The sequence below is a fragment of the Corvus kubaryi genome, unplaced genomic scaffold (assembly GCF_017639235.1).
Source record: "Corvus kubaryi isolate FWS band 111438036 unplaced genomic scaffold, C.kubaryi_AGA036_p1.0 37385, whole genome shotgun sequence".
Taxonomy (NCBI): Eukaryota; Metazoa; Chordata; class Aves; order Passeriformes; family Corvidae; genus Corvus; species Corvus kubaryi.
In genome coordinates this window covers 15743084-15814704 of record NW_024581127.1, presented here as the reverse complement: position 1 = coordinate 15814704, position 71621 = coordinate 15743084, and the positions used below count along the sequence as shown (strand labels likewise).

Below are 71621 nucleotides of genomic sequence, written 5' to 3'. Positions count from 1 at the left end.
ACTCAAGACTGCACCATGGGAAGAGAAAGCTGCAACCATAGACGGGAGAATGGAAAATACATTTATTAACAGTGCCTAAAGGAACTGGGCTTGTTTTGCCTCACAGAGTGAAGGTTGAAGGGGGCCTCTGTTACCTTTTTAGATGTATCATAGCAAAGGAAGAGCTTTTAAAATTCTTAATATGATGTTCGTGAAGGATCATAGTCTGGTTGAGAATAAATTTGAACTCAAAATACAAAGTTCTGAAACTATCAGAGCTTTAGATATTGGCCAATGACCATTTTCAAAATGTTGCTTGATATGTTTGTAATCAGAGTTTTTTTGGTTTGGGTTTTTCTCTGAGATAAATATCATAGTGAAGGGTCCTACAGAAACAAGAATTTTGCACTATTAAGACCCTTATAACAGGATCTTGCTATCTTCTCTTTATTTCTGGTTCAAGCTCCAATATTGTACCTTCTCCAGCACATTCTCAGTATCAGTCTATTAAAGAAGTTTTAGTTTTAAAGGTTATTTTCTGATAATGGATGAGTCTTCCTGAGCTGCTAGTCTTGCCTGAGAAATACTTACCAGCAGCTTACTCCCAGAAACTCCTGTGTCCAAGAGGCAGGATGTCAGGGAAGTTCTGATGCTCAGCATACATAAATAGCAAGGTGACATTAGACACTAGAAATCCTTGGTAGACAGTACACTGGTACTTGTCTGTGACAACATAAATATAAGGGTGTTGGGGTGACCCAGCCCACTGCGGGGCTGGGGCAGCGTGATGCCAATCAATCCCAGCCCATCCCCTGGATGTTTCCCGAAGAGGCAGGCTCAGAGGGTGGGTCGAGGGGCGGCTCAGAAGCCTAAGCCGCACCCCCTGGGCAGTGCCCGGGCCCAAGCCGCCTCCCCCGGTTCGGGAAAATTCTCGGTTACTCGGTTGTTCGCTGGTTCTCTGTTATAACTCCCGCCTCTCGGTTTACCCCAGTGGTTCTTGTTACATTGTATCCTCCCCCTGGCTTGTAATTCATTGGTTGTTTTCCCCTTTCACCGGGGTTTTCAAATTCCCTATAAAACTGAGGACAGGGCTCCGAGGAGCCATTCCCATCAATCCGACCTCATCATCATCCCATTGCATTAAACCTGTTAGAAGCCAGACCCGAACAGCCTCTCTCTTCCTTTGTCTCCGAGCTAACGTGAGCTGATACCATCTGTTCCTGCTGTGTTTCCTCTGCCGAGAAGCCAGCTAGCCAGCCCAGCAAGCAGCTCTTTTCCTGATCCTGAAGTCGCTTCAGTGACGCGTGGAGGTAACGCAGCTGGACTGTCTCTGACCTGGGGCACGCCAGAGCTCGTGCCTCGAGCACCAAGAACTGTGTTATAAGGGTAAACTTCCAGTCCTTTTAGATTCTCCTTCACCCTAACAGCCAGGAGTTGCTTTACAAATCAGCCTGTGTTGGAAGCTGAATGAGTGAATGATGTTTCTGAACTGGTTGCAAACATGCCGACTCCATTAAGAATCAGCCCCACTAGTCTAGGTTCAGTGTATAAGAGGTACTTCCTTTTGTGCTGGCATTTCTACAGCATCCTTAGGTAGAAATTCACAAGTGCAAATAAAGTGGAGAGAAGAACAGGAATATATTAAAATTTTACTTTGAAGAATTGCAACCCAGTTCTTTTCATGAGCTTTTAGAGATCTTAATTTCAGTGATACAGATGTTACCCAATGTTTGATTAAAATCTAACATACAGACAGATTAGAGTTGTGAACTCAAAGTGGTTGCCACAGATCAGGACTGTCCTCTCCTGGAAATACAATCCAGTTGGTCCTCTTTCCTAGTACAGAGTAAGTCAAGGATTTGCAAAGATAAAAAATAAGGCAGACTCTTCTTGAGAACCCTTTCTCTGAAAGGAAGGGTGAACTGGATGAGATGCAGCAGAACAAATTACTCAGTTCATTGTTGTTTCCCCATCACCCTGTTCCCAAGGATCACAGAAACATGGGCAAGTATGTCTTGCCACTGGTAGGATGAACATTGGGTCCTGTAAGAAGGATGCCAAAATGCTATTTACATCGCAATTTTTGGTCTGACTCTATGAAAAGGAGAGGATGTAATAGAGTTCTAGACCATAAGGCCATATAATGGCTGGGCTCTCAAGTTTTCCAGTGCTATTCTTGATGGGTCTGTTGTTGATGCAAACATCTCTGTGTATGTGGTGGCGGCACAGTGACAGATCTTGTCCTCTGACCAGTAATGAAGGCCTAAAGCAGAGTTTGCAGAATACTTCTTTATCCTCTCTGCACCATCTTTTTCTGTACAGAAATGTAAAACCTTCTTCCTGTTACATGCTTGTGAGATTCATAGAAACTCTCAGATACACTCCTTCTCCACCTCACGCAACTCAGGCTCGGCTCTTACTCATGCAAGGAGGTGTGCTGGTGAAAAGTGTTGTCTGTCATCTTTAGATTTCTCTTTGTATGGCTTAATAAGTGCTGTGGTAGTGCAGGTTGCTCAGAATTGCTGTTGGGGGCATTGTGAGAATGCAGTGAACTTTTGCAGCTTTCCTAGAAAGTAGGACAGGAGCAAAAAGGCAGCAAGAAGCAGCTCTGCAAGGCAGTAAAGAGGTGTGAGACTCCTCTGCGGGGGCTCTTCCTCACTGACTCATCTGAAAGCTGTACTCCCACTTTTCATTTGAAAATGCACCTCTACCACTCCCTCGACTGTAGTTGTCCCTAACAGTGTTGGCGTCACCTTTACACCTCTTTCTCTCATAAGCATGTGTGGGTGGTGCTAGCTTTGCACATGAAAACACTGGCTAGTGCTCAGCCTTGCTCTTTTGTTCTGGTAGTGGTCACCATTGGATACACTTTCTTTTATACTGTCAAAAATGTGTCCACCATGGCAACCCTAGGGATGGAGACTTCTGCGAGGTGAGGTGCTCCTCCTAGCACACAGTGGATAACACCAGCCAGCAGAGACACGGGGGAAAGTCTCCGTTCTGGAGTTACAGCAACTGCCTCACTTTTTAAACACCCGTGAGACAGTCTTGCATTACGTGTGAAATGAATCCATCAAAAATGATGACAGGGGAACACGGATCAAACTGCCAGATGGAGGAAAGGCATACTTACAAGACTCCTTGCTAATCATACCAAATGTTTCAGAGGGGAGCACAGTGACTCACAGAAGGGAGCTGCTCTTCTGTCCTCCATGCAGGTGTACTGATGGTGACAGCATACTGTCACCCCATGTGGGTGGCGGCTCTTTGAAACATGAAAGGAAGGAGTAAAAAGACCTGGAAATTTGAATTCTAGAATTACTTACCCTTAGGTTAATTCAGTCCTTCAAGTTTTCTATTGTCTTCCTCAGGAGTGAAATAAACATTCTGGTTCTACAGCTGAATGTGATGGCCAAGTCACAACTTGACAAGTATGGCACTACCCAGAGTCAGTGGCCTGAGTCCTAAATCCTGACTGCTGGCACATCCCTTGCAGGGAATGGCCTTTCAGGGATGTAACAGAGGTGACCTCACAGCCACCTTCCAGCCATGGGCTCCTGCTGCCCATGAGATCCACGTAAAACATCAATCCATACAGAAAATCATGCTATGAAAAGCCAGTGTCTATAAAGGAGACAGGAATCCTGCAACTTTATTTGAATAAAGGGAGAGAGTTCACTGGGCCATATGCCCACAGGGTTTTCTCTCTCAAGGTTTGGGAGGGCACAGCCTTTTTTTATCCTAAACTCCCAGCTCATGTTGCCCTCTTCCTTTCCCCATTGGCTGAGGTATGAGAAAGCTACAGCCTTCCTGAACCACCTACCACATATTCCCCCCTTGAACCTGTCATTTCCCCCCAAAGTTCAGAAACTCAGGCTTGTGTGGACCCATATGTCTATTTCAGGAATCAAACTGTCCGGGTTCTGTAACAAACCTGTGGCTTGAAGTTGGTAGAGACATTAAGACCCATTTCAAAGACGTTGACACCCATACCCTCACCAAACATGGAATTGTTTGTAAAGACATTAGCACACATCTTTCCTATCAAACTCATGTAAACCTCTAATCTCTTGGAAAGTTGCTGAATGGTGCTTAGCCTTTATGGATCGAATCCTTTACAAAGATTAGAAGCAGTGAATCAAGGCATCTCTAGAATCACAAAATCCTGCTTCTTAAGCCAAGGCCATTTGCTGTTAGAATGGGCACGCAGGGAGCAGGAAACAAAACTCAGCCCATCACTCCTGCACAAACAGGATGCAGCAGCAACACACCCAGAAAGATTTAACAACATCTCACCTGAAAAATGAGTCAACAGATCAGCATTTTGAGGAGTGAGTAGAAATTTTCTGTTCCCAGAACAACAGCACTAAGCAAGGCTGAAAAGCGATGTTTTCTATTATTGTGGAAATGCAGTCTAGTCTGCAACATCCAGGATGGAGTCAGGCTGATTTCAGCATTACAGTCAGAGCTGACTTAATCAATGATAGTTTAATATCCTTCTCAGTTGCTGTTGTCACGGCTGCTGCTTCATCTTAGCAGGCACATCACAGCCCAGTCCATCTTAGGCCAGTATGGATCCCTCAAGGATGAGTCTCTTTCAGACATACCCACTGCAAAAAGTGGTGCCACATGTAAAGACCAAGATCAGGGTTGCAATATCCAGCATGAAAAATACACAGGAATTCAGTGGTAATTGGAGAGCTATTTCTGTCCACAAATGTTTCATGGGTGGTTTTGGGGTTTTTTCTGAACTGTAAAAATAGAAGGCATGATGCTGAAGAAAGACATGCTTGTTTTAGGCACTGGAGAAGTTGTGCAGCAACAATTAGCCTTTATGCAAAGATTAATCCTTAAGTAGGGAGGTATGAATCTCTTTTAACACTGCTTGACTTTTCCACAGGAGGTTTTGTATTTATAAGTGATTGTTCCTGCTCAAACAGAAAACTTCTGTCTCTTCATCTGCTTCCCTGGAGACTTCTGAACTTGTCATCAACCTGATATCCCAGTCAGAGGAACAGTTCCCCACTGTGCAATGAAAATTTATCAGCTTGTCCTTCAGCATGTCTCAACAACTCATAGATTATTAACTCCTCTTTCAAGTGATTAATACTTCTGGGTGTTTGAGAGGCATAACTCTGGTACTTGTGAGGTGCTGAGAGGCCACGGAAAAGAAGACAGAAAGGGAATGCAAAGCATAACAGTTTGGACTGAGGGGCAGACCAACCCTGCTCTATTTTGAGTCCTGTACCCACTCTACCTGGCCTCCATTTTAACTGGCCTCTGTAGCCCTGCAACACAAACAACGAACAGCCCCTTTTAATCTCCTTCCTTTGTATGACAATCCAGATCTTTGGATTCTCAAGGGAGTACATCTGAGAAGAAGTCATTTCACTTAGAGCTGCCTAATTATAGCCACGTTGACAGCCACAGTTGTAACTCCTCTGCTAAGAGATTTTTAGTATTTATTGGTAGGCACCTCATTGGTCGCTGCAGAGTACCTGTCAGTCATGATAATTACTAATTTGTTTTAACTTGCCTCAGAAGCATTCCTAGAATTTATGGCTGTGATATGAGTTGATACAGGCCTTGTTTTTCCAGCTTTGCCTTCTACTAGGACAGAGGTATGGCAGAAATGCAACATACATAGTCGTCATGGCCTGTCTATAAGTGATGCACTAAGAAAATGCATGACTCCAATGCATACATGTTTACGTCATGTACAACACCCAGCAATACCTTACTAAGAAATCACTCCTAGGATTGCTTTTGTGGCTCTGCCTGCATTTTGCATGTACACACTGATAGGTGTGTGTTTATAATTTTCCAGAAAAGCTGGTCTGTCCTTGCACGTATGACTGAGGCAGCTAATAGGGCTGCTGCATTCAAACAGAGTCAGAAGCAAAGAAGAGCAAGGTAGAACAAAGGATAAAGGCTATTTCACAGCCAGGCAGACATGGGTCCAGTGCTTTTGTCCAAAAGCTCTCATATATTGCTCCTAAACTGACCCTGAAAGCCTTGCAAAAAGCAAAGTTGCTTCAGAAGACTGCCATGCCCCCTATTACAGCAGGGGATGTCCACAACACTGCTTTACTGGAATGCATTGGTGGCAGTAAAGAGCACCCAGATCATGTAAAACACAAGGCAAGAGTAGCATAAATCCAGAAATCTGTGCTCTAATAAAAGGCTAATGTTCTAACCATAAAGTTGGAAATTAAGCTAAATATCCCTTCCCTCCTACCACATACTGCATGGCAAGCCTAGGCCATGCTTCACCCCACCCTGCACACCAGGACTTCTCCACTGCATGTCTGTGCCATTGCCCAACAAGCCACCCCAGCAACTGTGATGCCTGTGAACTGCTCCCCCACAAGCCTCCCCCTCCACTTCCCACACAGCTTTCTGCCTCCCACGGATACTGGGTAGCTTTCTAAGTCATGACGAGCATGAAAGAAGCTTTTCAGCTTGGCCCAGTAGAGCTCCTTCCCCATTTTGTCTCCAATTTCTGCACCCCTGTAGTGCTGAGCCATGGCTGTCAGCCTGGAAAATGCAGTCTCTGTGAACTTCCCTGAATGCCTCATGCATGACAGAAGAAGGGGATTTACATGCAAAACCTCAGCTCTGCTGTGCTCCTGCTCTCAGGAGAGTCTCCCAAGCACGTATCATAAATTGCTCTACGTGTGCCGGAGTCATGATTTTTTCGGCTCAGATGCCTGTTACCCCTGTGTCCATCCTGACTGGAGGTGGTTTCCTTGCATACTGTCTTGGTTTGAAAGACAGGTGTCTGCTAAGGAAAGCAGGAGCCTCCCTTGGAATGGCAGATGTAACCCCTTTCCCTCCGAGGTATTATAATTTTGAAATCAAGGGCTTTTAGGCAAAGATGTGGGAAAATAGGAATAACAGTTCTTTACTATTATATATATAACCAGTCAAACAAAACAGCAATAACTGTGGCAGTAACAGCAATCACAAACCCAGTGCCAGCCTCTCTCGGCTGTCGGGCCCTTTCCCCTCGGGTGCAGTTCCGCTCGCAGCCGGCAGGGGCGCTGGCGGCTCCCGGTGAGCAGGGCAGGTGCGATGGTTCCCCCGCGGCTGCAGGGGGCGCTCCGGAGCGAGCTCGGGGAGCACGCGGCACCGGTGCCCCGGGATCCCGGGAAGGGATGGGACAAAGGCTTCACAAACCCCTGGGCAGCCGATCCTGGTGTCCGGCCGGACCCTCGGGAACAGCAGGCTGAAACGGCAGGCTGGAACGGCAGGGACGAGCACAAATCCCGGAGGCCAGACGAGATGTATCCAAACGGGGAACCCCCCCAGAGGTCGGGAAGGCAGGGTGAGCAGGGCTACAGCGTAGCGAAGGCTCGAAGCAGCAGCGGGGCAGGGCGGCCACAGCCCGGCCTCCAGCGGGGCAGAGAAAACAGCTTTGGGATCCCGGCGTTGTTTCCAGCAGAAAGAAAAAACGGCCGAAGAAAAAAAACCAGCAGCTCCTTTCTCTGCAGCTTCTCTCTCCTAACGCGGAGAGCAAACTGACCCCACACCCAGGTGAAACAAAGGAGTAGCCATTGGGCAGCTCTTTTGTCTTCTTTAATACAGCCATTTGTCCCCTAGCAACATGCATATGGGGAAAAATTCCTTTAACAGGAAAAATCTAGGACTAAACTAAAACCCCAACACATACCCTGCTCCAGGTCCTGAGCTTTTGGAAGTGCCCTGGGCATCTCTTGTTTAGTCACAGCAATTCCAACAAGAGGATCATGACATTGTCCCTGGCAGGGAGAGCAGGGTTACTAAGCATGGGGGCTGCCCCAGTACAGTGATTCTGCCCAGATGAAGATTTCCTCTGCCAGCACCAGTCCTCTGCAGGAACACGTGGGCCACAATCCCCACAGAGACCAGTCCCAAATTCTGAAGCATGGTAGGCATTAAGAATTTCTGAGTTTAGAAGAGGTTCACTCACTGGATCATATTACAGATACACTATTAATTATTTTGAGTGGGTATTGAAGCAGTAAGACTCTGTGTGTTCCCTGCAGGAGAAGGCTGCTCCAGCAGCACTGCTCTGGCTTTTGATGCTATTGTTTTAACTCAAAGACCCATCATACAATCAGTTCTGCTACTGGTCCTTGAATCCAAACAATTTCCCTTCCATCAAATAGAAAGTTTAATTTGATGAACAGACAGATGTTTCAAAATGTGACCTTTCCCAAGGTGAAGTACTCAGTGGATGTATTATTTATTGCTTTTCAATTTTTCCACAGGCAGATATGTCTATTCCATCAGGAAGGTTAAACAAGAAGATGTTTAAAAATTCATTTAAGTGCAAATGCAATCCTTACTAGTGTAGTAATTCTTTCTCTTAACTACACATTTAAGAGCAAGATGTGTTTATATGGGAGGATAAATGATACCTTGTCTGAGGCAGGACTGACAGCTTGTAGATATCCACTGTTGACTGCAGGTGCAGCTTAAATGGTTTCCAGCCCTTTCCTTCGGCTTGGTTGCCATCCATCTGCTCTCGGAAATTGGACCGTCCTTTAAGTGTGGAGTACCTCGGTTTGTCTCAGCATCTAAGCTCAGGTTCTTTGGAGGGGACAGCACTGACGTACTCAGAGCAGCTCCAGCCATGCCAGCTGACCTTGCAGGGCTCTCGTTAGGTGAGCCAGGGCCTTGTGCAGAGGGGCAAGTGGAGGAAAGGCTCTTCATTTTGGAAACACTGCTCTTCTCTTCCTCTAAGGTAGGAGCAGAGGTCACCTTGGAGGTCACTTGCAGGCTTGTCTCTTCTGGCTCCTAAGGATCTTGATAACTGAGTGTGGTTAATTCACAAGATTGTCTTTTCTTCCAGACCAGTGTAGCTTAAATTTTTCCAGATTGATTAAATAATATTTCCAACAGATGCAAGCGAAAACTCCACTAGTGGATTACGGCAAAGTAGAACAATTTGCTGAGAAATTAGTTCATTTGATTGGATGTAGTACATTATATGCTGTAGTGAATCCTTTAGAACTAGAAAAATGTGCATGAATAATGTAAATAAGAGCAGCATTTTGTACTCATCTTTCAGGGAAAATCAGTCCTGACAGCTTGTTGGATTTGCCTCTTCTGGCTATTTATGATGGTGACTTAGAAACTCTTCCTGATTGAGTGTTCAGTCAAGCAAAAAGGAAGAATAAAACCAGCAGAGGGTCTTATATATTCTGTTATAAAAACTGACAGTGCCTGGCCCTAACACAATGTGTTATTCTCTTGTGCCAAACTGGGGCTGGGTCCCTACACAGACTTTGTTCCCGAGCTCTGGCTGCTGACACCATCCTCTGATTTACACCATGTAACACAGAATCATTAACATATGCCAAGCAAGTTTAAATTCCTTCATAATCAGGAGTAATCAGTAACACAGGATAAAAATAGTAAGTAAAAAACTGCAGCCCAAGTGATAAAAATAGCCTGACTGAAGCAGTGAAGATGGAAGACAGCAGAGCTTATGGCTGCAAGACCAGGACCTGAAAGTCCTCCTCTTCCTCTGCCTCTCACTTGCACATTTATAGTCTCAGCGCAAGGTGCCATTAATACCCTATGGCCCATGAAACGGGGGTGTCTGCACCAAGGGAAGGATTTTTCTGTAAGCTTTCTAGACCCTAGAAGAAAGGGCAGGTTTGATAGTGTTTGCATAGAAGGCATCACAGCCCAGTTCCCCCTCCCACTTTTGGCCCCAGCAGAGTCCCTGCATGAGCAGCCAGGCTCTGAGTCTGACCAGTCCAGCAATCACCTCCTTATCCCTTGGCGAGAGCCACCCTGGTGCACACTGGCAGGTGGGCGATCCCAGGTGCTGCACCGGGCAGCAGTGAGCCCCTCCAGGTGCCTGCAGCGCAGCACCCAGCATGACAGGGTCAGCACTCGCAGTCCTGGTGCAGCACTCCTCTCCCTTGAAGCCCTCTCAGATGAATCAGCAGCACTCTTGAGCATGAAGGACTGTCCCTGGGCACTCCCAGAGCCCACTGCACAGTGCTGCTGGAGAAATGTGGTGGCACTGCCACATCCTGCTCCTTGGGCACATCAGTCTTTGGGAGCTGCATGGGCTGCAGAGGGCCTATCTCACGGGGGCACAGGAAGGAGTGCCTGGCTCTGTGTCTGCACTGCGTGAAACATGATTAGTGGGGTGTGGAAGATGTAGGGACTTCCAGTCCTTTCCAGTTCTTTCCCACATTCTTAGAATGGGTGTGTAGAAAACGAAGAAATTAAGCAGCTTGCTCTGCTATTTTTCCTCTCCTGTGACCCAGGCGACAGTGAGTAAGTGTAGTGCCCGTGATATACTCTTATTACCATAGTAACTCAGCCAGGAGCTGATGATTGCACAAGTAGATGCCAAAAGGGAAAGACTGCCTAAGGAATAAATCAGCTCTCTGCTAAATCGGTGCATCGTCCCTATCTGCACTTGATATGCCTTAGAAGGCAGTGGGATTCCTCTGGCACACAGTGAGAGCAAATTACACCTCAGGTCTAAGTCTGTGCTTGCAAAGCAATCTTCCCGAAGGATCTAACATTTTACACCTAAATGAAAAATTACCCACCCCTTACTAGAAGAGGATGATTTTCAGCAAGGGTCTGCACTGCCCTCTGCATTTCTCCCATTTCCTTTGAAGCAAGGACATGGGGTGTAGCTCCAGCTGTGCCACTTGTGAGAGCACAGGCATGTCTGCAGTTCTCCATAACAGCAGCTGCTCCATGCAAAGAGGAGGCCAGCATTAATGTTTCAGCTTAGTGAGACCTGCTGGAGCCTCCAGGCACAGGATGCCCTTGGCAGGGCATATCTGATATCTGTCTAATATCTGAAATCTCTGCTCTAGCTCTGGTGCTCTGGGAAGACAAGGCCTTAGAACAGACTGTGATGATGAGACAGCCCCTTGCTCTGGGCTATACCATCTACCTGAAAACCTCACAACAGCAGCTGGTGTTTCATGCTCTTGCCATCACAGTGCTCCATAGGGTCTGAAATCACTGTCACACCCAGGCAAGTAAGGACTGAAATACAAAGAAGTCAGCCAGGTACTAAGGCCATCAAAGGAACATGTAGCAGGGCAAGGATTTGAAAGCTCATTTCTCAGGTGAATATAGTATAAGTCCATAAGTGATCTCAGCGTCATGCATCCTTTTCTAAAACAATTAAGATTAGAGAGGGCTACTCCAAGTACATGGAGCTTTCTTCATATTTTCTTCTTAGTTTTGCCTTTTGGGTAGTAATCTTTATACCAGCATTAAAACTACTGGTGTAACATTCACCACTGTTATTCAGAGCCATAAATTTTCTGCTTAGTATCCAAGGAGTGAGAGGGACACAGAGGAGCAGGATTTTGGCAGTCATGGACACCGCGACTCTGTGAAGGCAACATTAGATAGTGACCACCCTTCAAACTCCATGCTTCCCAACAGCCCAGGACACCTCCTTTGATAAGACAGAAAAAACTGTGTCCATCAGTGACATGACATTATGGTGGGAAGTAGCAAAGTCCTGCCTGCCACACAATCCTGCCTATTTGGATAAAAATGTTTCAGGAATATTTTCATAACCTTTCCACCAAGTGCTGTTAACAGGTACAACAGTAGGGCTCAATTATGCAAGGTTTCCACTTAAAGTTTCTGGTCAGCAATAAGTCAAGCTCCTCTCTACCCCTACCTAGAAACCTGCAAAAGGAAAACCTTCTCTTGAGTCCTGAAGCTGCACCAAAACCAAAAATATATATATTATGGAGGAGAGGAGAACTGGTGCATTCATTAGGGAACACACAGAACATAACTCATGTAGATGAGCTTTATATGTATTTATATATGTGTGTGTGTATTTATCTGCCTATTTGTGCATATAAATCCTGAGAGATCTCTCCCTTGCTGCTGTGGATAACTAACCTCTGTCCTCTCATGGCATGAGGTGGCAAGGCTACCTGGGCTCCTGTCTCCATCTCAGACTTTTCTGTCTTTGACCCATAAAGGCACCTGCTGACATTAACAACTCATTTGAGCAGAATAACCAAAATGCTTCCCTAGGAGGCCAGAAGCAAGTGTAAAAGAATCCTGTCACTGGGTCTTCCTTGGGAGCTTTACCAGCAGAGAGCAACAGGTGATCATGCTGCTGGCTCATTGTTTTGGGGCTGATACTGGAGCCAGGGACATGCCACAGGGCCAGGCTGGGTCTCAGCACACACAGGACAGACACAGACTTTCTGGATGGCTTCTCCTGCTTCCAGTGCTAGCCACTCATGAAAACCAGAGCCCAAAGGCATTGCAATCATTGGGGCCCTGAAGAGCTCTGCCAGGGCAGAGGCTTGTTTCAGCAGGGCTGCTTGGGGGAACCCACAAAACATCCCCCAAAGCATGGACTATGGCTGCAGCAGGCACATGACTGATAGTCACACGAAGAAGGAAGATGTGCTTGGCCAGAGCCAAGACTGCCATCCCAGCACTGCCACTGCAATTGGACAGTGTAGTACATATGCTGAAAAATAAGAGTATACTGGAAGATGGGCCTTTCATTTCCCTGCACCTGAGCTGCAAGGAGGACATTTCTACTTGAAAGAGCACAGAATAAATTAACTGCTGCTTCAGTTACAGGAAAAATTAATGGTGTTGTGTTGCAGCGGGGATTACTGCAACAAGCATATTTCAAACCAGGAGTCCCATGGAAAGGAAATATATATACAGATTCGTGGTGGATGTTTCAGAGGTCTTTATTTCTCCAGCCGCATGGCCAGGGCTCAGCTCAGGAACTCCTCAGTCACGGGACCCGAGGGTCCTTGGCCACACCAGGGAACACAAACCAACCAATGGGGAATGAGGCTGACCAGGGGCAGGGAAACCCCGTGCCTCCCACCCAGGGCCCATCTCCCAGGGCTCCATGGCAGGAGGAGGGACCCCAACAGTGTTGTCATAAATGTCTCCACAAATCTCAGTGACAGTTGCAGGGGACTATTAGCATTTGATCTGTCTTGTCTCACACCTGTGTTTCTGGGTAGCGTATGCCACTTGTATGCCAAAGCCTGAGAGTGTTCACCACCTAAAACGTGCCAAGCTGAGTATGTAAGTTCCAGGTTAATTGAACTCAGATGAACAAAGACACAAACCTTTTGACTGAGTGCACACATCACAGAAATAAAGAGAGAAATAATGTCAGTCTGGTCTGTGCTCAGGTCAGAGGAGCTCCTAAGGAAGATCCCTGTTTCATTTACCTCCCTCTTTAAGAGACACAACCCTCTTGCCTTTCTCCTGGACTTAAACATTTTTTTTTTTTCTTACATTTCCTGAATCTTGAAGGAATTCACCTCCACTACACAGCAAGGAGGGTTTGTTTCATACAGATCACCAACAAAATCTGAGCCTGCACAACTTACACAGTTCCTACCCGGATGAAAAACATAGTCTCTGAGTGCTTATTGCACGCACGTGAAACTCAGTGGTGAGCCATTGATCTACAGCAGTCAGGAGGTGATGGCAGGGGAGGGCAGACACTCCTGATAGCCACTGCTGACTTTCATAGCAAAATCTGAGGGGAAAATAGGAAAATAGGAAAAAGTAAGTAAAGTATAGTAAATGTGACAGTGAAGAGGACCCTTGTCCTCTGGCAGTACAGCTCCCATGATGGGACATCCAGTCAAAACCAGACTTGGACAACTTACTTTGAAAGCTAATGCATTATTTTACCTACTCTTCTCTTGAGATACTAATGCAAAAGTACTTGGGGGAATGCCTTTAATTATGAGGCTTATGTATAAAAGTCTTTTTGCAAGGAAGAGCTTTGTTGCAAGGCTGACTGGCCAGCTCATACCTCCATTCCCACTGGGGTCAGACACCAATAGGCACTGAGTGTGTCCAAACCCCCAGAGCGCCTGCCCTTTCTCTTTGCTAAAATCTCTTTACAACAGGACAAACCAAAAGGTGATACATGCTGGTCCCCAGCTTTCCATTAGTATTCTAAAATACTAATGGAAACAGAAAACAGGGTCAGACAATGTTAGAGCTTTGTATGTGACAGCCTGCACTTAAGGAATCACACTGGAAAGAGTCCAGGGCAGAGGAAAGATGAAAAGGAGAAGAAAGTTGGGATAAAAGTCAGTGGAGCGGCTGGAGTGTGTGCTAATACTGGGGGAGACTCTGCAGCTAATGATGAGATGACAGTGTGCGAAGAGATTTGAAAGTGGAAGCCAAACTGGGAAGTCAGATGAAAAGCTGGAAAAGGCAGGTGCTGAAGTGTGTGTGATCATGGAAAACAGTGTGGAGAGAGAATGAAAGTGGGAACAGCAGAACAGAAAGGTTTTCTGAAAGGAGAAGAGACATCTGTCATCTGCTCTACCAGGCTCAAAGGAAAGCAGAAGGAGTCAGTGGCATCTCAGCCCTCTCTGCAGCAGGTGGCTTGCAGGCTCCCTCCCCACCAAAGCTCTGGGGAGTCACAATTAAATGCAAGGAAGTGGAATAAGATAGGCTGGAGCATTGTTGCGTGGCAGTGTGTGAAGTCTGGAAGGTAGTTTCTAAATCCACCTGGAATTTGTTCCTCTGATTTGCAAGGAAAATTGTGTTCACAGACCTGCTAAGAGCCAAAAAAATGAAAAAGCTCAGCTTTACTATATGGTGGCAAAGCATTGACTTCTGTAGCAACAGGGGAAGGAGCTGTGGGTTGCCAAAGCCCTGAGACAGATCGAGTGTAAGCCTCCAGCCCTGAACCTTGCACCCTTGGGGCTCTGGGGATCCCAGGAGCGCTTCTGTCAGGGTAGTGTTCTTAGGAATCATGTTCCTTCTGAAGTGTGAGGACTTTGCAATCTGTCCACAGCTGTCTGCAGGCTGTTTGCTGAGGAACAGAGGGCACGGAGGCATTGTGTGTACTTTGTTTTCAGCAAGGCCATCTTTCAGCAAGGCCATGCTATTTAAGCACACACACCCTGCCTTTGCACTGATTGTCAGCCCAGTTGGTTATGCTCTGCTCTCCGCTCCAGCCCCACATGAGAGGAAAACCCAGCCCTTGAGGTCTCTCCTTGCACAGGGATAACAAAGATGTCTCCCTCCAGCCCATGCACTGGGATCTGCAAAGGGCCTGTTTCCATTAAAACCAACAGCAACCTGCCTTTGGGACAGAGTGTGACCTTCCTTATTCCCATCTCAAATGACAATGGAGGCAGGAGAGGTGTGAGCCAAACACAACTGAGGAGCCAAATGCCTGCGTCCCCAGGTCTTCTTTCAGGCTCTGTAGCTCTGCAAGCCTGGGTCACTGTGGTGGGTTAACCCTGGCTGGACACCAGGTGCCCACCAAAGCCACTCTATAACTCCTTTCTTCAGAGGGACAGAGGAGAGAAAATACAATGAAGAGTTTGTCGTTTGAGGTAAGGACAGGGAGAGATCGTTCAGCAGTTATTGTCATGTGCAAAACAGACTCAACTTGGAGAAATCACCTGAATTTATTACCAATCATATCAGAGTAGTATGAGAATTAAACCCAAATCTTAAAAACACATTCCCCTCACCCCTCCCATCTTCCTGGGCTTAACTTTATTCCTGACTCTCTACCTTCTGCCAGCAGCACAGGGGGACAGCACAGGGGAACAGGGAATGGGGGTTGTGGTCAACTCATCACACGTTCTTTCTACCACTGCTTCCTCCTCAGGGAGAGGACTTCTTTTCCTGCTCCAGTGTGGGGTCCTTCCCATGAGAAATAGTTTTCCATGAACTTCTCTAGTGTGAGTCCTTCCCATGGATTGTAGTTCTTCACAAACTGCTCCAGCATGGGTCCCTCCCACAGGGGGCAGTTCTTCAGGCACAGCCTGCTCCAGTGCAAGTGCCCCATGGGGTTGCAAGTTCTGCCAGCAAACCTGCTCTAGCATGGGCTCCTTTCCCCACAGGTTCACAAGTCCTGTCAGGAGCCTGCTTCATCATGGGCTTAACACAGGGTCTGAGCCTCCTTCAGGCATCCACCTGCTCTGGTGTGGGATCCGCCACAGGCTGCAGGTGGATATCTGCTCCACCATGGGCTGCCTCACCATGGCCTTCAGCATGGGCTGCAGGGGAATTGCTCCAGTTCCTGGAGCACCTCCATCCCCCCTCCTTCACTGACCTTGGTGTCTGCAGAGTTATTGCTATCACTCATTCTGGTCTTCTCTGGCCACAATTGTTTCTGCGCAATAACATTTTTCTCTTAATAAAATACATCATCCTGGGGGTGCTACTACCAACACTGATGGGCTCAGCTTTCCCAGGGGTGCTGCCATCATTGCTGATGAGTTCTGCCTTGGCCAGCCACTGGTCTGTGTAGAAGCCACCTGGCATTGACACTATGGGACACAGAGGAAGCTTCTAGCAGCTTCTCACAGAAGCCAACCCCTATAAACCCCCCACCCCCACCTATCCCCCTCCAAAACCCTGCCACATAAACTCAGTATGTTCACTTCCCAGATCAGGAGTCCAGGACATCCAGTGGTGGCTTTACCACCATCAGGGAGTGTAAAGAAGAATGAATGGAGGTTCATCCCTTAATGCTGAATGTCTCATAGTGGCCAAACCCACAGAGAGGTGGGTTTGAACATGTCCCATCACAGCCCATGAGTTAGCCTGTAGTGTGGCATTCACTGCTGGTGGCCATGAGGAATCCCAGGCACTCACCAGTTCAGGTCTTCCCATCTCAGCTTGGGATGCTGTTGCCCACTGTCTGTGAGACATCAAGGACTCAAAGATTCCTGCCTTATCTGTGTTACCTGTGTATTGGCACCCTTCACTGGTGATCCAAAACTTCCCAGATATATATATATATGTATATATAAAAGCAGCCCAAATTCAAGGTTTCAGCAGTATGAGCGATGGGAACCTGACAGTATATTTAAGCTCCCTCCTGAGTGAATCATACAGATGCAACTGCTCTGAAAGATCCAGCAGCTAAGTTCCCAACATGAATATGCTTCAGTAGCTGCATTTACTTTTGTTTCTATTAGACAAACGTTTCTATTTGTCTCATCACACAACAACACCCATAAAGCAGAAAAATAGCTTTTCCCAGCTTCTGTTAAGTTGTTTCACACCAGTAAAGACTAGTTATGCTGGTCTCAGGAAGTTGACCTACATCCTTTTGGCTGTTATTATCTCATCAAACAGGCCAACCTCGTGCTAGCTAGTTCTTGCCCTGTCTTGTTTCAATCAGTTGGCATAGTGGCTCTTTTTTCAAGGATTCACATTTCATTTGCATAAGAACGTTAATGGAGTAATTTCAGCAATAAACGCCCAGATTAACCCTGCTGTACCCTTAGGAAAAGTCCTTTTCACTGTGAAGCTTTTTGGCATTTCCCTTCTCCTCCACTGGCTAACAAAGGCACACATGAGAGAGGTGAAGCTTCTCTTTGTGCCACTTTCAAAAACAGTGGCTTTCACAATAAGAAAACACATCCAACATTTCCTGTCTGGCTTAGGCTAAACTCATAATTTGTCTTCTCCAGAGGGACCAAAGAAATGTAAGACCTGAGTAGGCAGGCCAGAGAATCTTACTGCTGGCAAACTTCTGAACTTTACATTCAAGGACGGTACAATTAGCATACATGGCTGAGGCAGTACCACATTCCGAGCCCTGTTTTGCACATTTCACCTGATGGGTATTTAGAAAAAACCACAATAGCCCCAAGAGTGGAAAATCCCAAATCTCCCTGCACAGGGCACAGAGGCCAGCTGTTGGGATTTAGAACCAAACACCTTCTGTTTCTTGCTTTGTTTCCCCCTGCATCCATGGCCACACTGTAGTGAAAGATTAGAAAATCTTTCTTTATCCTTGAAATAGCCTGCACCTCACTGGTTTCTGGGAGGAGGTGGTGGATGTGTTCTCAGGCCCATCCAGCTGAGCAGATATTCCAAGTGCCAGATGCCACTCTCCAGGGGGAGGGAAGCTGGTGCCTGTTTTATCCCATCCTTCACACTCACTTTCTCTTTTGCTATGAGCTGTAAAGAAAGATTGTGCTTTGTCAAGGTTAATGAGATATTTATTCTACATTTGATCTCTCCATTTAAAGCTTAATTACTGCCCTAGATGGCTCCAGTCCTTGGAAATCACCATCTGTGTGTAACAGAAAGATGGAGCCCTCAGCTATTTCTCACTACATGAAAGGAGCACCGTGTCAGATCATGTTATGAGGTACCTCCATTATCTGTGAGTCAGTCAATCATAGGTTTTCCTCAAGCACATGCTACCCCCCCACTGTCATCATCCTCCTTCCTTGATGCTCTCCTCCCTCCCTCTTTGATGCCCATTTGAGGACACCCAGCTGGGGTGCATGGTCTCCAAGTCCTTTAGCCCCTCAGGGAAGGATTTCCTTGCCATGAAGGCACTCCCCTATTTGGTTGACAATCCCCCTCCAGAGATACTCTCAAGCTGTCTTCATGATGTGCTACCTGTCTGTCCCCTGGAGGGGTGCATGCCTCCCTGGGGATGCCTTCCCTGGGATATAGCTATGGGCCTTGAAAGATAAGGGGAGAAGACAGAGAAACCCAAGAGAAGCAAAAAGGGTCACTCCAAATGCAGGGCTATCTCCATGCAGAGCCTATGCACACTCTTTTGCAGAGGCTGCCGGCTGCACCAGCCTGGTGCAAGGAGAGCTGGTCCCTGCTGGTGCCAGTGTCCCACACTAAGGCCTTGTAATGATGTGATGTCAACGTCACCTCTGATGTCTCCATCCAACCTGGGTAACATGGCAGAGCCAAGTCCCATGGTGTTGCACTGGGGGAAGGGGGCATTTGAGCAAGAAAAGCAGTGGAGGGCTCTGCCTGCAACACCCCAGCACCACCCCAGGTCCCACTGACCAGTGATGCCCACCCAGCAACTTGCAGAGGAGCCAGCATACCCTGTCAGGCCCCCATCCTGAACCCAAGCATTCCTTTGCTTGCCTTCGTTTTCAGAAGGCTAATATGCCAGCAGTCCATCAGCACCTGGGGGGCAGCTCAGCTTCTGGGCTGAGAAGTTTTGGGTGTCTCTGGTGTCCATCACAGTGTGGGTGCTGCTACAGCTCATCTTCATAGTCACAAAGGAGCTGGATGTGAGCTGCATGGTGTGGCACCCAGAGTGCAAGGAGCACCAAGGCTGCCACAGCACAGCAGGAGGCACAGGCATGGATTTGACATTGTCATCAAGCCGCAGAAGGACCAGTACCAGATCACAGTGAATGTGCAGATGGCACTGTGGACTGAGAGCCGCTGACACCTTCATTGTGTGCCCGAGGCCCTTGGTGGCAGATGTCACCCTTCATCGCATGCACATTACTGGCCCCATGGAACCCAGAACCAGGACACTGATGCAGTTACTGGTGGGGACCTCCAGAGGTTAGGGACCTCCAGGGGTTGGGGACATCTATGGGGACTGGGACCTCTAGGGGTGGTTGAGGACCATGGGAGGTTAGGGAGATCCATGGGCTGGGAATATCTAGAGACACGGAGGACATGCAGGGATGGGGTCAGGAGTGGGTGATGCCCCTGCACTGTAGTGACCCTATACCCAACACCATGTGCCTCTGCTCCCCCCTGCACATGGCTGCAGGTGTTGGGACCTCCTCTGTGGGGGTGTGTTGGGGGAACTACAACCAAAAAAACACATCAGGTCAGAAGCTTCTGCCAGGCAGGATGCAAAGCAACACAGGCTAAACCTCCAAACTGCGTCAGCACAGCATGCTATGCTGAGCTGCACTAATTAGTAGCCTAAAGAGAAACAGCATCAGCATGGATGAGTTCTCTCTGAATCAAGTCTCCCTGCAGAGACCTGCTTGTGCATCAGCCTTTTCTGCAGGCATTGCACCAGCTTCCAGCTCTAGCTCTAGGTCATCTCAGTGTGATCTCCCATGCTGAGATCAGGTGCACCTGGCAGGCACCTTCATGGGGGTAAAGGAGAGCTGTGGGGTCACTCAGGCTCTGAGAACTGAGATGTGCTGGGCAGGAAGCTGAATGCTCTTTTGAAAACACTTCTGTTCTAGGCCCCACAACTTCCTGAGGAGGAAGGGTAAATGGGTCAGCGGGAGGTGCAAGCAGTGACTCCTCAAGTGTCAGCATGGAACATTTTCACTGGGACATGTTTCTGAAGTCAGGATTATGTGTGTTCTCTGAGCTTTATATAGTCACTTCTGTAAAGAGAGGAACAGTCATATGTCGAATGTCTTAAAAGATTTTAACAAGCTCTTCACCAGAAAGTTATTCTGAACAATTACGTTTTCAGTATGGGCCATGAATACATTAATAAAAATGATTGTATTATAATCAAAATACTGGGGCTCACTCAACAAGTCTGATTCATGGCTCTTTGGAAAACACTCTGAAGATAAGGGAGCAGTTACAACTCATCAAACATATATAAATTTAACTATGGGCAAGAGAAAACATTTTTAAATGTAGCTGCATGCCTCTTAAAGACTTGCTACATTTAAGAGGTCAGTGTCCTTCCAAGGCCACCACTACAATTGCAGTTATTCACAAAGAAAAAACACTCAGCCTCTGTATTTCAGTTTCAGATAGCTTGGTGAAATCAAATCCACAGAATGTGTCCAACTTGACTTTTCAGAGCTCAATTTTCAACATTTGCTTTGATATGACATAGTTTTTCTATTGGTAGTTTAGCCCAAATTGAGTTAAAATTTCTTGGTTACCTAAAGAACAAATAAAGAGAGCAGCAACCAGCCCTCTCCCAGTACTGCAGGAAGGGAAGAGCTCTTTGGCTCTCTATATCAACCTGTTGTCTCCCCAGTGCAGGACTATGCAGTGCTGCAGGGTTGTGTTCAGTCTTATCAAGGAAACATCAGTTTATGACACTCCACGGTCTCCAGTTGAAAACTGCTCCACTCCTGGAAAAAACCTCATTTAATGCTTGCTCTAAACTATCTTTTGTTGTATTATACTATCAGCAACATTTATTTGAGCCATTTAGAGTATCCCAGAACAAGACACTGTTGCTCTTTTTTCAAGCCTCATGTTTAAAAAGAATTACCCAAATTTTAAAACAAACAAACAAACAAACAATAACAAAACAACAAAAAATCATCCAGTAATAATAGAGGTGAGTCTCTCATCTTCTGTTGCAATAACAAGGTTAAACAATTTGAGATGTCATCACCGCTCTAAGAGGTATTCCTGCTTACGACAGCTCTGACGCAGGGAAGGGAAACTCCTTTCAGAAGAGTCAGGACATGCCCAGCAGTGGCAGTGCATAATGTTTCCTGTTATCACGGGATCTTTCATTAAATATGAGAGAAAAACAAGGTATGTTATGCTGGAAAAGCCATGTTCCTTGTACTGTAGCCACAGCCCGCGAGGTGGCAGAAGGAAGTGAGTGTCACTGCAGGCTCAGCCAGCTCAGCCTGCACTTCTCTTGATCCCTGGTGTTTTGAATTTTGAAAAGGAAGGCAAAAGAAAAAACCAATTGAAGAACAGAAGCATGCTTAACTCTCATGCACAAACTTTCCTGGAGAAGAGGATAAGCTATTAAGAGGATTGTTTATATACATTAAAGACAGAGAGAAGTGCAGAAAACAAAGTGCATGTTTTTAGCACCCTTTTAGAACTATGTATTTCAAAACGGTAAGACAAATAATAGCAATGGCTAAGAATTATTTTACGGCTCTTAGTGAAGTGATGACTGCCAAGAAGATGCCTTCAGACAGGCCTGTTGCAATATAAATTTGCAACAAAATTATCAAATCAGCTCTCTACTAAGCCCACATGTCCTGTATGTTTATTGACTTGTTTATTGACCAGGTCTATATCCAGTGCTAACTAGTTAAAAAAAACAAAACACTGAGAGCTTGTTCAGCTCTTTGGTCTAACACACTTTGAAATCCTGAAGGAATGCAATACAGTAGTTTATTCAGAAATCAGCAATTAACTTCTCAAGCTCCAAGAAATCTGTGTCCTAATGACGCTTCCTAGGGAATCCCACCACACACCTTACCCAAACAAGACTGCAGCTCTCTCCTCCATAGAGAAGACATGGTGGTAGCATTACTGAGTAGCATTCCCGATAGCCATGTACTTGGGGGATTTGCTTCCTGGTAGAGCCGTGCCTCAGGTAGGAGGGTCCTATATATATTTCTTAAGTTCCTTTGCTGGATTCCCAGCATGTCCTGCATCTGTTGGAAGTATCTGCTGAAGGAAGCTCACGCAAACACCTAGTTTCATCCTATATTGTAAAGGAGGTTTAAATCACAGCTGCAAGATACTGCTCTCCCCATCGTGATAGTTCAGCAATATGGCTTTACTATTAGTTTCTTGGGAAAAGACCACAGAAAACAGAACAATAGTCTGTTTAACTCCCTGTCATGGGTTAGCAATTAGCTAACTCCCCCAATTAGCAAGGGGAGGGAGGCCAACATGAGCTTATCACATCTCAGAGAGCAGAGAACCCCATGAGAGAACTTACGTGTGTCTGCATCCTGTGCAACCCTGTGCATGCCCCAAAGGGAAGGCTATGATAAGAGCTTATGCTGTTGCATCCAACCACAAAGCATAAAGCCTCAGAAAACCAGTTTTACTCAGCCTGTCCCCTCGCCCCTGTATACAATGCTGCTGGGCTGAGATCATGTGTTGCATTTCCTAGATAAAAGTGAGTGAGGTCACCTTAGACTGTCTTTGTAGTAGGTCTTACTTAGACTGCCCATGGACGATGTCCTTTCCTTGCCATGTCTTCTCTGACAAAGTAGGCTTGCTGGCTGCCTGAGATCCCTGTGCTTTGGATTCCTTGGAAGCAGGTCCCACAGCACTCAGTGCTCAGTGGCTCATTCTGCAATGCCAGCCCTGCTTGCACAACCAGCAGGAAGCACTTTAGGAAGGGGTCCCCTCTGCAATGACAGTATTTCTGCTCCATGTTGCCTTCATTAACTTAATTCTCCATAAAGTTCCCTCACCAGCAGGCTGATGCCACCTCCTCAGGAACCTGCGGTGCTTCTTGCAGATCCAGCACAAGTGTGGAGCACCCATCACTGGGAAATGTTCCTGCTCTGGTGCTCTTTGTGTACCAATTTAGGTTCTTCTGCCTTAGGAAACTCTTAGTCCTTTTTAGTGGGGCCAGCTTTGTGCTTTTCTGTCACTACAAAGTTCAGTACACTTATAGCACCACTGTGTAATTAACATTGCTGTCACTTGCTGAAATTCTTCATTTGTTTTTTTTTATGCTGCAGTTTTGAGCTAATGCAGGTATCACCAGCAAAAGGATGACTGTAAAGTCATTTGCACCTGAGAGTTTCTTTGGATGTAGAGCCAGTGCTCTCAGTTATAATAAAACTCTTACCTTAAAAAGTTAAAAAGCAGTTGAGCAGCACAGTTAAGAAATCTGTTTTCCCATGGATTTATAGCTGGATTATCTGGTGTGCAAATACACACAAACAACCCCCCAAAAATTTGCATAGGTGGGATACAATGTCTGTTCCATGTTACTTTGTGGTGTCTGATAGCAAAACTCACAGTGCAGCTCTTAGGACCTGGGGAGGATGCTCTGTGCATGGAAGGCTGCCCCTGCTGATTAACCGCTCTCTCAGATCCTGATTGAAATCAGCCAATGGGTCCAAAATTCCTAGGCGGACAGACTGAATGGCTGTATAAGCCTCTTCTCCATGGGAAAATGCTCCAGAAGAATACATGGTCAGACCAACAGTGCATGTCACTAACTGTGCTCCAAATAAGCCAATTTACCTCAACCAGTTCTGGGTCCTGTTAACAAAATGTAACTACTAATACAGGAGACATGCCAGCAAAGCCAAAGTATCTCTGATGACACAGTGTATGTAACAGAAAGTTTAACACAGAGTCAATGGAAAGAATGTAAAGCTGGGTGAGATCTATCTAAGGCTGAAGCGGAGTGCTGGCATGGTTGGGACCCCTGTACTCAGCTGAGCCTTTCCATTTCTGTGGCAAAAGGACCCCCCTGTGCTTGTAAAGGCTCCCCCTTACAGGAGAGACTGCTGGGGACTGATTGCAGGGTGCTATACTCCTCCTGAAGAGAAATCCCTTAAAAATGCAGTCATCATCTTAATTGCTGCTTCTGTCTGTTGGCAACAGAAAAGAAATGAGAGCTCCTTCTGAGTTAGTAAGCTTGCACAGACTGGGTCAACATACTGCAGAAGCAATGGATGTTGTGCTAGAAATAAATTGGACTCTACAGCTTGAATAGATGCCAAGGAGCAAGTCTGATCTCCAAAACTGCAGCTAGCAGACCATGAAGAGAAATTGGCAGAAAAACACAGTAATCGGCTGTCAAGAACTGCAACACGTCCTGCAGATGAGGAGCTCAGGGCTGAGTACCACATTCTTATACAATGTGCAAGCTGCAAATAACAACTGCACCTCTTTGAAATTCACTTGTGCACCTTCTGGAAAGAATTAAACACAGGCAACAGCACTCAAACCAGTAGAGGTGGGCTGGATTTCTGCCAGTATTTATCATACATAGGACTTGATTTAATAGAGAGTAGAACCAGAGAGGAGGTCAAGTACACCTGTTGTCTGAGCATTTGCCATGCTCCTAATGCTAATGGACCTGTGCATGTCAGTGCCCATGAGCATTATGCAGGATTATCTTTTAGAATGCCTTGCAATCAAACCAAAGTTCAGAAATTCTTAGTCCCACCTTCCTCATAGGTTAAGAAATAATGTTATTCCTACCTGACATTATCTGTCACGATACTGATTCTGTCCTTATCCAGACTAGTGCTGGCTAGGGCTCTGCTGTGACATGAGCCATTGGATTGCTGTGAGCCCCCTTCAAAATCAGTGCCTGAAGGGCAGCACTGGAGATGTTATTGGAGAGCAGCTACCCCAAAGGGGTTGGTGTTTAACTTCTCTAGACTCTGCTATGTCTGTGGTAGAAACTTAGATAGCAGGCTGGAACATGTTTGCTAACACCAGACTTATCCGGTCTGGACTCTGCCCTTTCTTTGAAGAATGGATATTGGATACTTTTTGAGGATTACTCAAATTTGTGCTGGATATCACTGCTGCAGTCCTTCTGTCACAGCACAGTGGAACAGCTGTTTCCCCCTTAGTCTAAGTAACAGGATCTTGAGACCCTTCCTAGAGGCCATCTGACACTTGGTCAGAAGTGCCATCACTAGACTGTGCCAGGGCAAGTAACCTTAATTCTCTAATCTGCTGTCTCTCCTCTCACAAGCAGCGTAAGAGCTGCAGGCACTCAGGAGCAACCAGGCTTCCTACCATGTGATCAAGTTGATTCATCATTTCTGCTCCAGTAAATCCCACCTAAAACTCTTCAGGATGTACTAAGGTTAGATGAGAGACAACATGCAAGTATGCCTGCTGGTTTAATATCTCCTTGCCATCATGCTTTGTCCTAACTGTTAAAAACCAAGTACTTTGGACTGAGAACGTTGTTGGCTGAAGTCACAGGTTTCCACAGCCACAATGCCTTTGCCCAGGGCAGGATGCTGATGCGTCGGGGTCTCTGTGTGTTGTGCAACACATCCCAGAGAAACTGCAGCCACATCTAACATCACGACTGAGATTTAAAAATGTAGCTGTCCCATCATGAGACAACTGAGAGCAGGGCATCCATCAGGATCATAAAAAAGCAGAGGTGCATAGTGAGCCTGCCATGAGCCTGCTAACTGTGTCCTTCACTGTTTTTTCAGCATTGTCATATAATTCTCCACAACAGCCCTGAAGAAGTTCACAGAGACTTGAGCGACTCTTTTCTCTTGCCTGGGCTGTTCTAAGCACAAGGGTGGTTCCTCCCATCTCCTCCTCTTTCCCAAGACAAACATTTCTGGCTTCTTTGAAGGTAGGTGTGGTAAAAAGCCACCTCCAGTGCTGAGACAGCAAAGCCATACGTTCTTTCCCATATCATCACTGTTTGCCCAAGCACCTCGCCCTCCACAGCACCTCTCCGAGCAATGAGAGCCAAAGGCTCTCGAACTGTGTAGAGCACTAAGGTAATTTCCTGACCCAGGGTGAGGTCTAATTGGTGGAGTTATGAGCTGCAGTGCCTGTGAGGAGCATTAGCAAGGCTCTGTGCTGGCAAGGGGCTGCAGGGTTAGAGTGATGAGGAAAAAGGGATTCAAGCTTCAGAACAGCTATTTCAGCCTGAATCCTTCCACTGGTGTGTTCTACATGCACAGCTGCATTTGGGTACTGATGGAGGCTTCCAAGTCAACAGTGGCGTCAGGGCATCCACAGGGACTCGTGAACATCAGGGTTTGCAGTGTTGGTTGTGGAAATTTTGCCTAGCATATGGGAAGGGACATCCAGAGAAAGATCTGGGGAAGACCCTCAGGACTTCAGGGCACCCAATAAAGCAGTCAGGACAGTAAGACCTGGACCCGGTCACTCTGGGGGGCAGGTTGTCCGCAGCACAGTCTTGAGAAGTTGAGAGAAATACAGGTGTACTGTTTATAGGCTGATGGAAACCATTAGAACAGACTGGGAGCTGACTGTATGAAATTTCAAAAATTAGTTGTTAATGGGGAGCCATCCTCGCTGCCAGTCTTTTTCAGTAGTATTAGTCCCACAAGGACCTGTTCTTACAACGTACTATTCAATACTAGTTTAAGCTCTTTGGTTAATCAAACAGAAAAGAAAAAAAAAGGATCCAATCCTGATTTTAAATATCTGTGCAAAAGATTTCTCTCACCAAGGAACTCTTTTCAGTAACAGGGAAAAATATAAAGCAATATATAAAAAATAAAAGCAATAAGCCTGAAATGTTTCCAGGCTTTATTTTGCTTAAAGGTGCACATTTTAAAATAGGGAATAGGTGAAGTGTGCAAAGGCTCATGTTGTGCAGGCAGCCTTTGGTTTGGGCTTTGAACAGATGGAGTTGTTACCATGAATACTAGGACATAGGGGACAGTACCAGGAAAAGCCTGGGACAACTGGTTTGGAGAAGGGTACCCTGGAGATGTGGGAGTAGGAAGGCTCAGGTGCAGGACGTTAAGGGGTGGCAGTCTCAGTTTGGGGATGGAGAGAATGCAGCTTGCAGGTATTTAAGCTGCTCCTGTCTATACAGGCCTTTGTATTCTAACCTGGTCTTCTTGGCCATGGAAGTTTTCCCACTGGGACAAACAGGCATGTCTCCAGCATCAGGCATTTCCACTTCACTTCTTTATAACTTTTTAGCCAGGTCGCAAGACCAGAGTTTTTCAAATTAGCTTCACAGACCAGTAGTCAGATTAAAATGAGTCTTTTTTTTTTTTTTTTTTTTTAATCAGGTAGTTTAAATGAGAGTTTTACATTTTTCTAGACTAGGAAATACTAATGTTCAAAGTCTGTACCTAATATTACCTCACAACCAGCTCTTGGGACTCTTCTTTAAGTGCCATTCTGTCTTGCCTGATTAGAGATGTGCACTGAGTGTTTTCACAGAAGCATTAATTCATCCTCCTTGGTTTTCTCCCACAGTTTCCAAGCAAAAGCCAGGCTAAAGGACAGAGTGAAAAAACAGCCCTCTGCCTGTGCTGCTCAGACACCAGCCATATAGCAGGAAAAGGGTTTTCCATTCCTCCATCCCATGGCAGTCTGTCCTAAGAGTAAACCTACGAGCATCTACTGAGACATGACTTCGTGTATTCACAGTAATTCAGCTGCTGAAGTTCAGGCAATTAGCACAGACATCCTGTCTTGCTGCCCCATAAGTAAAGTCTTTTACCTCTACATAGCTGCCATCTTTTGGCATTGCTGGCTCCTTCCAGGAATGTGTTTTCTGTTCTGCTCTGCATCCCATAGCACATTCCTCTGGTGCAGCAGTCTGCAATCTTTTGCATGAATGGTGGTGGCCTGGTGCAAACCAAATCATTCTCCTGATTTCTCTTGCCAGGTCCTGTTTATCCACCAGTGCTTGTTAGCTAGACCGTACTATGTTCCAAGTGCTGTCAGCAGCTGGCAGGAAACACTGGCAATCAGAGCAATCCCCACAGCTCAGTTTGCAGCAGGCTCTTTGGATTCCTGCTTTTAAGTCATGCAGTGACTCCAGAGTGAGTGTAACAGGGCATCTGAAAAGGAGAAAGTTGAAATCCAGCAGATGTTTGTCACTGGTCTCCTCCTGAAGCAGCACACTGCTGGGACTGAGCCAGCACTGCTAACCTGGAAAAACCAGCAGTGCGTGTGTGGCACTTTCGGATGTCCAAGGCTGCTTCCCTTCCATGGAGAATATCCTACAGCTGCAGAGCCCTTTCCTGTGTACTCTCTGTGCTGATTCTCTGATGTGTAATTCTGAGATGCACCTCTGCCCTTTTGCTTCCTTATCCAGCAAGATTTTACATGCTATTTGGAAAACATGAAGAGCTTCCCACCCTGCCCTTACCAGTTCTAGAATGGCAATGAAATCTGCACGTGGATGACCGAAAAACAGATAGAGAGGCTGGCTCTGGATGAGAAGTAATTGCCCCTTCCACAAGGTACAATAAGCAGTTACTGAAATATTTCTAGTACAAGGCTGGAGTATTGCAGATGGGCTGAAGAAGGAAGCAGAGATAATGAACACTGTGAGCCACCTCAACGCAGAGGCATCTCTGTGATGTGCAGCCACTCGGAAGCATAGGTTGAGGGATGCATTCGTCTCCTTGAGGGTAGAGGCCAGTTGTCAGCAATGTTGGCATGTTCGGGAGAGGTTTTAATCACAATTGCAGCAGGTTTTAACATCCACATGATACAGTGTGTGGATTTTCTTTATGCCTCATACGTGTATTTATGTTGGTGGAGAGGAGGGAAACCTTGGTATTCTGAATGAATTAAAAATGTAGAGATATATTTGTTTTCATGATAAGGCAAGGACTTGAACACGTACGAGATTCAAAAGCATGAATGGAGGGCACATGCAAAAAAAAGGAATGATTAATCAGAGTGCATTTAAAAATAGTAATTGTATGTAATGCTGAGCAAAGCTAAAATCTATTTTAAACTGTTTATACAGAACGGAAGCATATGTTCTCAAGGTCTCCAGTTTGTCTATGTGGGTTGGTCAAAAAAGTTGTGACATGCTGAGAAAGGCATTTGTGCCTTGTTGTTTTTAGCAAAACTCACTTCCAACAAAATGGATTTAAAAGAGGAGAGACTGCAAAATACCTAAAGGTCACAAGGCAGTCTTGCCCCATTCTCTCCAGGAGGTGCATATGCCTTGAAACCTTTGAGGAACTGCATCTCCATGCTTCTGACTGCCTCCATCTGTCATTCTTCATGAACCTTTTCCTCAAGCCCTCAGATTGCTGTCTCTCAGAGAAGGTGGGCAGGTCCTTATTGCATCTTCCCTTGTACATGTTTTTGCCCTTCCAGTGGAGAGGAATGCTCACTGAAGCAGCTCTGTCCATTCTTGCTGGAAAGGGTCAGGAGCTATGGGAAGAAAAAAAAACAAACCACCAAACCCAGAGAAAGGACAATTAGCTGCAGTCTCTGTGCCACCAAAATCTACCATTGACTTTGGGACACTTCCTTGGGTTTGTCCTAATTTAAGGTTTGGTGGCAGAAATATTTCTGCAGGCTGCCTTGTTGCACAAGAGCCTAAGCCCATGGTAGAGGTGAGGTAGAAGTGAGAGTTATATCAACTTCTGGAAAAGGTTTACAAATGTGTAGCCACATGGTACACTGCCAGCTCGCTGGGGGTGTGGAAGAAGGGGGCACTGTCCTGCTATGAAGGACAATGTCCCTCTTGTTTATGTGCTTCTGGAGTCTACTGAAGGGACCAGGATTACAGTGAGGAGCACAGGGAGGCTGGCAATGTGCTGGACATCACCAGAGGTTGTCCTTGTTCTGGAGGATGCCATCTATCAGGTGTCCCTGAAACAAAGAAGCTGTTCAGAAAGGCAGCAGGCAAACCAGGAAAAGATGCTGCATTGCTGCTAGTGGGGCTGGTTCTTTAAAGCTAACATGGAATTGGAAGGGTACCACAAGCCTGAGGTGCCCTGCCAAAAGAGCTGCATTGCTGTGCCAGCTTCTTTCCAAACGAGAACTTAGTCTTTGGCTTTCCTTCTCACTTTGTTCACTCTTCTTTTTTTCTTACCTTTGCTTTCCATTTTTAAACCTTGTGGATCAGCATACTGTGCACTGCAGAACACCTCGTTCTACAGTAGCATGCAGAAGGAGGCATACCATCACGTGCCTTAAAATATTTATTTCTGCAGTATGTATGTATTGTGACTTGGTATCACCTCAGGCCAGTGCAGTGCTAAGAATCTATTGAATCTGTGAGCCAAATATGTGGTTTAAGATCTCACTCCTTTTTTGTATTTGCCACAACAGCAATACTGTTCAAGCCCATGAGGTGCCCACACCCCAGCTCTGGAAAAGCAGCACACAGCAATTGGGGTCAACAGAGGGACAGGAGTTAATGCTGTGTCAGGGAGGCGTGAACTGGATGTATGAAAGCCGGAGCTGTGGCTGTGCAAAATGCCTTTACAGGGAAAAGAATGGTATGCTAACACATGGGGGAGGGAGGAGGTGAAAGTCCACAAGGCAGAGAAAGGGTAAATGAGCAAAACACTACCTTGTGAGGCCCCCAAGTTGGATAGGTACTGCTGCATGATGTTTTCTATCAAACAGCCCTAACTACCAGGATTCCAGCCTGGCTAGGTTCTGCCTGCACCCATGTCACCCCACCCCTGATATTCAGCAATGCTGACTCTGATCCACCATTCCATCAGCCTTGAATATTCTTTCAAAGGTTATTGGGTTCAAAGCCCATCTCTTCTGTGTTTGTGTCAACATTGGTCTGGATCCACAAAATCTAGCGAGATGATCGCTGTCACTTGCAGGCCCAGGGCATCTCCCTCCGTTTCCTTCACTTCTTTAGACATGACAAAGGGTCATGGTGGGGCACCAGATAAAACCCCTCAATAGGCAGGCACACAGTACCAGCATGTTCCTCCCTGCAAGCAAGTGGCCAAGGGCTGCCTTTGGCCACATGCCAACATTTAGCCAGCTGAGATGATGTTTGATGTGACATGGTCAATAGTGAGCACAGGAGCAAATGAACAGGAAAAATACACCACAGTAAGTGCAGCAGGGAATGGCAGTGGGAGGACCTGGCAGATGCACAGGGGCTGATTCAGAAGGGAGATGCAGCCCCACCTATGCTGTTGTGAGTAAACTTGTCCTACACCTCACAACTGCTTTCAAAATGTGTTTAGTAACTCATGTCAAAATGCCACCTGGTTCCCAGCAGGGAACTGTGGTGGGGACACCAGTCACACCACGGTGAGACAGCTCAAACTGACCTGCAACAAAATCCAAGTGTCAACAAGTAGCTGTTGAGCAGAACAGGTATTTTGACTTAATGGCAGAAATTACACCTCTTTGCGGGCACAGAAAATGATGATGGGGCTGGAATCCAAGAGGATGAGAAATAAGCATGAGAATAACAATCAATCATGACTGTTTAAAAAAAAAAAAACAAGCAATAAACTAAGAAACAATTCTGCCTCTCAGCATTGCTCCTTCCAGTTTCCTTTGCTGCTTCCCTCCTCAGTAGATTGTAATTTTGGGGTTTATTTGATCACATTGTTCACCACATTCAAGCTTGGGCTTAAACTGAAGTCTTGTTTCTCATCAATTGCCTCATCATGAGAAGATAATTTTTTTTTTTTAAATTTGGACTATTTTTAGGGGCTACATAAGAGCTGAAATACCTTATCCATATCCCCAAGGAGCTGTGTTTTCTATGCATACAATGCTGCTAAAGATTTCAGTGAACTGCAATCACGGAAACATTTTTGTTAGGCTTGGCTTGGGGTAATAAACACCTTGCATTTGGTCTACCATTAACCACCGAGAGATGTTCTTGTTTTTCACTCTCCTTTAATGCAGAGTACTTGGTAAGGGTTTGGGAGATGTTTTTAAATTAGAAAACAGCAATTAAACAAGAAGCACACAGAAAAGCGCTGCGGTATATTAGTAATTTTAAGATGCAACATTTCAGTCTAAAGCTTGCATTTATTTTACATTTTAACTTCTATTTATACTTTTGTTCATACACTCTGGCTTGTTTCACCTCATGTGGGAGCAACACAAAGGAGAGGAAGTCCACAAGCCAGATAAACTGCAATTATCACAGGTTCATTTTGTCAGAGCTATGCAAAGTATCCAGTGCACAGGCCCGCCTTGCCTCTCTAACAGCTCACCACATCTACCCCATGTCTGTCTGCTAACCTGCTCATGTGCATGGAGATATTCCCTTTGGTGAGACAAATAACTTTCATTAAGTGAATCAATTTTGAAAAATTATCTACAGTGAATGGGAAGTTTTCCTTATTATCTTCATAGTAGAAATCTCAGCTATGGGCATTTACATTCTTCTTTCACCGTGGGTTTTTTTTTCCTAGCAGTCTCTTTGGAATGATCTAAATTGCAAAGCTGTGATTTGAGCAATACAGGGATCAATGCTGTGACCAGAATCTACAGCACAAAGGGATAGAAGACAGAGCAGAGAGAGAAACAGCTGCAGTCCCTGTCATGAAAGACCTATCCCTTGTTCTCCTAAAACCAGAAAAAGGTTCCAAGACCAGCCAGAGCTCAGCATGTACTTGGGAGATCCACTTTATTTGAAATTCTTGTCCAGCCAGATGTATAGCAATGCCATAGTATGGGAACATGACCCTTGAAAAACCCTCTCCAGTTCCACATATGAGGCCAGCAGTCCTCAAAAATAGCATCAGCCAGGACAGAAGCCACTTTTTCACTCATCAATCTCCTCCCTGATGAAAGCAAAACTTCATTCTGAAAGCCACCTGCTTACAAGCACAAGACACAAAATGCCTTCCTCGCCACACCACCCCACAAGCACATATGCACTTTGAATGTTTTTTTTATAGTTGCCTATTTCCATAAAGTTCAGAACCTACTGACAAGATCATTTTAATACAGCGTGGATTGCACTGTCCTGGTATAAGCATTCTCAGTGCTATCAGTTTAATGTGGAAAAGATAGTTTCAAACAGGAATGTTAGGAAGATTTTTATTTTTTAAGGAGAATGCTAGGAAATGAATTTTTTATCTTAGATGCTGCGACATCTAGATCAACCTGCAGTGACTTAAATGTCAGAAATCTGCTATACAGCTCCCTCATAACTGCCATCATGCTCTAGGCAAGACTCATGGTCACAGCCTAAAACCTTCACTGTACTTCTTTAGGGATTTTTTTGTTGTTGCATTTTCCTCTCACGATCAGAACATTACAATCATTCAGCCTAAGCTCTGCAAAACATCAAGCCAACATCTCATAGTTTCTCTGGTAGGCATATTACGCTTGCTGTTTTGCCCCAGACACAGAACTGTTCAAGATGCCAGGTTTTCAATCTACAACAATTACTCAGTGAGTGGCAGAACATCATCTCTAAGCAGAGATGCTGCCTGTTATTTCTCCTTTTCCTAACAGGTGTATAACGTGAGAAGGCACAAACATTCTGCCTTCCTTTGGCTGAATCCTATGAAGATGACCATAGAAAATAAAGAGCTCCTTTACGCTTCCTTACAGGGCCTGCCTACATCTATAATCATGCAAGCCAGCACCTTTCAAATCACATATGCAGCGGATACAGCCTGTAAACTTCCTCTGCAATCCTTGCTAAATGTGTCCAAACCAGATCTAGTGCACTTTAAACTTGAATAAAATTCTGCTTCTCATCCCAGGCCATCTCCTTCTACTTTAAACTCACTTAACCCTTCAAGCCTACACATGGGCCTTCTGTGTGAACTGCAGCCGGACCAGGATCTCATCCTCTCCGCCATCCCCGCCTGGCCTCCTCTCCAGCGCCTTCCCGACAGCCACTCCTGAGCCACTGATCTGGATCCCAGGGAGCAGGAGCAGCACTATTTTTAGGCCGCGCCTGTACGCTAAGCACAGAGGAATGTGGCTGGGAGTGGGCCCGCCGGGCAGCGGCCACGGCCCGAGGGCAGCGCTGCCGCATCCCGCGGCCGCTGCGGCACCGCGAGCCGGGGCTCGGCAGGTAAAGCGAGCCGGGGCTCCACCAGGGCTGCGCTCCCGGGAACCGGGCGGGGCAAGGCTCCCTGTCCTGGCTGATCCCGGTGCGCCCCAGGACCGGACCCCGCCCAGGGCGGAACTCCGGCGCGCCCCTACCCGCAGCCAGTGCAGCAGGGTCCCGAGGGTACCAAAGCCAGGCTTGGCAGCCCCAGCCACCCAGTCCGGCTGTTCGCGGTGGAACCGCACAGGACCCTCCGCCGCCGGGACCCGAACCCGTGCCCCCGCAAGCGCCGCGACCTCCCGGCCCCGCGGCCGGCGGGTCCCTGTGCCCCCCCCACGCCGGCGTTATGTAACTGCCGCGCGCCGCCATTGGCCAGCGCCGTCCGGGCGCGCGGGCGGGTCCGGCGCGCGCGCAGTGCCGGTCCCGGGTCCCTCCTCCTGCTCCTCGTTCTCCTCCCGAGCAGCGGCGGCGGCGGCAGGGCCGCGCGGAGCCTCCACAGCGCTCGGCAGGGCCGCCCAGCCCGCATCCCGCACGGGTGAGCAGCGCCGGGGAAGCGGAGGGGGGAGAGGGGAGAGGGGCGGGGCGGGGGAGAGGAGCAGGCCCGGCCCGGCCCGGCCCGGCAGCGAGGCGCGCTCCGCTCGCGGACCGCCGCTCCCTGGCTGCGGCCTCTGTACGTCCGTCTTTCCGTGGTCACTTCCCTCCCGCGGGGCACGTGGTGGGGCTGCAGCTGCCCCTGCCCCGCCGGGCCCGCCCGAGGGCCGCAGCCCCCGCCCCCGGTCCCTGCGCACTGCAGGCCGAGGCCGGGCCCGGGCCGGGGCGTCCCTCGCGGAGCGGCCGCCCGAGCCCTTCGGCCCCGGCCCGGGAGGCCGCGGTACCTGTGTGTTTCTGCCGTGCGTTTTTGGAAGTGACAGCGGAAGCAGCTGTTGGTGTCCAGTTTTAGGACTTGAAACTCCGCTTGGGTTCTGGTTACTTACGAGGAAATGACCCCGTGTGAGGCATGGCTGTGCTGCGGATTTCAGCCTCGCTTCCCGACAGTGCCCGTGCTGTTCCCGCTGTTATGATTTGGCAGCAAAAACTCCTGTTACGGTTTGGCAATAGATTTTTTCCGTGTGTTCGGTTTCCTACGTGCTCGCGCGTTCTTTATTTGGAGACAGCAGGCTGGTCTGCTGGACTCTCTGAGGGTGTGCCTGATAGGGAAAACAACACTTAGCTGCGTTGTGCAATTGAAATTACTGATTTGGCCTTGTAGAGGAACTTATCGTTCTTTTAAAAGAGCTTTGGGATTATTTTTTTGTCAGTTTCTTAGAATAATAATAGTCTAAGTCTTCGTTTTCTGTGTTTCAGAAAAACTCTGTGTATGTAACTTGCAGTGTTTAGACTTGAGAATTTTTGGTGTCGGGCATTGTATGGTGGTTGATATTTTTGAGCAAATGTTTGTGGTCATGTTTTCTTGTCTGTGACTTAACTAAAACCAGCAGTTGCCAAGTACATGAAAGCTCAGTGTGGTTGGCTGTTGTAATGTAGTACTTATTGAGGTACTAAAATACAAAGTAATATGCAAACACTTTGTGAAAAGAATTCTTTTTTGTTACATCTGAGTCTTTTATGTCAGGAATCCTCTGACTTCTAGACAATTGCTGTAATGCTGGTAAAATAGAAGTGAAATAAAACCTACTGTTCCTTCTAGTGTATGCAAAGTCATTGGTAATATATCTTCTTCGGTTTTTTTTAATTTTAAGTGGGAATCCAGTGTTGTGGTTGAGCCATGCTGTATATAAACAGTGTGAGGCCCTGGCTGGGGTGTTCTGGAGCAGTTGTAATATCCATTGAAACATTGACTGGCACTTTTAGTCTTACTAACATTCAGTGTTGTATCTTATGGAAACTGTTGAACGGCACATGTATTTCTATCTGCTTGTTAATGGAATTTGTGTTGTGTTCAATTTTATTAGCTGAATTCTCTTTTAGAGAAACTGGTGGGGGAAGAGGAGGGAACACTGAAGATCTAGTGTAGTTCTTCTGCAGAGGGTTACATGGCGGTGGTTGATGCCATGGAAGAACCAGGCTGTGGCCTGAGAGGTGCTTCTCAATCCAGAAGAGCTGTTCTGGGTCTCAGGGCTGTTGTTTTGCTCGCACATTAGGCACATACCCAAAAATTCCCGCAACACTAGTGAATTTTCACATGTTGTTGACATGTTTCATAGAAACTTCGTTTTCATAACCGTTTTTAAGGGCTTTTCACACGTATTTACCAGAGGTCAGTCACTGTTTGGATAGGCCTTTCTCTCACAGTGGGAGGCCACCTGTCCTGATGAGAATGATCGCATGACAGGCCTGGTGTAGCCGTGCAGTGTGTCTGTCCCACAAGTACCACACTTGGGGCAAGTGCCTAGCTTACCCAGAGGGGCGGTGACCAAGCTGCCCTCCTGGGAACACGAGACTTTACAAGTTGTCCTGAGAACAATGGCCTTCACTGGCTGTCCTGTGCTTGGGCAGTCAGTGTTGTGCTTCTGAGAGAGCTGCACGACTGAACCGTGTGTGGGCCATGAGGGACTGAGAGAGGGACAATAGCAGAAATTGGGCTGCGGGGTTATGTAACCACACACTGAATCCCACTCTGTTGGTGTGCCCAAATCCTGTCTGGCGTCTGCTCTGGGGGTGGGGTGCAGACTGACTTGGGTGTCCTGGTGGACAGGTGGAGTGCACTGCTGTGAAATGCAATGTCTTGACACTCCCTGAATTGTGACATGCTTGTCTCATTTTGTCTTCCGGTGGACCTTGGAATGGCATATAGCAGTAGCATTTGCTTCCTTTGTGCTCCTGTGTTATATGGAGTATGGCTTCTGATGAGGGCAGTCTTTTTTCTTTTCAAGATCATATGCACATAAATGTGGCTGAAATAAAAATACAATAGCCACCTGTAAAAATCACCTTCAATAAACAGGGGTGACCTGTTGTTTTTGGTGTTCCCAACTCCAAAGTAGCTCACAAGCACCTACAACAGAAGACAATAATACACCTTGGGTAATACTTTGATTTGCCTTTCTTGAAACTTGTTTCAAGTTCCAGAGATACAGGTTGAGTCTTAAGCTTTAATTTAAAAAAAAAGCCCAAACAACAAAACCCCTGAATTTTTCGGTATCTTTTGAAATAGAGAATAAGTTTCTATTAACTGTAAAGGAAACTTTTATTTATTCTGACTATTAAAAACACTTTTCAAAAGTAGAGCTTGAATTTTAGTAGAGGAAAACCCCTTAGAATGGCCTAATAATTCTGGTGTGTATTTTAAGAATGATACTGAACCCAGAGGCTTTACATAGCAAAGAGCTTGAACAGATGTCTGTTGCGTTTGAGTTATGGGAGTTGTAGGCTTTGTGGACAGAGACTGCATTGTGCTCATGGTTACAGCTCCTCAGTCAGATAGCAGCAGTTGTTTCTCATGTTTGTAGACTAAATGTCTTCTTTTTGTTTATAGATATGGCTCGTGGACAGCAGAAGATTCAGTCGCAGCAGAAAAATGCCAAAAAGCAAGCTGAGCAAAAAAAGAAACAAGGACATGATCAGAAGGCTGCAGCCAAGGCTGCCTTGATATATACCTGCACTGTCTGTAGGGTAAGAGAAACTGAAGTCGAAATAGTAGTGTAGGGAGAGAGCTGTCTTCCTGACTAGAACAGGATTTTAGAAGATTTTATAGTGGAAACTAAAATACTTAAGTGGTTTTCTAGCTTGTTCCTATAAGAAGCATTTGCATCTGTTATGTGACTTGCTTACAGATTACTCAGCTGTACTGGCAACTGAGATAGAAAATCTGAGAGGTCATGTACAGGTCTGGTTTGGGTAGTTATTTTGCCTCTTGTATTATAGTGGTCTGCATGTGCTGTTAGTATGAGATAGAAAATGTAAAAAGTGTGCAGTCGATTCCTGTTTAGTCTCCACATGGAAACATATTTTCTTTGTTGATGGAATTGGTGGGTCTTGGAATCAGTGGTTATTGATGTTGCTGTAGAGAGGAAAAGCAGTGGTGCCGAAAGGTCTAATGTAAGCTTGAGTCACAGTAACTTTTGCTAGAACAACTTAAAAGAAAACAGAAATGTGAGTACTAATCAGATTGTACTTTTCTTTCTGGCTGGTTGTCCTGAAAGCTTCTCTTGGAACTGAAGGATAAACTTGCTGTTTTCACTTCAGTGGTCAGTCCTAGAATAGATCTGCCACTTTAAATGTCTTAAATAAGATTGCAAATTAGGGGTTGCTTACTTGTAACCAGTCCTCCTGTTGTGAAATCAGGCTGTAGTATCAATCACTTTGGGCAGTTGATGCCTGCAAATGTGTCATAGCAAAGGTCTGAGGTAGGTTGTGCCAAGTAGAGAATCAGTTCATGCCATATAACTTCTTGACCTATTGGTAAACTAAAGAAATAGCTTTCATAAAGATTTGATTTTGAACAGGATAAATGTTTATCTTTAAGATGTTGAAAAAGAAAATGATGAGGAGGTAGGTTTTCCACCAAACCAGCCTGTGAAGTAAGATGTGCAAGGAGATACCTAGCTGGAATAGCACCATTGATGGACATGCCAAAACAAGCGTGATAGTAGTGCTTAAAAGCACCTCTGGAAATAGGTGGTTAAATACTCCATCTTACCCTGCAGCTAAATTAGTGGTGTTTCTGTCACTAGAGCAGTGTCGTCAAGGAGGCAGTTGGCTTCCAGGGAAAGAAAATAAAATACAGCAGGGATTAGGTTTTGTGGTATTATTTAACTCTTGTACTGTGCATAAAGTTTAATGTCTCTCTTTAATCAGACTCAAATGCCGGATCCCAAGACCTTCAAACAGCACTTTGAAAGCAAGCATCCTAAGACTCCACTTCCTCCAGAACTGGCTGATGTTCAGGCATAAAATTGTCTACAGGTCATTACCTTAACTTTTTAATTGATTGTCTGAGAAAGGTGTATTATAAATTGGGTTTTTTACCACCAAAAACTGGGACTTAAAACTTGCTTCCGTTCTTTTAATATGAAGACTACTGTAGGTTAAAGTTATACCCCTGAAGTGTTAAAAGTAAAAGAAAGAAGCAAGCTAGTTCTTACATGGGTGAAATGGCTGTGGTATTTCACTGTGCCCGGAGGTTGTTTTAAAAGGGATTAATGTTATTTCAAATGGTCATTCTTAGTGTTGTAGAAATACTTTATTATTTAGTTCTTGCTTTGAAGTGTTAGCTTTGCTTTGAACAAAATACATAAGTACAATCTGTCTGTTGCTACAAAACGTAATGGGAACAGTCATTTAGTATATTTCCAACAACTGAGCCTTCTTGTTCCTGAAGCTATGCAAGTGAATGCAGAAAAATCTGAATTTCTTTGTTAACTGTAGAAGAGATTTCTCAGTAGCCAGTTGTTAGGCACTGAAAGTGGTTATAATAAAAGGCTGAAATGAGGTAAAAAGCAGTAGTATGGTATTTCATTCATGCAAACGTAACCAGCATTGTGTAATGGTTCAGCTTAACCAAGTTGTTCTTGTTTTTTATAGGTGAAGTCATGACACCTATTGACTCTTCTACTGTCAGACCTTACATAACAAACCTGCAGCTGCTTTTCTAAAACTGTTGATCAGCAAAAATGAAGGGGCTACAGAAACATTCATATTTTTATGCTGTTCCCTCTTGGGCTTCATGCAAAGACAATTCTGTGTAAATGTACAGTTGTGCCCTATTTGGAAATCCTAAAAAATCAGTCCATACTTGTTATAAAAAATTTTTTACAATTGTAATTATATTGATGTTCATATTGTGTAAAATAACTCACTTAATAAAGTAGTACTTTGATTTTACAATATCACAGATTAACTCCTTGTAGAAATTCTGTTTCACCTTCCTGCATTATCTGCCTTATAAAATAATGAATAAGACAAAAGTGGAATTTTCCCCATCCTGCCAAAACATGAGCAGTATCATTCCACTGCAAGTAATGTACATTACAGTAAATTAATCTTAAACTGGAGAGGGAAGCTGCTCAGACTTACTGTCCAGTGTGCTGCCTGCTTGAGCCCAGCCACTAGTGGTCAAGCTGATGGCTCAAAGTGCAACACACCCCTGAGCAACGGCATGAGAATCATGAGACTTCCTCCTACGTTTTTGTCCTATGTACTGGAGTCTTAAGTACTGCAAGCCATTTTGAATGGGATTCCTTTACTGTGAGGGATCATGTTCCTTGAAGTCATGCACTGGAGGAACTCTGGTTATGCTTGTTATCCTTTCTATTTAGGTAGATGGCTGAGGAAGCTTGAGAGGTGGCAGGATTGAAATGCTGGCTTGAAAAATGCTTGCCAAATACTAGGTTAAAGCAACTCTCCTCTTAGTTGAAAACTGGATTTGAAAATATTTTTAATGATATTTTGAGCAGTCAGCCACACTTGTTCCCCCTCAAATGTGTCTGGTTATTTCTCTCTTGAAGGAATATGTAAAATAGCCAGCTATTAATAACCTTCCTTCACAACCAGCTTAAAATAAGCCTGTTGGAAAAGAGCCAAAGTAACTAAAATAATATGGCTACTTAAAGAAATCCGATGTGATTAAAGTCGCATTGACAAGAAAAAGCTGGATAATAACTCTGGCCAAGAACATTTGAGCAGATAAACATAATTACCCCTAAAGTGTTCTGGGCTGTGTTCTAATCCCAGATGTACAGCACAAAAGTAGTGGAGAAACATCTGAATTGTGCTAGAAGGTCTACCATACAAAATCTCATCTTTGGAATTTTGGAGAGGACTTACTTAAGAGCTTTAGTTTTGACCCTGCAGTAAGAAGCAGTACTAGAATTGCTGTGATTTTCAGAGTTTACAATGGATGTAAAAATTCTGGCAGTCCAAGTAACCCTTGCTGTGCAGCAGGACTATACATCTGACCTTCAAATGGCTTCCTAAAATCTAGGACCATAGTCTCAAAGACTCATTCACTTAAAAGAATGCACTTGGTATTTTATTATATAAAGTCAAAACCTTTGTCTTCGTCCACTCATTTGCTCTTTATTGAACTACTTCTGTGAGACTAGCTTCCTGTCCTCTTTGCTGTGACAGTATCTCTGTAAATACTTACTTTGGCATAAAATTTCTCTGTATTATAGTCACTCTGGGATAACCTGTATACCACTTAACTTTTATAGATAATGTTATTCTCCTCAGCATAATCCACTACTGCACTTGTACACCTGACATCAGAATGTAACGATCCATTTATTTTTCTTTAATGTTATCAATACATACATCCTGACAAACTGGCTCCACCAGGCAAGAAATCTGCTTTCAACCTTTGTGCTGTATGGGGGAGAGATACTTCAATGTTCTAATGCTGTAGTTTGTCTAAAAATGCTGAGTAGAAATGGAAAAGATGTTTCTTGCGCTGATTGGTATTTGATAATCTGGTTTTACTCTGCAAAATGTTTGGGGATGTATCCCTAAAACTTGGGCCTGAGGTGAAGTAAATGTTCTATTCCTTCAATTCAGATTGTGTAGCATTAAATAAAAGACTTGTTTCATAAACAATCTCTGTTAATGAGCACTGAAGAGCTGGAAAGCTGCATCATTAGTGGGATGGTTACATTTAGTTAGAATTGTATTTTCAGAACTCTTAGGATGCTCAAATTGAAAATACCCTATGAAATGATGGGGTTTATGTGTCGGAAGACAAGGATGATCCTCAGTTCGATAAGATCCCCAGCTACAATAACTGCCATCTCAATTATAGAAGTAAATGAAAGCTCTGACTGAATTGTTATAAAGGCTGTACTAAATGTGGCAGTAGTCCTCAGAACACCTGCAATACTTGTTGTACCTAAAAGATCAGAGGAAAGACTAGTTCTCCATCATCTCTTCCTGATCTGAAAGATAGCACACTCTGGTACCTGGCTAAAGACACAGTTGTGCATTGTAATGTGTCTGTTTAAAGAGAATTAAAAATGTAAAACGTAAAATGTCCTATTTCCTACCTGCTTTTAAAATCAAGTATTGCTGCACCTAGAAAATTAATTTCCTGGCTGTGGACAGCCATGTAACTTGAAGCTAACCATGCAAGAAAGAAAAGTAGACAAGGAAAGTTTCCTGTATTCCCTTGAGAAAGATTCTTTTTTGTTGAAGGTCAGCATTCAGGTAAAGGATGACAGTATGGACATCAGCTGGCATGGATATTTGTGGAGCAACTTTAAGAGGGATTTTGGATTTTCAGAAACCCACATCTGAGAATCTCTGAACAGCACCTGAAATCGCATTTTAAACGAGGTTTAAAATATTCTGAAAAAAAGTCTCACAATAGAGAGTAAAAAGTTAGCAGGTGTGATTATGATGAGGCCATCTTGGGGACTACTGAGTAATCAAGAGTTTTGCAATTTTTGTTACTCAGAATTACTTAGGCTTATTTCTGTACCTCTGCTCTACTTATCTAAGAGCCTCTGGTTTCTTGCTATCAACAAGGTGTGTGAAAAATCCAAGACAGAAGTTGAAGACAGTTGCTGTGTACCTTAGGGAAATAGTTTATGCAGTGCTCTTGAAACATCCCTGGAGACATCCCTTTTGGTTATTTGCTGAAAACACTTCAAGTAAGTAAAGCTAATGACCATAGGCTGTTTGCAAACCACATAGTAAATGAAGGAATTTGTGGCATTTCTGTAAACTATATTGAACTATTTTCCTATCTTGATAAGAAGAGCTAATAGGTGGAATGTCTTTTATCATCAAGTACTGATAGGCTTTCCCATTTTCACAGAAACAAGTTGGAAATTACTGGGCTTTACTAGAAGCATGATCTTCCAGGGCCTGACAAGTAAATTTGATTAGTCCTATAGGATCCACAAGTGAAGTAAAGGTCCATTTGTGTTTCTGTCTACTCAGCCACCTCTGCTGTGTGTAATTTGGGGGCCTTTGATTTACCTATTTAGAGCCTTACAGGTTTTGCAGTGGACCTTGAATTCAGCTGCAAAACTCACTTTGCACTGGTGTTCAGTATGTGATTTTGCTCTAGTCCAGACAGTGGGAGGGTGTCAAGCGCTGTCTATGGAATTGTTCTGTTCATTTTTAAAATTATTTGGAAATCTTTTAATAAATTTTCTATTGTGTTTCAGGTTTTGTATAGATAAGGCACAATAGAGACTCGCTGAGGGAGTTGCGTTATCTTGGTAGCTTTCAAAAAAGAGTAGATTAGGTTGTATGTATGTTTTATAATTGACTTACGTAGCTTTTCACGCTGGGGTTCCTCGGAAAGGAGAAATCTATAGTTGTCCCAACATAGTTACTGTTCAAGCTGTGTCTCAGCTTTTTCAGGAAATATGGCACAGCTTTCCTCTGAGAAATACTGTCCATTAAATATATAAAGCTAAGGTCCGTGCAGCACTTCGATGATATGACAAACGTATTTTTGTGTTCCTTCTTTGTAGCTGTGACAAAATCACAGTGTTTGAAGTGGAACTGAAAGCTGGAGGTCTTTCAGAGGACTATGGATTAAGGGAAGTCTCAGGAATTTATCTAGTCCATCTCCTTACTCAGAGATTGGATAAAATCTGCCAAGACGAACTACCAAGTGTTCCTCTAACTCTTAAAAGCTTCCAGTGAAAGGGATCCTGTGACCTTGTAAGCAACATGTATCACTGCTGAACTGTACAAGTGGAGAGTTATCACAGCAAGAGTTTATCCCTGCCAGTTAAGTCAATTGCTTAAGTTCTTGTTGGCAATAGATGTGATGAATGGTGCCTTCATTTGAACATTGCTAATGTGTTCTCCTAGTCTTCAAAGTAAACCCAGTTAATTGAATCACTCTTTATAGGTCACATTTTCTAAGTCTGGCAATTGGTGCTCTGGATCCTCTACAGTTGGTGCTCTTAAATCATATGGTCCAAAATATGACCCAAAGTGCTGGCTGAGGCTGGCACAGAGTAGCTGGAATGACTAAGGTCTGGCACTTGGATACACTGGAATTACATTAGCCTTTCTGCAGCAACATCCTAGATTCATTTTGGTACCAGTAATAATTTCCACTTTGGGCCTCTATTTAGTGTCCACATACCTGCCTCTAAGGGATCTCAGACCAAACTGTACAGTTCATCCAAGTGTGGTATCATGGGGGATATTGCAGATGTCCTCTTTCACTCTTTGGTCTGTATTGTTCATGAACACACTGATGGGATAGATTGCAGGCAAGGCCTTGCAGGACCTTGCTTGAGTATCTTGCTAGACTCCAGTAAGCCTTTGGTAATTGCTTCTTGAGAGCACTTTGCACTGCTGTGATTCTCTTTGTGATCAGTATGGATTGGAGCCCTGTACCTGTGAGGACTTTGCAGACTGACAATCTCAAAGGCATTTACGACAACAGGGAGATTTGGGATCCTGTGTGCCTGTGGCCACCAGGCCAGTGTTCACAAAGAAAGATGAAAGGTAGTGAGGTATGGTATACTTGTTTTTGACAAATCCATGTTGTCTGGCTGTTGGTTACTTTTTCATATGCATTTATGAAGGGAATTCTATAAAAATTATCCTAGCCCTTTTCCAGATTTAGGTTGACTGACAAGAATCTCTTTAAATTCCTTGTGCTTGTCCCACTACTCTCTTGGGCTCTTTCCTGTGCTCTGTGAGTTCTCAGGGAGCAACACTCATTGTTCCTAGTGACATGGCTGATTGCTGGAGCATCCTAGGATAAGAGTTATTAGCTGTTGTCGACTTGAATTCCATCAAAGTCCTCTGACTACTTAGCTTATTCTTTCAACTTCTTAACATGGTTTGTTAACTTTTGAGTGAAGTCAGAAATGCTGTTTATTACTTATTTTTAATCTTATCTTTCATTTTCTTTCCTTCTTCATCAGGTAATGGACCTATACTTAACTTTAGCTTTCCTTAGATATTTGCAGTCTTTGTATCTGCCTTTTAGAGCCCCAGCTGTGGTTTTGGACTCTGCTAATGATGGTGTTACTGTGTGGACTTTTGAGTCATCATTTGTCTGTCTCTCGGGATCCACACTCTTATATTGGCAACCAGTGTGGTGAACTCTTTGAATTTTTTTTTTTTTGCATGGTTTGCCCACTGTCAAGCTATCAGAAGCTTTATGTACTCCCTCCTGATCCATTCAAGGCCCCAAACACGTGAGAGCATTCATTAAAGTTTGAGCTCTGCTGAGTATTTACTTACCTACAGGCAATGAGAAGAACCAGGCTGGCCTGATAAATCTGAATGTTAAATAGTTGTTAATGCTGGGTATAGAACTGGAGAGCACTAATTAGACTAAATGCTTGAGTGACTTTTCACCAGACATCAGTTCTGGCCATTTCTTCCCCTGGTTTTCAAGACTGTCCCTATACTTTGATCATTGCTGCCTGTCTTTTCCATATGGATGCCAATGTAATCCAACCCCTCACAAGAGTACATGATGTCTGCTGTCTCTTTACCCTTGCTTTACTGATAAAAGAGTAATACACAAGCTGCCTCTGGGTCTTTTTCAGTGCTTTGCAAAATTAAAGTATGCCTGGACAACAAATCCATGTTAATTGCCCAGCATACTTGCAGACCATCAGGATAGGCCTTAATTTTTAATTTCTTATTCCTGATACTCAAATTTCAGTAGCCATTACCTACTGATGATTTTTACTTTCTTTTGGTACACATTTTCTTTAGCTGTTGATAATCACTGCATATTTTTCTATAAAATTGTTGCTTTATTTATTTTTTTCTTGTGAACATTTGTGGATCCTTTGAAGAGGGAAAACTCTTTCCAACCAGAAGAATAATAAAAGAATGATGTTGTCTTAAAAAAACACACAAAAAGTCTAAAATGTTTGTATGTGTCCTCATGGTATTCACAATTATTCTTATGGTCATTACTCACTTTTATTACAGCAATGCTTAATGCAGTTGTATTTTCTGTTGTTGGAGACACAGCTCAGATTTTATATCACAATGGGCTGTGTGCAGTAAGGGAACTGATCAGGATGTCAGTGAAGCTCCTTTTTTTTTCCACACAGGAACTGAGGGGAAAATAATTTTTGTTTGTGACTGGTTTTCTCTTGCTGCATTTTATTTAGAAAGTAAATTTAGATTCATTATGATTTTAGAAAAAATTGCTTAACCCTAAGAGATTTTCTAAGGGACATCTACGGCTGCTGTTAGCTCTTATCAGATCAGTGCTGGAAGAGAATATTTTTCTTAGGGAGGTCTAAGAAATAGTGTTTATTAAGGACCATGTTAAGTAAGGTTAAGAAACAGTAAACAGCTGCTTTTTGGTGCTGCAGTAAATCATTCAAAGAATTTGCTGTTAGGCGTCTGAAAACAAGAGCTGTTAGGCAGCTGAAAGAATGTGACACTGTTTGCACCATAACCACCAACAGCGAAGGAGGACAGCTTCTCAGCTTCTGGGCTGACTTCTAAATGGACAAAGCCTGCCTGTATTTTTCTCAAACAATAATTGAATTCTACATCACTGAAGTCAGCAGGAACTTAATTTTGTCATGTGCTAAATACTCGCATGTGTAGAAAGCTGCTAGCTTGAAGACCTTTGTAAAATCTATGTCACATATGTTACTGAAATCAGTGTAACTGATGTCTGCATATCAGAAGACAATTTATGCATGGCCGGAAGATGCATTTTTAGTCTGTTCTAGAAAACATATACAGTACTGTACCAAGACAGACTTTACAAACTAATTGATAAAGTCATAAGATGTTTTTGGGCTATAGTCACCATCAGTCCTCAAATTTTCTCCTGTTCTTTTATCATAAACCTTTTGATTGGAAGTTGTGTGGGCAGTATGACTCTGTGGACCTCAGAGAGGTTAGTGTCTCTCTGGATTTGGATGCCACTCTCTTAGACACTTCTGAAATTAATTGCCTTTCTTGCTTGCTCTGTGACTCCAGCCAGTTTTTCAGGACCCAAACATCTCTGTGTTGTGCCCCACTTCCCCACTGGTGGTGGGTGAATGGGTAGGAGCACAATAATATAACAGTAAGATTGTCCAGTGCTAATGTTAAATGCTAATACTGCCTTGACTGTGCTGTCTGTTTTTAGTCAGTGGTGGCCAGACTTCACCTTTCACTCCCTACAAAGGAACAAGAAGCAGCCTGGCATCTGCAGAGGTGCTTCCTGAGACTGTGCTCCTGACCGCCAGCCTGCCACCCTCTCAACATGAGGTTCATGGAGCTCAGTCTCTGTAACTGGTCGTGTCTAACTGGCCCTAGGCCCGAACTGTTAAAACCCTTGGCTCAGGACTGGCATATTTGCAGAAAGGGAGGTATCTTAAAGGCAATCCTGTTGTTCCTATTTGTGAAAATGGCTGGGTAGAGGAAAGGCTCTCTGTCATTATAGGGGAGGGTGGGGGATTAGAGCTGCAAAACAACCTCCTGCAGTGCCAGACATTAGAGAAACACTTGAGAAATGCCCAAACTACAAAACAAATTTTCTTTGGTGCTTGCATTTTTTAATCAGGGAGGTGAATTCACATCGAAGCACCTGGTGTGGAATCCCTTTCCCCAGTACAGGCAAGTGAGGAGTCAGCCCCTGGAAGAGTCTGGCAAACTGAGGTGCCTGTTTAAGGAAGCTTGTGTTTGAGAGCAGGGAAGCAGCAGGGAGTCTGCATTTCTGCAGGAGCTCAGCAAAGACAAACACCTTTCCTTGACAGCTGCCCTGCTTGAGAAAAGAAGGAGAGGCAGTGGCAGTATCCCAGTTAGAGACTGTAAGAAAGCTCACTGTGCATTTGCTGACATGAAAAGTTTGCTTTTGAGCACTTGAGGCTGGCTCAGAATTGCTTGATTGCTAATGATGGTTAGGGTCCATTTAGAGGCAATAAACTAACAATGTCTTGATGAAAATGCACTTTGTATGGCACCCATGACAGATATTTTGCAAGTACTGACACACCATCCCTGTAACTAATGTGGTAATGAATGTGCTAAGTGCTTGAGTGTTTGGGGGTTTTTCTCCTCCATCCCTCCTTGTTGTGGGTATGGCTATACCAGACCTCCTCGGCTGCATTGATCCTTACCCAGATACACATCTCTTCAAGTACAGTTGAACAGGTTTGTATATAATTGGTGCCTCAGGAAGGGAAGAACTGGATGGAACTTAAACAAAACTGGTGCTGAGACTTCATTGTCAGCAGGGAAGTTTATGAGCTGCTTTTGACCAGAATTTGACTCCAACAGATGACATGCTGTAGAGCTGGCAGAGAGAGAACAGAAGTCCTTCCATTTCCAGGAAGCTCTGTGGGAGAAAATGAACAGGGAAGCCCAACGAAAGCAGTCCCTATTCAAGAGAAGACTAGAACAGAGAAATGGGAACATTGAAAAGTTCCACCAAAGGACCAATATTGTCACCTATGAACTCAACAGCCAAAAAGTGCTGCTTTCCAGAATTTTCTTTGCAAGGGGCCCTGGCTCTCGGGCAGGTAGAAGCTCTGCTAAGAGCTCATTGCCATTGTTGCTAAAACTGATTATGAGAAAAAGTGTTGAAATGTTATTCCTCCTGATGGTTAGTTGTCCAGTTTATTAAAACAAGTAAAGTTGTTACTGTCCCCTTGGAGAATGCATGGAAGCAGATTATAATGAAACAGATGGTGCAGAATTTAACTTAAAATCAAGATTCTTTTTGAGACCGGTCTGTCTCAAGCCACTCTTCAGGCAAATTGGTATGCAGAGACATTCAACCATTAATCCCGGTGGTCACCCTTGGGTCAGTTTCTTAGTTACAAGATTTCAGACTGCAGAACACATTGCTTATTTTTTAAGAAAGGCATCTCTTGGTTTTTTTAAGCTATAGTAAATATCATCTATTTTAAAAAGTGGATCCCAATCTGTGGATTCATATTGTGTAGAAACAGTCCTCCTTTTAATTTAGGAAGACCTATCAAAACCAACATTATTTATAAACCTATTTTGTCTTCTGACCACTGCCATTTTCTAGTTTTGCCATTCTTATGGCAGTCTTTTCCTTATCCCCATTTCCAGCCAGCTTTCTAGGAGAGCTGTATTAAGTTTTTCCTCTCCAAAAACATGAGTGAGCTACCATTTTTACTCCCAATAACTCCTCAGTCTTCTTTACTGTGGAATAAATCACAGACACTCTCTCTGACATTTCCAGATGAACGTCTAACCAAAAGCCATAGCTCTGTACTCCTCAAAGAAAGCTCTTAACCTCTTGCCCACAACTCTTCTACCCCTTAATCTTTTTTGCATTGCTACAACTATCGTGTCCCTTTGGATTGGCCATGAGCCCTTGGTTTGGTTTGGGTTGGGTCTCCATCTAGATTCTTCCGTATGAGTTAGAAGTCTTGCCGATTCTTCTGCCTTCCTTAGTCAGTGCTTTTTTCCAGGTCCTTGACATCTCCTCTGTGCAGCACCCCTCCCTCTAATGTCCAGCCTTCACATACACTGCCTGGCCCTGCTCATTTACACACCCTTGGAGAGTGTCAGTGCAAAGAGCTGCCCAAAAGATCATTGTCCTCATCTGTTGTTTCCTGTATTCTCCTCTCCTCACTCTCAACCTCCCTCCCTTCCTTCAAAACCCTGCTTTGCCAGGAAACATCCCAGAAGCTGGTAGCAGCTGTCAGGCTGTTCCTATTATCCTCCCCATCTCTCTCCTATTTCCCAGCATCTTCACAGCTGTCTTTGCAGCATCCACCAGTGTGGTCTCAAACAGCACCCAGCACAGTTGTCTCCAGCTCTGTGGCCAGACTTCCCGAATGCACACTGGTCACAGCCACACCGTCCTGTTTCTCAGGTCACATTGACAAGTCTTTCCCTTGCAGAACAGGTACAGAAGGTGTTGCAGCTGATAGATGCTGAAACAACTCTTTCTCTGCCTCTCTGTGTTCCTCACTGGATAAACAGTTCATGAGCAGCAGAGGGGCTCTCTTGCTCCTTCTTCACCGAGTTGTTTACGCCACAAGGTCTTTGCTTTTCAGACTACATATTTTTAAATTCGGATTTACTGCCTTGGCCCTTAGCATTCAAATTCATCTACCTTTTTTAAGACTACATTTCCCTCTGCCGTGCTGCCCTCTCCTTTTCAGCTCTTCATCACACATGACCTTATTTAGTGACAGGGAACTGGCAAGTCAGAGATGTAAGGGCAAGGCTTGGGACCAAATGGGGCAGAGAGCACGGCTGGACATCTACAGCCTCCCCCACATGATGCCCTCTGTTCACTGCTTGCTGTGCAGTCGTCAATATAGCACTGGACAAGTGGGTTTTTTACTACCACATGAATGTGCAGCTGGTAAAGAGTTAACCCAAAGAGGAGGGTTTGAGAGCAGCCCAAACCTGCTCTCCCTACATTTAAAACCACGGTGAACCTAATCAGCCCTTGTTCTGAAGTGAGCAACCAGACAGCTCCTTAAAAACCTTGGGTGTGTTTCACACTATGTATTTAACATAATTAGTTCCCAGGTCAAGGCTTACCACTCTGGTTTTACCCCCAGTGAACCCTGAACTGACAAGACCTTGCAGATCAGCTTTGCTGAATTTCCAGCATCTCCTGTCCAACCTGCTTACTTCTTCCTCTTTCTTGTGCTTCATCATCTCCTTTATTTTTCATTTAGTGTCCTTCTATCTGGAGGCACCTGTCTTGTGTGAGAGGAAATTAATCGCCAGCCCACCTGTCCCCCTCCTCAGCACAGTGCGCAGTGCACAAGTGTGAGTGGGCAGTATAAAATCCACGTGAGGGATCCCACCTAGGCAGTTCAAGTGCTGAATAAATCTTAGGAGCAGGACTTGCTGGGTCCAGCCCTTACATTTTGGACATCGGGGCAAGAACTTTGGTTTTTTGTTTTGCAGCCATTACTTTTACCTTTAGCATCCTCTCAGGATCATTAATATGCCTTAGTTCTCTCTAACTGTTACTCAAAGTGCTGCTTGCATGTGTGTTCTGTTGTATCCTGTATTTTCCAGAGCATCATTACTTTCTGGGCACAAGCAGCCAGGTGCTGCTGGATTTGCTCAACTTGACTGTGGCTCTGCATAAATACAATTCATGTATGTCTTGATATGGGCCTATGAATTGACAAAAACATGCTTTGGATGCTGATTCAACTTCAGTTGTAGGCTTAGTTCAAAATTTTTAATTGCCTTTGTAGGTGCCATCTCTTCCTGCACATACATTATCCCTTAAAAAATTAAATCCCAGCTTTTATAATCACAATTTATAAAGCTGTATTTTCAGTCTTAATCTCTTGCCATTTCAGACGGATCTGCAGGAGTAATTCTTCAAGCAGCTAGCAGGGTATTCCCTTCCATGGTGATTTAAATTAGCCAAACAATAACCCCTTCAGTAATTAAAACACCCCAAAAAAATCAGAACAAAAAGCTTCCCATTTAAGTCTGTGTTAAACCAATTCACTGGAGTGACACAATTAAACTCTTGGGGCCAAATCCTGCTTGTCCTCTTCACTTAAGTGCTGCTTTTGAGAGCAAAGGGATGAGTGAGAACAGCATTTAGTCCATACATTAATAATGTATATCCTTTGACTGACAGAGAAGGGGCTGGCAGAACAAATCAAAGCACCCTGGGGTAAGAAGAAGAAAGCCTCAGTTTGTTGCTGCAAACTGCACAGGAATAAAAGTACATTTTGTTCCACTATTAAATAAGGAGATTGGGGATATAATACTGTCTCTTCTGCAGCGCTTCCATTTTCTGCTCTTGGCAAAGAGGATAAAACTGTCCACAGCTGTAAGTGTTCCATCCAGTGCTCACATGCCTGGGAGAATTAATTGTGATCTGCAAAATCTACTCCTCTTAGCTGCTGAGCAGCACACTTGTGTACAGCCAACATCCACTGACCTGTGCATCCGAGTGACCAAGGACTGCGTCCTCCGTGTCCCAGCACTGCACCCCGCGAAGCTGCCGGCTTCACGCCTGGGGTAGCTCATGGTGGACATCCAGAGCTTCCTTTTTTTCACCTGGCTTTGTCCTGGTCAGAAAGGCATTGCTGTCTTTCTTTTAATTAAGCTAATTGGAAATGGATCCAGGGGGACAAGAGCTGCAATCCTACATGAGCAGCCCCAAACCCTGTGGCTGCAGCGAGGGCAGGATACACTGGGTGGGTGCCTCCAGTTGGTGGCACAGGGCTCCTACTGCCCATGAGCAGCCAGAGCCAGCCTTTGTGGCTTCATCTGTGTCAGGGGGTTTAATGTTAATTTGAGTTGGATTTACTGATTACCTTTGTTTGCAGGTTTGTTGTTTTGGTTTTTTTTGCAAGAGGAATTCTAGACCGACATTAATGCAAGAGAAACAAAGCAAATTCCAGGAACAAATTACCTCAAATTTTGCACAGTGTAATAACACTGCACTTCTACAATCTTTCCAGACATTCAATAGTCATTGTTATAGCTTGAATTAATTCATAATGTTCTTGTCTAGCTTTTACCAAAGCAACACTTCCCTATTTGTTACTGGGCTGTTTCTCTGGATGATTCTTGTGTTCATTTTGTGCCCGATATTTTTCATGCCTCCAGAGCAAAGCCAGAAAACTGCTGCATGAGTGCTGAAGGTAGCCAGGGAGGGTGAGTCAGCTTTTCACTTCCAGTCATAAAATTAAGACTCAGTAACCAATGAAGATCTGCTAATCAGGGTAAGCACCTTGCCATTTCCTTAGTTTTGAGCACATAATTTCTACCAAGATATAATTATTATAACAAAACATATTAAAAGAAGCATGTTTGGATGCTTCACCACCCCAAGGCAGGATGATGACCTTGCACCTGGGCACCCCTTCAGCGGAGCAGCTGAGCAGACCCCTGTGCAGCTGCATTTCTTCCCCAGCTTGCCCCCACACATGGTCATTGCTGGGACACGTGCCCAAGGCCAGCTCATGGGAATGTTTGCAGCTGTCAAGCCTTGTGGATGAACTGGGGTTTCCACAACCAGGCAAGCCTGGTGTTGAGACCCAAGAGCACAAGGAAGGACAGCAATGTGTTCAAGACAGGGGAGTTGACTGCCTCAGGTGACATGGGATGTCCTTGGAGTGAGGTGGGCACTGTGAGGGTTGTGAAAAATAATAGCCCTGCTGGGTAGGCATGAATATGTAACATCATAAATTCTTTATAACACATAAAAAGAACTACTAGGAAACAAAAAAATGTGTAATCATCATGTGCACTGGTTTCCAACCTACCATTTGAAAGCTTTCTTCTTCAGTGACTGAAACGCAAAGTGCCTGGATTGAGATCTTCCTTTGGTCAGTGGGAGAAGACACATCCCTGAAAGGCACAGCTTCATACCCAAGGTAGGGCTCAGGATTGGGCAAGATGTATCCTCAAGGGACTTCACTCCTGTATGGATTTTGACAATTAGTTTAGAAGAGAATTGACTTCTAGAAAGTCAATGTGCGTGAGAGGAGTCCTGCTCCTGAAGTCTCAATGGCTTTAGAATATGACCCAAGCTCCTGGGTTTTATGGATAAGCAGATACACTTTATTTTAAAAATACAGGTAATTTTTTAAAAGTATTTCTCTTGCTAAAGTTTTTTTTTAAGACTTTTTTAATCCTACTCAGCTGTCTGGCTGAAGCTTCTCCAAAGCCAGGCAAGCAGCTGCTGAACAGAAGCAGGGTATGTTGCAGCTCTGCAATCCCAGGGGCAGGCTGAATCCCAGGGGCAGGCTGAAACCCAGGGCAGGTGGCACCAACCAGCCACTTATGACTGAAGCGTGCTCAGGCCATCCTCAGACCAGGGCTGCCTGTTGCTGGGCATGTGAAATCGTGTCAGGCCATGCAGCCCTGAGGTTTGGGGAGCCTGAGGCTGGCTGGCAGGAGATGGGGAATGGCAAAGAAAGCAGAGAAGGGACAAACCAGCAGGGAAAACTGGGACAGTAGGCGAGGATATGGGGTGGCTGACCTGGAGGAGAGCAAGGAGATGGGGACAGGTTTAATGACTAGAGACTGACATGAGTGGGGAGTTGAAGGAAGTGGGGTGTTGTTGAGTTGGGAGCAGGTCTTGGCACCCCCGGGGATGTCCCCTCCCAAGCACAACATGGAGCCCAGGAGTCCTCTGCTGTGAGCAAGCCCTAGTGAAAGTGGGTGCCAGGACCATGGACTGGGTGCTCTGTGCAGCGGCCCTGACCAGCACTGGAGGGCTTGCTGAGTTCGTTGCTTGGTGGTGGAGGGGTTAATTCCACATATGAAACCCTGTGGGAAGGTAGCAACGCCAGACACCCACAGCTGGGAAATACCACCTACACAAACCTAAATTCAGCCTCTGGAAACCAGTTACTGTGATACTGTCTCTAACGGCAGCCCCGCAGGCATCCATCCCTGCAACGCAGGGCCAGGCATTCTCCCTCTGCTCCCATGGCAAGAGGAGATGCAATCCCCCCCCAAGGACACATGTTATCTAGCTCAGGGAGAAAGATAACCCCATTCTTCCTGCTTCATTAGAACCTGACATAAATTTGAAGTCATGAAACTATCAGGGGTTAAAATTCATTCCAGTTGGATTTACTGCTTTACCTCGTTTTCCAGGACACCCTCAGTCCATCAACAGGGCAAGGCACAAGCCCTCCATAGATGCTGGTGCTCATCCCTGCTCACTGGCTCAGCAGCAGAGCCTCTGCCAGCTTAGGTGATGGATGGTACCTAAGTTAGTTTTATGCCCATAGGGGATTTCAGCCAAGGGAGTTCCCCTGAGCTGAAGACCCCATTTGCTAGTACCCATGTTACTGCATAAAAATCAGTAAGGGCATGACCAGCAGATCACGAGTTTCTTCTCCAGCAGGCCTTTAGGAAGCTGACCACTAACAGTTGATCCTCAGGAGCTGTATGTAAAACATCTTTTTTCTAGCAAAGGGCTGGTGTTAGTTTGTGATGAGCTCCTTGCATTTCACTCCAAGGCAGAAAAAGCAAGGTGTGACGAACTGCTGGAGTATTTGAGAAATCAAACAAGAAGCTCCTGGAGAGTGGTCAGATGCTTGAAAATGAGACTTTAGGTTTTATTTGGATATTTGAAGTTATGACTCGGTTCATAATTTCTGTGTAGCAGCCCCACTGCCTTGGGCTCATGAAGTTCAGATGCTCTGTCTGACAGTTAGAGGCAGCAAATAAGTGATTTTGTGTCCTGGTCACTGGCAGACCAGCACCAAAACGCTAATGGTGGGACCGAGGGCTGGTGCCTGCTTCCACACTTCAGGACCTAGATGGGTGCTGCCAGGTTTTCTGAGCCCAAGGGTCAGAGATGTAAATCTGACTGACCATCCCAGGGGCTGTAAATGAGGTGTGGCCTGTGTGACATGGTGCTTTTGGGGTGAGCCAGGGCCAGCACAGCCTGGCCAGGCACAGCTCTGAAATCAGGTATCCTGTGGCACCATCACCCACCCAGCACCAACCACTGCTCATGCGTGGCAGAGAGCTTGAACGTGGAGCTGGTGGATGCCTCCAGACTAAGGAGGACATGCTCCTCTCACGGGGCACACAGGGCTGGGCAGGAGAGGTGGATAGACCAGCTGGTCCTTCCAAACCAAAAGGAGAGTTTTGGCATCCTCTGGGACATAGTCCAAAAATCATGGATTGACACCCCTTTCATTATAACTCTGCTCTTTTATGTAGCCAAAGGTGCAGGGGATGTAACACTCTCTCCAAGGGCTCCTGTGGGCTGCACTGTTCCCCATCCACCTGAGATCCCCTGTGGGAGCTGGCTGCTTGCTGTGCTTCAGAAGGGGAAGAGGTTGTGCTCCCTACACAGTGAAGGGGAGCAGAGGGATGCTGTACTCATAGCTGATTCACCAGCTGGCTCAACTGTGTTAGTTTGTTCCTCGTTTAATGTTCGATTTTAGGAATGCTGGATGTATTAGACTCTCAGAAATTTAATCATCAGGGTCACGCGAGACCTTTGTGCTCTTTACTACTAATCAAAGCTAAATAAATAGAGTTTCTTTCTTGAACATTACAACTTTGCCCAAATTCCCTGAACGTTGCCATGATGTGATCAGTGCCACTGCACTTGCTGGTGTATTGGCATCCTTTTTTCATCCTTTTTTCTTCCCAGCTTGCTCCTCTGCTGAGAAAACCCTTGTGGCCCCACTCCCTTGAGAAAACTTGTCTTTATGCCCATAACCTGCTCAAGCTTTTCTCTCTCTCCTCTTTTCCTCACATAGCTCCTGGGCCAGGGATCCTTTCCAAGCTGCCCCAGCCCTCTCCAGTACTACACTACCTTTCTTCCTTTCCCTCAGTGCCTTGGGTGCCCAGGAAATTCCCTTAATTAGGGCATGCCCAAATCCCTCCTTTCTAAAAACCATGAAGGACCTCACCAACATAGCTAAAGCACAGAGCCAAATCCACAGGGCAAACCAACCACCCAGCTGGTGTGCTGCCAACCAGAGTCTGCGGTAAGGCAGGACTTTCCCTCCTGCCCTCCCCTCCTTTCACATCCTCCTTTTGTCTCAGAGCTCATTTCACGTGGTCCCAAGACGGGCTGTGCAACAACACAGCTCTGTGAACCAGCACCCACGGCACACGCCAGCATCTCAGAAGAACATGCAGCATTCTGGCTGGTGTCCCACAGTATTCCCAATATTTGCATGGAGCTGGGGCTCCTGCACTGTGTGGTGTGCTGGAAGGCAGTGGGGTTCAGAGCATCAGCATCAAACAGGGTTATGATTAAAACATTCCTGTTTTATGGCAAAACCTCTGCTTAATGCTACAATTTGCATCATGATGGACATGGACCAGGTGCTGCAAATAGGGCTTAAGCTACATACATATTTCAGAATCAAGGCAGTGAACCAGAGGAGGCTGAAAGTATCCCTTTATCCTTTGCCTTCATGGGAGAGCTTTCACATGGTAGCATGCTCTGGAGCTTGTGGAGCTCTTGTGCTAGAGCATCAGGTCAGGACTCCAGGATGCCAGTCTCCCTGCCCTGATGGAGAAACCTCACCACAGATGCTCCTCTTCATGCAGAAAGAACAAAAACCCACTGAAATCCACCTTCTTTTGGTATTCCTGGGTCATGGTGAACCTGGTGTGGTACTGGCAGAGCAACCGGTAATACATAGTGCTGTATGAATAGCTACAAAAAAACCAAGAAAAAGTTTGGTTGCTAGATTTGTCCAAAGTGACACAGTCAGTGTCAATCCTGCCTTGCAGCAGCCTGATAAGCAGTAAGGTATTCCAAGACACTGCCAGCTCTGTTTTCTGTGGCTTCCATTTGTCAGTTCCTCCTGTAATTGTCTCATCTTCAGTCTGGGGATCTGCCTGTGGCTGGGGCTCATCCTCCTGCATGACCAGTTCCTCAGAGAGCAGCTCCTCTGGCTTGATGGGGCCAGGAGGTGCTGGCAGGAGGTCCCATCCTGCTGGCAGCTCCGAAAGACAATCTTGGGTCTGTTGCTGGCCTTCTGGAACACAAAGCCAAGCTCAGGGGAATGTGCAGTATATCTTTCCTTGGTACACATATTCCTGGGGAAATTCCTGGGCAGCAGCAGTTCAGCACACACTCCCTTAACCTGGAGAAGGGTTTGCAGCTTTGGGCAAAAGGGCAGCATTGGCTCGTCGCAATCACAGGCTCTGACTAGCAGCCAAGGAGAGTGGCACCAGGCTGCTGCATAAGCAGGTGCTGAGGCAGAGCCAGAGCGTCTCTCACCTCTGCAGTGAGGGAATGGGCTGTGATCCAGCCATTCCCTCAGCCAGCTGAGCCCCTGGGTTACTCAGAGCACAGTGGCCCCAGCCCTAAAGGCCCCCAGATTGCTGTGGAGAGGCAGCGTGAGCCCACGTCTGCTCCAGGCCATGACCAGCTGCAAGCTCCAGAGAGGCAGCTCCTCTCTCTTTGCATTCTGCCCTCAGAGAAGCTGAGAACACTTCTGCATTGTGTTTGACAGCTCAGGCATCACTTCTGAAGGCTGCCAAGCTGATAACAGCAGCAGAACCCAAATAACCCACGTTTGCTAGAGCTGAGCTCCCACCCCAAGTGCTGCAGAGATGCTCACTGTTCTGACTCAAGCAGTTTGTCACAGGGTCTCTCCTCAGTCGCTGTATTTCTGCAGAGCAAGTACCTACTCCCTTCACTCTCCCATCTCTTTACCTACCATATCTAATACATACTATTCTAGCAAGATAATTTTCGTATTGCCAGAGGTCACTGGTTTAAGAAGGCCTGTATATCTAGCCTTGGTCTACAGTAGCAGTTCTTCCTAACCTCACTCACTGGAACTGTTTGTATAGCATAGCCAGGGTTCAGCAATATCAAGGCCTGTACAAATTTGTTGTGCCATTGAGTTCTCACAGCAGTAATTAGTTTAAAGAAACCAAGGGGTTATGAAGTGGTCCCATGAGAGCAGAGGTAACTGGACTTAGGCTATTGCCATGACCTCTTGCAACAGCTCCCCGGAATATCTCTGCCAGCAAGATGCAAGGCTAGGAAACAGGGACTCCTCTGACTCCTCTGGACTGGCTTACCTGTCAAGTGTCACCACCCCCCTTGCTGGCCATAGCAACATCTCTGATCAGAAGATGCTTCTTCCCCACAGGACAGCTGAGTTATATGCAGGCCATGGTGCTGGGACACCTGTGTCTCTTGGAAACCAACGGAGTTTTATAACCTGTATTCAGTAAGTGCCTTTATGTAAGAAGGTGAGGTTGGTCACTTGGGGTCAGGCCAGCTGGGTGTGGGAGATGCCTACAGCAGAGGCCATGTGCTGACAGGAGCAGGGTGCACCCAGGAGGCACTTGTCCCAGCACACCTTCAATTCCAGCCATTTTCAGGAGAATAAAACAAGCCACAGTTGGCTGACATAGTCTTTTTTTTCCTCGTGCAAATTTCCCCTGAGCTGCGCTGTTGTTATTGTGCAAAAAATAGAGCAAGATATGTATTAACTCTCAAAGGAAGGGAACTAGAAAACCAAGCAGGAGCAGGGCACCCTCATTAACTCCTTTGGCTGAAAGGGGGGCACTCACCTGCAGCAGCAGCAGCCTCTGCTCGGGCTGGGGGGCAACATGTGGGGGCCACTCACCCATCACCCATGGGCAGTGGTTGGGTGAGAGGGGTTGAGGGTCATATTGAGATGTCAAGCCACAGCCCTGCTGCAATCCCAAAACATGAGGGACCCTAAAGGGCCATGTCCTGGCTGACAATCCCACTGGGTGCCACAGAGGGCAAGTCCTGGGTCTTAGGTAGGGATAGGCAGGGATGGGCGTCTAAAACTGTGCTATCACCCTGGTTCTGGAGCATGTGGTGTTTCCATCAAATGCTCCAATAACCTTTTCTTACAGCTAGCTGAGCAAGAGTAAGGGGATTTCAACGTGAAGTGACCTCTGTTTTGTGCAGCCCCTCTGTGTGAGTGCCCATGGTGAGGCAGCACTGAGGGTCCTCCACTGCCGGGCAGGCTGAGCTGCGGCAGCCATTAACCGGCAGCGGTGCTGCTGGCAAAGCACGCTCTGCTCTGTGCAGCATGGGGCTGGTCTGCTCTTCCCTGAGACACCTCCAGCACCCCATGGCCACCTGCCTGTTCCCTTGTCCCCCCATAAAGCACAAGCCAATGCTGAAACAAGGCCAGAGACTCAGCTGACTTGGTCTGAGTTCCCTGTCTCCAATAGTTAGGTGTTACCAGTATCCTAGGGCCTCTTCTATCTCTGTTTCACACTGAGATTCAAGGGTACTGTTGGAGAGCTGCAGCCAGCACCTAAGCCAGCTCAGCTCAGAATCTGGACATCAATATGGGTCAAATTTTGTTCAGGTCCATTAGCAATTGCTCTGTTGGATGCCATGATAAAAATAAGGATGTGCACTCAGCTGGTGAATCCCTGCTTTGTATTGTGCTGGTCTTCTGGGATCAAAGTTACGATGGCTGCATTTGCTCCTTAGCCTAATAATGGCAAAATGTTTAGCATATTTTATATATTCAGGCCTCTGCTTTAGACCTGGGTGACAGACAGTACTTCCCAGAGAAGCAGCAACCTCTGAGCAGCCCAGCATGATGCATCACTGCAGTCCAACAGGGGACGTTGAGCAGAGTTGGAGCAGCAAGAAAAGCCTTAACAGGAAAAAATAATGAAGCTGTAGCACAGTTTCTGGATATTACACAAGCAATGTTGCCTGGGGTACTAGAGCTATCATATCTACCTCTGTGAGAAAAAGTCACAGACATTTTACTCATAGAGAAACTGCCCGTCGTGAATAAACCAGGAAAGCTCTGCTGGGGCATCACAAGGGGGTGGAAAAATGACTGTAAACCCAGCAGAAGGTAACTGAGCATCATCTCCTCGTGTTCTGGTTTGCTGAGCCATCTCACGGAAGAAGTGGTTCAAAGACTGACAGGAGGGGCTTTAGTTCCCTGCAGACCTGGGAATTGGAGCCCAGGAATGCTCAGCACTGTCAGGTGGGGTTCAGGTCTCCAGCCATGGGCACTGCAGTATGGGGAGATGCAGGATGGGGGTACAGGGCCTGGAGACACCCTGGGAAGAAACATGAAACCACTGCTCTGCTTTTGTGTAGGATTTTGTGGCTCTCCCTGGCTATATGTACACAAACATTTAATGGGAGTTTTGTTTGCTCTGCCAGGAGCTAGGACCCCTCAAAATCCCCTGGCTAAAACAGTGGGAATTATTGCTCCTACCTGCCATCCTCCAAGGTGCAAAGACAGCACTGCTGGCAGCAGGGCCGTGGGCTGGCAGGGGGCATGGGGCTGGGTGGGGTTCATAGGTATCAGTCCCTGCCAGAAAATACAGCCCAAGAGCTTGCAGGGCTGGGGCTGCAGTGCCTGCGCACACTGGGGAAGCCATACATTTGTTTACTGCAAATGTCTCCATAGAAACTCCTTCTCCAGGGCTGAAGATGTGGATCCTGGAGCTGTGGTGGAGTGAGCTTTCTGCCCCCAGCACACCTCGAGCAGCCTTGGCAGTCTTCACAGCAGAATTGTTTGGCAGGAAATAATTCAGACTAATGTATCCCCCTGTGCTCCTGAAACTGCGTGGAATTTAAAATGCTAAATGAACTAAATCATTCTAAGTGTGCAAGCACTGTAATTGTGAAGAGAGGCAAAGTATGCCTGCCTGTTCCAATGCTTTCCAGCTATAATTCTTGAAACCATCTAGCTTCAAAACAGAGCAAGCTGAGAAGCAGAGAAACTGCACCAACAAAGCACTGCTCCAGGCTCTAAAAAGGCACTGCAAACTTAGGACTTTGAAAGGACAGAAACAGCTGGAATGGTTGAATTGCTACCCCTTCCTCAGACAAACACAGTGTCCCATGCTACCAGGAAGGTCCCAGTTGCTGACATGGGCATGACAGAAGTGCCTTGCCACCTCTTGGCCTGTGATTGACCCAACGAACAAGCAAGAGAACACATAAAGCAAAAGAAAACAGATGAACAAGATATCTAGGGAAGCAAAGGTGGTGACTGAACTGAGAAGTAACTTTGCAAGAGGCTGCACTGGGAAAGGGAAGATGAAATGTATGAGAGCAGGAAATCTGGTGAGCAAGGCAGAGCCTTGGGTGTCAGGTGGTGTTAGAAGCTGCAATGCCACAATGGGATCATGAGAGAGAAGAATGCAAAAACCGAGGGGAGGGGAGGGAGGCAGCCGACATCCCAGGTATTTAACAAGCAGCAGGAGAAGGCACAGTCCAATTCTTCTTTGGACTAACTGCCTTAAAAAGAAAAGAAAACAATTATGGCCCTGTACCATGGCTTCTTCCTCGCAGGAGAAGCCCTGGGGACAGGCAGGGTCCCTGAGGCAAGGAGCAAAGCCAAGGAAGCACATAACCCTCTTCCCTGGGCTACGCAGCCAGGTGGCTGCTGCAGCACTATGCCTCCCCACCCTCACCCTTTGCAGGGTCTTGCTTTTGGGAAACTGCCTTCCTGTTTTAGACCCTTGTATTTCACTGTCTGGAGAGAGAAAATGAGGGAGCTTGTAATGCAATAACCCATAATAGAGCTGTGCTCTTACACCAAGCTGCACTGCATGATAGCTTTAAAGATGCTACCACGTGGCAGCCCCGAACTGACCTTTTAATTCTGCCTCCCTCTGTTTAATTACTTTTTTTTATATATAGATCTGGATTGTATCTGCACTGAAGTCTCAGTTGCCACCCTCTCCCCTTCCAACCCTCCTGTGCCTGACCCCCCACCACCCAGTGTTGTCCCCCTCCTGCCCCAGCTGGGATTTCATTGTGCCATGCCTGCTTGTGGACCTCCCCGAGGAGCCAGAGCTGCCCAGCAGGAGAGATCACACAAGCATAAATGCTCAGCTAAAAATAAAGCAATAAAAAATAATAATAATGTTAACAACAAGTTTTGGCCTCACACCAGTGCCCACCGTAGATCACAAGCTTGTCTGTGCCACAGTCGGGAGCAGGAGCTGACCCTGGAGGACGCAGGTCTTTCCCACCGAGCCTGACAGTCATCTCATGGCAGTGGGCAGTGCCCAAGCCCTGTCCTTCCACCTTCAAGGGACAAATTCTGCCTCCAAGGCCCTGGGCTGGCTGCTGGCAAGCTGTGAGCAGGAGGGAAGGGAGGAGGGTGAGAACCAGGGACAGGCTCTCCTCTCCCTGCAGCCCCCACAGCAGCTCCACCACCCTTGTTGCCTCCCCCCGCAAACAGTGGCACCTGGGCCCCAAATGCCCCTTGCCCATGGGGACAGCAGACCCTCACCACTGTGTCCACATGGAGATGCCAGGCAGAGGGAGCTGAGGGGGAAGACAGCTACAGTGACACACCCTCTGCCAATGTCAAGTCACTCCTTGCCCCCTTCTGGTGCTGGAAGCATCACTGGCACAGCGCGTGCTGGGCCCTGCCACACCTTGGACAGCAGAGACAAAGGTGGCTTTGGCATGACCTGTTGGGGCCATGGCAGGTGCCACTGTGAGCAGCTCAGTGGGTGTAGTACAGTCAAGTGGTGCTCAGGCTTGGCCCCTTGTCCCTGGCAGCTGCCAGTCTGGGGCAAGGGAGATGAATGTGGCTGCTTTTGTTTTAGTTCCTCATGGTTCCATGGCTTTTGGCCTTCACCCTGACCAACATGGGCCTACAGGACAGAATTTAAGCCTATCTGGGCATTGTCTTCCCCTGCTGTTGTGCGCCACCAGGCTTTCCCAGGCTGGTCCCTGGCGAGGTCCAAGTGTGACTCTGCACCCCCAGGAGGTGCCACACCTGCCCTGTGGTTCCCTGTGGGTCTTGCAGAGCTGCCGCCAGGGACAAGTTTCCCCTTTCCATGAGCCACATGGATGTTGACAACATCACACACAGCCTGTATTGCAAATAGATTGTTTGTGGGCCCAGCCTCCCTCTCATCAGGTACTAATGAGGTTCTTGTATACAGCCGCAGTGCCTCGTGTGGCAGATGGTGCTGGGTTAGATTTGGATTATTCCTGTTCTGCTGGTTTGTCTCTCCAATGTGCTAACTCGTGGATAGCTTGGCTGTGTTTATTGCAGGAGCCGTATCAAGGACCTTTTCAAAACACATCTGCCCAGGTGTTTGCTGGGAGCTGCAGCTTTGTCTAAAATGGAGAGCAAGGCCTTCTGGTAGTGCTGAAAATAACTATTCAGCTCAACCACTGCCTGGCTGTTGAGGCACTTGGAAAATATTGATTTTCACTTCTGCTAAAACAAACAGGTTTTATTGTGCCTTGTGATTTCCTTGTCTGGAAATCAGTGTCACGGGTGGGCCACCAGCACTGTGCCTAGCTCTGGGGCTGGGTCAATCACCACATGTCCATTCCCACTGCTGGCAAACAGTGTATGGGCAGAGCACAGAACTGTAGGTCCTACGGAAACACACCGTGATCTCTTGCTTTGAAGTTCAATACACATTGAACTAGGGAATTCTGACTCTTCTCTCTCTTCTGTCTTTAAAAAGAAAAGAAAATATAATGCTGTAGTAGCCTGCTTGAAGTGTGGCTGAACAATCCTTCAACACAACCTCGCTTTGCTGTCCAATAGAAAACACCCAGAGCACACTGGGAAGCTGACCTGTGACTAGTCCTCAGTTGGCTTTGTCTTCAAATGCCGTGGCACTAACGCCTGGCATTGGGAAAGCTGGGCAGAAGGCGCTGGGCTGTGGCCAAGCTGAGGGCAGTGGGCAGGACCCCCCTAGGCACCAGGCTGCTGGGCAGCTGCATCGTGCTGCAGGCTGCCCTTTGAGGGACAGGCTCCCCGAGCAACTGGCAAACTGCTGACACCTCAGGCCATGCCAACAGGCACCGTGCTGTCCCCTCGCCCTCCCAGTGACACCATTCCTACATCACATTGGCTGCTTGCTCATTTCTCAGCAGATTGATTATGCTGCTTGATGGATTCATCAAATTCTTCCATCAGAGTCCTTATTTTTTTCTGCCTGCTGCTGCTACTGACATGGAGAAGGGCTTAATCAGTCTCACAGACTTCATCTGTCCCATAGCTCCTGCACCTTACAATTAATTAATAAATACTCAAATTGTGGTAACTCTCATAGGCATCAATCTTGTAAATAGCATGTAAACATAGTATTTCCCCAATCTTGCAAACTATTAGGATATTTGAACTATATACAATATTTTCAGGCCCAACTAAAACTGTGCTGTAAACTGATGGGTTCCCTCCAGGAACTGGGAACTCCTGTGGATGGCCCATACCTAGCCTGCCATGAGGCTGTACTTTGCTTTTTAATTTGCTTCCAGGTTGAATATTGATGGTTAATACACAAGAAGTTTGGCTCCTAAAGGGTGCTATTCAAACAGGCAGTGTGATGTGCAAGACACAGGTGCAGATTCCCAGGAATCTAAGTCCCTGCAAAAATGTTTTGAGTAGGTCATCCCTTGCCATCCTGTTTTCCTACCTGTGCCCTCCAGTAATGATGTCTTGTACAAATATCAGCCTTGCTCTCCAGGCTCCTGCTCTGTGTCTCTCTGCTGAGCTGGCAAAAACAAAGGGCAGGACTTGTGCAGGTTGCTGGGAAGCTGGAGCTCCTGTTCCTTGAAATCCACACCACCAGATTCACCACAAAGCATCATTACTCAGAGCTGCTGATGCCTGTGCTAGGTTTGGCATGGGGACCCAAGCACCCGAGGCCTCAGGATCACTGGTGATCTCCCAAGCCCATCCCCTCTCCTTTCCTCCATCCACCTCTCATCTGAAAGCCCCATTTCGACTCCTGCCCCTGCAGCTCACAGTCATTTCAGGATAAGCATCTATTCGTTATCATTCATTCCAGGTTGCTCACTCTGTGAGGGAGGAAAAACAATTTCTGCATCAAGAGATAGCTTGCTGCTGGGGTCACATGCCTTACAAGGCAACTTTTCTTCTGTAAAAGGAACCAGAAATTAATCTAAGGCTGCTTGACCTTGATTGCATAAGTCACCTCCACTTCAAACAAATATGCCCATTTAAAAGGAAATGTTTCCTTAAAACAGTCATAAAGCAGCCTGTAGCTGGAATAAAGCAAGGTACCCATGCTCCAGGGCCCTTGGAAGTCCCCCTGGTCGCTCTATTTGTGTTATAATCAGTCCACTCAAGTATAAGAAGTTTTTCAGGCAAAGTAGCAAGATAAGAGGTGCTCCTGATTGTGTGTGGAGGTGAACTTCAGACACATGCCAAGCACTATCTCCATGGGAATTCTGCAGACTGCACAGCAACAGCCTCTGCCTCCCGCACGAGAATGCTTCCCCCAGCTCCTTCTGCGCCAGCACAGCCCCAGAGACCAGGCAGGAGAGCACTGAATGGGCCTGAGGCTGCCCATGCTGGGCAATACACCATGCCCTGAGAGAGTCCTAATGTGCAGAGCCATAAAGTGCTATTGTGAAAAGAAACTGCTGGCCTCAAATATATGCTAGAACTTAAAGCCAAACCTGATTCAAAGGGCTGCATTAGCCAGCCTGTTCAGATTAAATATATCCCATCACACTGCAGGCTCCACAGGAAAAAGTCAAGCGGCAATTTTCTTTACTCCTACACAGGCAAAGTCAGAAGGACCTGCAATAAAAGCAGCTGATTTGCTCCAATCTAAGTAAAACCATCCTGGTATGGTCCCACAGCTTGAGCATTAGGCAATATTTCAGTGTCCAGAGGTTTCTTCTGTTCATGGGAGAAACCAAGGTGCAGGGTTGGGCAGCTATGGTGCAGCTGTTCAGAGCATCTGCTGGCCCTGCTGCATCCCTGGCCATTGAAGGGGCCCAAAGGACAGAGCTGCTTCCCTTGGCAGCACCGAGCAAGAGGCTCTGTGCCCCAGCTCCCTTAGCTCCTACAGACACTGCTCCTGCCTGTGTGTTCACCTCCTCTGCCTTGCTTCTCCAGTAGCAGTGTCTCATGCTCCTCCAGTGGCATCCAACACCCTCCCCAATGTATGTGAGGAAATCCCATGACTCCATTTCTCCACATTAGTCTGCATGTTGAGAAAGGCCTTGATTATCATAAAATAGAATAGTTTGGGTTGGAAAGTCATCTAGTCTGAGCCCCTGCAATGGGCAGGGACATCTTGCTTTATGATATTTTATTTTATTGCTGCCCATCTTAGCTGAAGTCCTGTACAACTGCTGGCTGCAACCCTGGCAGGGATGGCTGTAATGCAAACATAGACCTAAGGCTAAAGTCCTTATCCAGGTACAGCCAGGGCTTTGATCTCAGCAGGAATTTAGCCCAAGCATCTATCAGGGGTTTCATTGTTCATTCCCAGTAAGCTCTACCAGTATTTCACATCAGAATAAACCTAAATTGAAACCACATGTAAAACTCAAGACTTGAGACTGAAGAGCAAATGGAACTGGGAAAGGAAGTGCAAAAGAGGGCAGACAGTAATAAGAGCAGGCAGCTGTTGTCATGATGCATCCCACATGCCTGTAATGAGAGGGGCTTCAGGTCATTGTCTACTCATGCTTTAGTACAATGTTGGAGACAAGATGAGGCTAAGGTTGAGGAAGTCTGGAGGATGCTCATTTTTTACTCCTGATCTACCTGGGAACACCGACAAAATGTCTTCTTATTCAAATTATGACAAATAACTTCACCCCAGCGTGGTTATGGAAAACTGTATCTCACCCTATGGCAAGGCCAGGCTAGCACAGTGTGCTACACAGCCTCTGGCTACTGAGCCAGACACTCCAGGATCCTAGAAAGCCACACTGTGGGAAGCGCACACCCAGTCTAGAGAGAAATGTATCAGACTCTGGGATGGAACTTCCATAGTTTCTATTGCCAAGACTGTTGCTGCAAGTAGATTACTCGTGCTTGTGACTGACCACCATCCAGCAGCTCTGGGGCACTGTGAATGGGGACACAAGGCCATCAAAGTGAGGTTGCTAATTACAGCTGGTGGTTAATGACATGGCCTCTTGAGTTACTTATTTTAAACAACCACTGAGTGCAAAAATAGCTCTGGCTATGAGAGACCCACAAAGACATAGGCATCTCCTGTGAGAATCAGACGTGTAACTCAGAAAAGGTGATTTTAAAGCAGCACAGTCAATCCAGGAGACTTAGAGCTCTTTGTCATTTTAGGAACAGCTTCTGAGATAGACCAGGCCACTCTGGGTGAGCCTGTGTAGTTTTCAAGACCTTCCACTTACTTTCTCTTGAAGCTCATTTAAACTAACAAAAAAAGTATGGGAAAACACCTTCTGGTTGCAAAGATACCTTTAAAGACAGTGTGAACAAACACAGGGGTGCACACATGGAAAATATTGGCTTGCATACCAATGATCTGCCCAGTTCCCCTCATGCTGGTCAACACTCTGCCCCTGGTTAATTATTTTTCCACCCTATTAGCAGGTAAGGAGGACAAGTGTTTTGACCTTGCTGTAAGTGGTATTTTGTTTCTCTCTTACAGCTTGATAGAGCTTGGGTCAATGTGTTTAAAGCGTTGCCATCCAGGTCTGACCATGGTGCTGGGAACAGGATACTGGGTGGCATGAGCAGGAGCTGGTGCCCCAAAGAACAGCTTAGTGGCAACCCCAGAACATCCAGAGCTGGGGCTGCCCTGTGGCATGACGGGAGCGGTGACCTGTGTCATGTAAACAGTCACGCTTCAGACTCTGGTTGGCAGCTGTGAGGAATAAAATCACTTAATTTTACAGGGAAAGCTCCTTTGCTGGTGCTCTCAGGAGCTGGGTTAGCAATGCTGCACGCACACATGCATCCACATACATGTACTTACCACCAGCCATCTCTTTTTTAGTGTTACCCCACCTGTACGACAAGGAAGAACTGCATGGAACATGCATACCTGACCTCCAGGCTCAAGCTAACCTGAGCCTCCAAGGTGTTAACCATAGCTTGACAATTCTTTTGAGTTAAATTCCCTCCATGATTTCTCTATTGTCCCAACGGGTTTTGTTTTATTAAAAATTAAATGTTTTTCTTGTTAAACTGCAGATCTTGGATACAGTAACTCTATGCTGATTTTCTTCTTTTGCCTGTAACACTTCTGTACCTTAATGCTTCCAGATTTCAATCTTCCTTTTTGTTCCCCAGTGACTCATCTAGGCAGGTATTTTCTTACCGTCCTAGGCAGCCTCCTAAGAGACCATGTTCTTTCCAGGTATCAGCTGAAAAATGCAACTGCTCAGAATAGAGCAGAAATGGGAAGGCAATCTGTCAGTCTGGAATGAGTAATTCAGTTCTTTGCAAAGCAGGGCTTGTTTTTGTTAAAAGCAAAAAAGGGTGAAAAGATCTTAAAGGCAAGATACCTCCACAGCAAGTTATACATTCTTGCATTTAATTCACTCCTCAGGTGGAGTCGCAAGCAGCTCTTAGTCTCCAGTACTTTGCAGTGGCAAAACAAGAAGTATCTGTAATTCCTGTGTCATTCTGCCTGCCTTAACATCCCAGGAATATTATTCTAAAGAGACAGGTTCTTCCTGGAAATAAATAAATAAATAAATAAATTTCTTATAAAATTTGAAATGCCATTTCCATGCCGTTAAGAGCACATATAAAGGCATCTCCTCAAGGAGCCATGCCAATGAAGAGTACAACATTCTGCTTTTACACATCGTATTAAAAGAGGATCTCAAATGCTGTCTTCTGGTGTCCAGGTCTCGGCATGAGCCCTGCCTGTCTGTGCCACCCACAGCACCAACCATAGGAGGTCTCATGCAGACTTCATCCTGGTTTTGAAGGATTTTTTCTGTAGGATGACATAATCCAAACTAATCAAATCCCAATTATTTCATAGTGCATGCTAACATAGAACAGGAAGACCAGGCCAGCCTTGAGCCCAGATTTGCTTGTCTGTGCTCAAGTAGAAATAAAAATTACTACTAAGCCAGGTTTTCTTGCATGGGCAAATTCTCATGGTGAACAACCACAAGTGCTGAGGTCCCAGCCAAAGACTTGAGCTCCCACATTTGATTTATGGCACATAAATCAAGATGGCTTATGTGATGAAAGCACTTGTATTATTTGTCTGTCTATGCAGAGCTGTCTTGCTTTTTTAGTTCTTTATTATGGAGAAAGATTGTAAAGGCTCCCCAATAGAGAAAATTATATCTCTTATTTCCTGATGGTATTCAGAATGAAGATTTTCTCATATTTTTTAAATTACAGTGTCCAAACCCTAAATTAAGACTATCCCAGTGTGGTAAAGGAAGGCTCTGCAAAGGAGGTAATCCTCCCTCACCTAACCATCTTGGTGGAGCTCAGCATGTTTTCTCTGGAGATGCCTGACAGCTGGATCCAGTCCATCCAGTTGTGGTCTGTCTTAAATACCTGGCAAGTTTCCTGCCTCATTCACCATCCTAATGAACATCACACTTTCTGGGAAAAATTACTTCATCTCTCTGAAGATGCAGGGGAACTGTGAAAATCTTGAATAAGACTCTTAGATTTTTCAGAGCTCTGAAGAGGGAAGATTTCCAGCTCCCTGACTAGCAGCTCCCTTGCTGAGATGATATTTGACACTTTCTCCTCCTCTTTCTGAGGAGAGACAGCCAAGGAGGAACCAGCCTGCTTCTGTCCTGGAGATGTGTTCACACACTCACACACACACAGATATGCACACTTGCACGCTCTGCCCCGGCTCCCCTTCCCCCAGCTCCTCCTGGCGCCTTCCCTGTATGTGGCAAGTGAATAAAATGAAATTAACAACTGTGGCTGCTGCAGCCAAAATAAGGCAAAAGCATGGAGAGGGAAGAAGCAACAAGAACAGAGGCAACAAACACACAGCAAATCTATGAAATCAGGCCAGGTAAGTGTCGGCGATTGAATGCCAGACCCAGACTGGCAGGGAATCGGAATCGTTTATTCAAAGGAGTGCGTTGGGTTTATACACCTTTCTAAGGCACAGCATTTCCTTCAATGGCGTGACTGATCCCCTGTTGCCACATCGCAACACACTTCGTAGGGCTCTGCCGCATGACACTTCTTCCCCCCCTAGGCCCCGGTGGGGACAAGCGTCTGTGTGCCTCCGTGTGCTCCTTTGTTCTGCCATGTGCCTCTGCAGGCAGGTTTTACAATTCTCTCTTACAATTCTCCGTAGTAAGGGGAAGGGGTGAGGCTAACCTGGTCAGATGGATTCCTTTGGCTCCCAGCTGAATAGCATGCCCTTGCTGGGGGCTCAGCAGTCACACCAGAGGAAGATAAAAACCTTGCTCTGGAATGGCATAGTTCTGAGAGGGACGTTGGGTTTGCCATGCCCACACAACCACCACATATCCCATTTTTGGCCATGTTACCCCAAAGCCACCCCACCAGTGATGCTTCCTGTGCAGCTCCTTGTTGTCCAGCCCTGTGGTCACCTCCATGCCACAGCCACGCTCTGCCGGGTGGCTGAGACCCTGCTGGGGCAGTGTGGCTTCCAGGCTTCTCATGGTTAGCACCCATCAACCTGTCCTGTAACTGCCTGTTCCCACCCAGATGGAGAAACTATTGGCTTGCATGGGACCATGCGAGCCTCAGGCTTTCTGCATGAGCATGCTGCCCCTGGCCATGGGTTGTGGCAGCTATTTTGGGTCAGAAGCAATCCACCTCCATTTCTTTCAGAAGCAGGTCTAATCAAAGAAACACAAAAGACAAAGTTGAAAGGGACTTCAGGAGGTCTTTTGTCCAGTCATCTGTTAAAGCAGAAGTGCCACTAAATCTAGGTCTTTACAGTCCCTTCCAATCCAAACCATTCTATCGTTGAGAAGATCCTTGTTTAGGCAAGTAGTTCTTCTCCTGAAACTCTTGGTCTGCCCAACAGGAAGTTATGTTTCTCAGCTTTTGATGTTTTTTTTTAAAAGTTAGCCAGATTCTTGGCACCTTTTTCCCACTGGTTTCCAAGTTAACTCTGCCTAGCAATTTCCTAAACAAGCCCAAATCTGCTCTCCTGAAGTAGAGACTCCTAAATCTGCAGCTTGCCTACTCAGTCTTCCTCTAGAGCCTGCACCCAGTCACCTCAGGGTAAGGAGATGGCCCCATGGTCTCCATCTGTCAGCTCACACACCATTAGTGATTTTCTTTCCTATTTTCATTACTCACTGAGTTTATATGCAGACTTGCACTGATGTTTGGCACTTCAAGGCTAGAAGAGGTGCCTTTTTGAGCACTTCTCAATGCACACTCACAAGTGGCTGTGTCATGCTTTACCTCATCCATGTACCAAATAGAGACTGAGCAACCAGAGGTATAACACTAGCAACTCTGACAGAATGTTAAAGGTTGGACAAGAAAACAAACCATCATTGCAAGTGGTTTGGAAAAAGGCACTTCAACACTCCTCACCAGGGTACCTAGTGGGGTCAAGGCCTGGGGACAAGAGCAGCTCTGCTCTCCCCATAGTTTGAAAGGGGCTTCTCTGCCCCAGGAGGAAGAAGCATTTACATTACAGTATTCCCAGTTTTGCACCTTTCCTTTTGCTACCTTGTTGTCACATCCAGTCCTCAAAGACC

At 45.9% G+C, this 71621-nt stretch overlaps 1 protein-coding gene and 1 long non-coding RNA gene across 2 annotated transcripts; one reads left to right on the top strand and one right to left on the bottom strand.

Moving 5' to 3' along the window:
* Positions 1-27659: 27659 nt before the first annotated feature.
* On the bottom strand, positions 27660-34183 carry LOC121668250. The gene is made up of 2 exons (XR_006017327.1): positions 34021-34183; positions 27660-29283 (listed from the first exon to the last, which is right to left on the bottom strand). It is a non-coding gene; the product is annotated as an uncharacterized LOC121668250 (long non-coding RNA).
* Positions 34184-34268: 85 nt separating this feature from the next.
* On the top strand, positions 34269-39693 carry ZNF706 (zinc finger protein 706). The gene is made up of 4 exons (XM_042035826.1): positions 34269-34400; positions 37341-37477; positions 38663-38770; positions 39389-39693. Exons 2-3 carry the CDS (start codon positions 37343-37345, stop codon positions 38756-38758), a joined length of 231 nt encoding a protein of 76 aa, XP_041891760.1. The 5' UTR covers positions 34269-34400; positions 37341-37342; the 3' UTR covers positions 38759-38770; positions 39389-39693.
* Positions 39694-71621: the final 31928 nt, after the last annotated feature.

Excerpts from the sequence above, each read along its gene's own strand:
- ZNF706 (XM_042035826.1), top strand. The coding sequence starts at position 37,343 with ATGGCTCGTGGACAGCAGAAGATTCAGTCGCAGCAGAAAAATGCCAAA. Across the intron at positions 37,478-38,662 it reads ATACCTGCACTGTCTGTAGG|ACTCAAATGCCGGATCCCAA; the intron begins GTAAGAGAAACT and ends CTCTTTAATCAG.